The sequence below is a fragment of the Mirounga leonina genome, unplaced genomic scaffold, assembly GCF_011800145.1.
Source record: "Mirounga leonina isolate KUSES-001 unplaced genomic scaffold, KU_Mleo_1.0 Mir_154, whole genome shotgun sequence".
In the NCBI taxonomy this organism is placed as follows: domain Eukaryota; kingdom Metazoa; phylum Chordata; class Mammalia; order Carnivora; family Phocidae; genus Mirounga; species Mirounga leonina.
This window is the reverse complement of record NW_023270389.1, coordinates 55,667,547-55,739,635: the sequence shown is the minus strand read 5'-3', so window position 1 is coordinate 55,739,635 and position 72,089 is coordinate 55,667,547. Positions and strand designations below refer to the sequence as shown.

The 72,089-nt window shown below is 38.0% G+C and overlaps 1 protein-coding gene and 1 pseudogene across 1 annotated transcript; one reads left to right on the top strand and one right to left on the bottom strand.

Annotated features, from left to right (window-relative positions):
• Positions 1–192, bottom strand: part of LOC118014581 — a 1,173-nt pseudogene extending 981 nt beyond the window's left edge.
• Positions 193–37,789: 37,597 nt separating this feature from the next.
• Positions 37,790–71,473, top strand: METTL11B (methyltransferase like 11B). Its single transcript, XM_035010839.1, is given in 5 exon segments — positions 37,790–38,085; positions 56,372–56,387; positions 56,389–56,543; positions 69,394–69,640; positions 70,400–71,473. Coding segments are annotated over 5 exon segments (846 nt in total). The 5' UTR covers positions 37,790–37,931; the 3' UTR covers positions 70,674–71,473.
• Positions 71,474–72,089: the final 616 nt, after the last annotated feature.

The window sequence follows — 72,089 nt, the reverse complement described above, 5'->3', positions numbered from 1 at the left end:
ATACAACTCCCTTTTCTTTGCATCAGAGAGCACTTCATAAGCTTGAGAAATCTGTTTAAACTTCTCTCCTTCATTTCGATTCTTATCAGGGTGGTACTTCAAGGCCAGTTCCCTATAGGCCTTTTTCAATTCTTCATGAGTGGCATTAGGTTTGACCCCCAAAACATCATATTAAGTGGTTTCTTTCACCATTTTCTACAGCCAGTGAGAGGGCTGAGGCCAGTGTGGGGGAGCAGGAAGGAGCATATTGCTGGGCACACCAAGCGTTCTGGAAAGTTCCTCTGGCATCTGTTCTTATAAGGAGACCAATTTCACCAGATCAGGGCCCCACCCTATGACCTCACTTAACCTAATCAATTTCCTAGAGACCTCATCTCCAAATACAGATATTCTCTGGGGCTTCAACATATGAATTCTAAGGGGACATAAACCAAGTTACTAGAACAATTACTTTATATATGAAAAGGAGGACACCCCAAAGATACAGATTAGTGAAAAGAAGGGCCATATGCACCCCAATGTTCATAGCAGCAATGTCCACAGTAGCCAAACTGTGGAAAGAGCCGAGATGCCCTTCAACAGATGAATGGATAAAGAAGATGTGGTCCATATATACAATGGAATATTACTCAGCTATCAGAAAGGATGAATACCCAACTTTCACATCAGCATGGATGGGACTGGAGGAGATTATGCTAAGTGAAGTAAGTCAAGCAGAGAAAGTCAATTATCATATAGTTTCACTTACTTGTGGAACAAGGAATAGCATGGAGGACATTAGGAGAAGGAAGGGAAAAATGAAGGGGGGTGGGAATCAGAGGGGGAGATGAACCATGAGAGACTATGGACTCCAAGAAACAAACTGAGAGTTAAGAGGGGAGGGGGGTGGGAGGATAGGTTAGCCTGGTGATGGGTATCAAGGAGGGCATGTACTACATGGAGCACTGAGTGTTATATGCAAACAGTGAATCATGGAACACTACATCAAAAAGTAATGATGTATTGTATGGTGACTAACATAACATAATAAAAAAAAAAAGAAAAGAAAAGGAGGGTAATACTGCTCAGAATTTCTTTCTTTTTTTTTTTTAAAGATTTTGTTTAATTATTTGACAGAGAGAGAGATAGCGAGAGCAGGAACACAAGCAAGGGGATGAGAGAGGGAGAAGCAGGCTTCCCGCTGAGGAGGGAGCCCAATGTGGGCTCGATCCCGGGACCCTGGGATCATGACCTGAGCCGAAGGCAGACGCTTAACGACTGAGCCACCCAGGCGCCCTTCAGAATTTCTTTCCAAAGCCTACCAAAGGGCTGAACCATGTTAAGTGTTCAAAATTTAAATTTTAAATAAACAATTTTATTCTGTGTATTTATTAAATTGAGATAGCAAAACAAGAAGCAAATTTATATCATCTGAGATTTTGGAGTTAACTTTTCTGGTTTTTAGTGTTGGATATTGTCTACTAGAAAGACTTCACATTTTTGCAGCTGGTTCTTTCCATTGCTACTACACACCGGATGAAATAGTTTATGGTGTCAAATTCTCTTTCTCTCTAAAATGGAATTTTTAAGAATATTTCAGAGGAAATCATCTTGTTCATCATATTGTCAACCTAGCTTCACACTCTGTCATGAAAATCCCAGAATTCTAACTGTATATGGACAGGCCATTTACAATTACACATCATGATTATAGAAGCCAGTTTTGTTCCATTTGGAATTTGGGACTCTTTTTTAGTAAGTTTCACACTGTCCCTTCCAGGTCCATTAGACTTTGTGTTTTAGACTCTTTTCCCAAAGAAACACAAATTCCTTTTGGTGAGTATTAGGTAAAAAATTCAAATCAGGGTAAAATTTCCTGCTCAGGAAGTGCTCCCTAGCACTTCAAGTTAGTCATTCAGCCCACCCTGGTTCCTAAATCATGGATCCTTTGAAAAAAAATTTCCTAGGTGCTGCCACCAGTTATTACACACACTTCCTTTGATTTACCCCTAAATTTCTCTTTGTTCTCACCTTCTTTCTGCTTTATTCCTAGTTGTCATCATGCCTGAAGCAAAACATGTATTTTCTTCTTTAAGAATTCTCTCATCTGGATTACTTTTCTCAGTTAATGGAATCGATTTTGATTCCTTCTACTTTCACATCTCTCACAGGTAATTGATCACTGAATCATGATGATTCTCTCTCTTAAACTTCTGAATTCGTTCATCCATTTAACAAGCATTTATTGAGAACTTTTTATGTGCCAGGTTATAGGAATTTGATGGTGAATGAGATTGGCCCAGTCCCCACCCTCATTGGTTTTATAGTCTAGTGGGCAATGAATTTTCACTACCTGGGAAAGTGCTGGGCTGAACTCACCATAGAGGGGATATCAGGGCACAGAGAGTACGGAGGGAATAGAAAGCTCAAAGTTCTGAGGGCAAAAGAACAGTGTTTAATAGTGAAATGAAACCAACTTCAGCAAGTAGAACTGCCTTCTAAATGGTTCCCTCACCTCTAACTAATCTTCTATTTGCTAATAAGCCTTTCTTTCTAAACACAGACTTATTACATCCTCATTCACCTACAGAATAGCTAAACTCAGCATATCATATATAACCCTGGGTGAGATACCTCTAGTCATCCCACATTACTTGGGAAATGCCCAAATAAAAATGACACTTTAAACTTCCATGAATTTCCTCTTCCTCCAATATTTGTTCAACTGATGAACTCATTTTAGACTCAGTTTTAATGCCATCACTATGAAAACTTTCCTAACCTTTCAATTTCTCAAAATTAACCGATTTTTTTGTTTGATTTTGTAGCTTGTCACAAGCACCTGTGACTGCCTCTTTGGCTAGACTATATGTTTTTCTTTTTTTAAATTTTTTTTAAAGATTTTATTTATTTATTTGACACAGAGAGAGAGAGCGAGAGAGGAATCACAAGTAGGCAGAGTGGCAGGGAACGGCAGAGGGAGAAGCAGGCTCCACGCTGATCAAGGAGCCCGATGTGGGACTCGATCCCAGGACCCTGGGATCATGACCTGAGCCGAAGACAGACGCTTAACGACTGAGCCACCCAGGCGCCCCGACTATATGTTTTTCAAGCCATTGGACTATTTTATTTTTATTGTTTTTCTAGCTCTGAGAATGGTGCCTAGCATATCAGAGGTGTTCAGTAAATATATACTAAAATAAGTTATTAAAGAGTGAATTCAACTTTATTCTCCTCAATGGGTTCAATGCACTTGACCCCTTTTTGTTTGATTTTCCTCCTTCCCATTTTTAGAGATCATTTATCCATTAAATGCAAAATTTGCGTTTAACCAAGAAACCTCTTTAACAAAGGTTCGACTACTTGTGAAGTGCACTGTTCAGTTAATAGGAGAATGACCAATCTTTAATAAAGTTGGACTTACAATGACATACATTTCCCTATGCAGGTAATGACATCCTGATACTGATTCTCAAAATAAAAAATAATACTGTCATTTGACTTTTCCAGTTGCTGCTTTCTTAAAATTTGTTCCCTACTAAGTAGCTTAATACATATTTAAATAAATAAGTGTAATGTTTAGTTTGCTTCAGTAGAAGTATTGACCAACAAATTTGCAGCTCAAAATGTAAGGATCACTGTAACAAAATATTTATCATTAGCAAACAAAGAGTAATCTGAAGTTTTCCATGTTTCAGGATCTCCTGCATTCAAACTACCTATCTAGGAATTTATAATACAGGAAAAACAAAAACAAAACCCACCTTGTGTATTGTTCTCTATACGAAGGATGCTGTTTCACAGGTGTGAATTTGCTTATGTTGTTTTCTCTACTTAAAATACCCTTCCCATTCTCATTCTTTTAAAGAACCACTCTTTAAGAACCAGCTTTACTATTGCCTCCTCCATGTACAATTGCCCAAGCCTCCTGACAGGGTTAGAGTAAGTATCCACAAAACCCTGTTTTTATCTTTATCAGATCACATTCCATATTATATTGAAATTATCTTTTTACCATCTATTTTTTCCAATTGAGTGAAAACTCTTCAAAGAAAGGAGACATGCTTTGTTGATTTATTTTATTCCAGTGTTCCTGAAACACAGTAGATACTCAGTCAATGTTTATTAACTTTATTGAAATTTGATGCATAATATATTTAATATACCAAATATACTTTCAGGGCTGGCACTAGGCAGAATGTGAAGTTTGTTTGTGGCATTCTTCTGCTATAATGTCCTTTCCTAACTTTTAGTGTATATTCCCTTGTCTTCATGGTTTTCCAGCAGGCTTCTTTCATTGAGATAATTGAGAGAATATGTCTTATAGTAGTTAACACTAAGTTGTTAATAAGGAATATAACGAATGAATTTTGTAATTTTAGGAACCAAGACACCTGAATAGGGGAAATCTATCTGGTGGGCATGAGACTTTCTAGTTCTGGTTAAATGATGCTAAGTAAGCCACTACTTCTGGTTGCTTTTTGCTGCTACATTTAAGTAACTTTGGAACTTCACAAATTAATTCACTGTGAATTCTTCCCACATGATCAAAGTTTCCATATGACCAAATCCAATTTGGAGAAATTCTGGCTAAAAATAATTAAAAGTTCCTTTTAATTGAGCTAACTAAAATTTCTGTGGTGTGTCCAGCAGGAATTTGACATTTTGATTTCTTGATCTATTCAATGTTTACTCTTTAGGATATTGGTTAATTACCACAGAGATTTCTGCCCCAGCTCTGTAAACTAAACTCCCAGCATAGTAACTAGATTTGTGCACATTAGTATGCCATTTGAAGACGTTTCCAATCTGGCTTCTCATTATCTTCTCAGTCTACCCACCACATATTCTCTTTTCAAGTCACATAAGACTGTTTCTAAAGCACCAAACCACTGTGTATTTTCACAACTCTACAACTTAACTCAGTAGTTTACTTTCTCTGGACTTATCTTCTCTTGCTTATCTCTTTTCAAAATTCGGACTTATCTTTCAGTGCCACTTCTCCTGGGAAAATAGTTATTGATTCTCAAAGGAAAGTTGCCTAGTGTAGGAAAATTCTGAGTTAAGTGTACCTGATGACATTAATAAAATGAATTGCTCCTTGTCTCCCAGCACTCTTATCTAGATTATAGAATTTATTACAATGCTATAGCTTTCTGTATCCTTGTCTGTATCACCCATTGGGTATGAATTCTTTAAGATAAAGGATTGTATCTTCCACATACTTTTTTTTTTTTCTTCTTAGGCCATTTCAGTTCCTAGCAACCTATAGCAGTTTGCCTCAATGGAGGCTTGTAGTAATAAATAAAGTCAGTAAATTAATGAACCAGCATATGCTGGACACTAAAATCAGGTTATATTTAGAACAGATACTTCTTTTTGAGCTAAAGAACTGCATTAGTCTTGGTTTTTTGTTTATATTAATTGTATTAGCAAAGTGAATTGTACATATTACTATAACCATAGAATGATGCTGATCATCCAAGCCAGAGTCTCAATGGCAGTAGAGAAAATTGAGGGATTAAATGGATGGTTGATTGGTTGACCTAAGGATTCCTTAACCTCTAAAACTAAATGATACCTATGATATTCATTGCTAGCTTATGCAGAAGCTTATAGGCAAAGTAGATGCTGGCCATGGTGCTGAAGAGTTAAATTCCATGTGATGATCTCAGCCATATGGTCTAACACAACATCATAAAAATTAAATCAGTGCCAGTCTAGGCCAAGTTTAATTTATTTCATAGATAATATTTTAACATCTGCCTTTATATAACAACACTTATCATTTCTAACTAGTATTTCTCAATACTGAGAAGATTGAAGTAAATCATTCCTGAATCTTTTCATTTTTCTGTAGGGATTTAAAATGTTAGTGTAGTTATCCATCATACTCTTATCACAACTCCTTGTGGAAGTACTGTATATGACTTCATAAAATTAAGGCTTTGTCAAGCAAATCATGATACAAGCATCAATAAGCATTCATGAGAGGCAGGAACTTCATTGAAGAAAATTAGATTTACTGTGTAGATTGATATTCATCTTCAAACTTACTTATTGGACAATTTTTACTTTCAGACATAGTTTTAATACTTACAGTAAGAAGTGAGAAAAGCTGCCTAGTGTAGGAAAATTCTGGGTTAAGTGTACCTGATGACATTAATCTTGAGATCTATTTTTCTATTATGTTAGCTTTACTTGTGGATAAATACTTTTTAAAAATATTTTATTTATTTATTTGAGAGAGAGAGAGAGAAAGCACAGAGGGAGAGTGAGAAGGAGAAGCAGACTCCCAGCTGAGCAGAGAGCCTGATGTGGGACTCGATCCCAGAACCCTGAGATCATAACCTGAGCCGCAAGCAGATGCTTAACTGACTGAACCACCCAGGAGCCTCAGTGGATGAGTATTTTTATACGGGAATGTAGCTTAGGCCTAAATGGAACTGCAATGTGGAAGTAATGAAATGTCACTATATATTTCTTCCAAAGTCTGTTTATGTGAAGGTCATTGGATAACATTATCCAAATATAGAGAACAAATAAAGGGATAAATCTTTAAACATTGTTGCTAAAACATGAAAAAATATTTTTTAAAGATTTTATCTATCCATTTGAGACACACACACACACACACACAGAAAGCATTAACTGGGGAAGGGGCAGGGGGAGAGAGAGAGAAGCAGACTCTCCACTGAGCAGGGAGCCCGACATGGGGCTCAATCCCAGGACCTCAGGATCATGACCTGAACCGAAAGTAGACATTAACCAATTGAGCCAAAGACATTTTTAAAGAGACTATCTAAAGCCACATTTTAAGGGTTTTTTTTTTGTTTGTTTGTTTGTTGTTGTTTTTCTGTATTTTTGTCTTACTTATCTCACATTATTGCTGAAAGAGTGAATTGAAATAATGAATATAAACACATTTTATAAACTAAACTTCCTATGCAAATGCAAAATTTTGTTATTACTTTTTCAAGTTGGGTCTGGATTCTAAGGCTTTTCACCTTTTATCCTACTCTTCAAACTAGAATACATAAACTCTGGGTGGTATGTGAAGACCTTCTCAGGGAAAAAAAAAATCTGAAAAAAATCAAAGGAATAGATGTTCAGATCTTTGACTTTGATATATACTTGTTCTCAAAACTGATCTGCCTGACAAAGCACCTTTCCTACCTTCCTTTATGCAGTTGTCCTTTTCTCACTTTCCAATCTATATATCCTATTTAAGATAATATAATGATTCAGTTTTCTGGAGGGTAAAAAATCTCTATGGCTCTAATCCGTAGGACAATTTGAAATATTAATATGATATTGAGTAAATGGTTGCTTCTGGGTAACAGCTACATCTGCAAATAAAATTTCCACTTCTTTGCTTTCAACAAAATAGAAGGAAGATTAAAAAAATACTAGCTGATATATAATTAAAATAATTTTTGGCAATAGGTCATATAGGATTTTTGACATAAACAATAATAACTATAAATAAATATATAGATATAGTGTAATAAAACTTCCATTCCCATACCATGAGAACTATTTCTCAGTGTCTACACCTATTAAAACAAATTGTAATAGAATTTATGATCAGCCCCGTTTCATTTTAGTAGTAAATGGTTTATCTACACATACATTAAGTAATTGAAATATATATATATTCTTTATAATTATTATTTTATTTTAATTCTGGTACAGTTAACATAAAGTGTTATATTAGTTTCAGGTGTACAATATAGTGATTCAACAATTCCATACCTGAGCCACCAGTGCTCAGCATAAGTGCCTAGTTCCTGAATGCAAGAACTGAAACCATAAAAATCCTAGAAAAGAGCACAGGCAGTAATGTCTCTGACATTGATTGTAGCAACATTCTTTCCAGATATGTCTCCTGAGGCAAGGGAAATAAAAGCGAAAAGAAACTATTGGGACTATATCAAAATAAAAAGCTTCTGCACAGTGAAGGAAACAATCAACAAACTAAAAAGCAACATGCTGAATGGGAGAAGATATTTGCAAAGGACATATTTGATAAAGGGTTAGTATCCAAAATACATAAAGAACTTACACAACTGAATACCCCCTCAAATAATAATCCAATTAAAAAATGGGCAGAAGAAATGAACAGACATTCTCCAAAGGAGAATCCAGATGGCCAATATACTCATGAAAAAACACTTACATTACTCATCATCAGGGAACTGCAAATCAAAACTATAATATTACCTTACACCAGTCAGAATGGCTAAAATAAAAAACACAGGAAACAATAACTGTTGGCAAGGATGTGGAGAAAAAGGAACCCTTGCACTGTTAGTGGCAAAAAAAGTTTTAAAATTGAGTAGTATGAGTTCTCCAGTTTTTTTCTTTGTCTTAAAGATTCTTTTGACAACTCTAATGTCCTTGGATTTTCATATACATGTAATAATCAGCTTATAAATTTATATATAAAAAGTCTTCTGGGATTTTTAAATTTTATTATGTTATGTTAATAACCAAACATTACATCATTAGTTTTTGGTGTAGTGTTCCATGATTCATTGCTTGGATATAACACGCAGTGCTCCACTCAGTACGTGCCCTCTTTAATGCCCATCACCAGGCTAACCCATTCCCTCACCCCCTTCCCCTCTAGAACCCTCAGTTTGTTTCTCAGAGTCCATAGTCCCTCATGGTTTGTCTCCCCCTCCATTTCGCCCCCTTCATTTTTCCCTTCCTACTATCTTCTTTTTCTTTTTTTCTTTTTTTATCATATAATGAATTATTTGTTTCAGAGGTACAGGTCTGTGATTCAACAGTCTTACACAATTCACAGTGCTCACCATAGCAAATACCCTCCCCAATGTCTATCACCCAGCCACACCATCGCTCCCACCCCCCACCACTCCAGCAACCCTCAGTTTATTTCCTGAGATTCAGAATTCCTCTTATCAGTTAGATCATATGATACATGTCTTTCTCTGATTGACTTATTTCACCCAGCATAATACCCTCCAGTTCCATCCATGTCGTTGCAAATGGCAAGATCTCATTCCTTTTGATGGCTGCATAATATTCCATTATATATATATATATATATATATATATATATATATATATATATATATATATATATATATACCACATCTTCTTTATCCATTCATCTGTCGGTGGACATTTTGGCTCTTTCCACAGTTTGGCTATTGTGGGCATTGCTGCTATAAACATCGGGGTGCACGTACCCCCTTCAGATCCCTACATTTGTATCTTTGGGTAAATACCCACCAGTGCAATTGCTGGGTCATATGGTAGCTCTATTTTCAACTTTTGAGGAACATCCATACTCTTCTCCAGAGTGGCTGCACCAGCTTGCATTCCCACCAACAGTGTAGGAGGATTCCCCATTCTCCGCATCCCTACCAACATCTGTCATTTCCTGACTTGTTAATTTTAGCCATTCTGACTGGTGTGAGGTGATATCTCATTGAGGTTTTGATTTGGATTACCCTGATGCCGAGTGATGTTGAGCACCTTTTCATGTGTCTGTTGGCCATTTGGATGTCTTCTTTGGAAAAATGTCTGTTCATGTCTTCTGCCCAGTTCTTGATTGGATCATTTGTTCTTTGGGTGTTGAGTTTCATAAGTTCTTTATAGATTTTGGATGCTAGCCCTTTATCTGATATGTCATTTGCAAATATCTTCTCCCATTCTGTTGGTTGTCTTTTGGTTTTGTTGACTGTTTCTTTTGCTGTGCAAAAGCTTTTTATCCTGATGAAGTCCCAATAGTTCATTTTGCCCCTTGCTTCCCTTGCCTTTGGCGATGTTTCTAGGAAGAAGTTGCTGCGGCTGAGGTCGAAGAGGTTGCTGCCTGTGTTCTCCTTTAGGATTTTGATGGACTGCTGTCTCACGTTGAGGTCTTTCAACCATTTTGAGTCTATTTTTGTGTGTGGTGTAAGGAAGTGGTCCACTTTCATTCTTCTGCATGTGGCTGTCCAATTTCCCAACACCATTTGTTGAAGAGACTGTCTTTCTTCCATTGGACATTCTTTCCTGCTTTGTCAAAGATTAGTTGACCATAGAGTTGAGGGTCCACTTCTGGGCTCTCTATTCTGTTCCATTGATATGTGTGTCAGTTTTTATGCCAGGACCATACTGTCTCGACGATTACAGCTTTGTAATACAGCTTGAAGTCCAGAATTGTGATGCCACCAGCTTTGCTTTTCTTTTTCAACATTCCTCTGGCTATGCGGGGTCTTCTCTGGTTCCATACAAATTTTACGATTATTTGCTCCATTTCTTTAAAAAAAGTTGATAGTATTTTGATAGGGATTGCATTGAATGTGTAGTTGCTCTGGGTAGCATTGACATCTTCACAATATCTGTTCTTCCAATCCATGAGCATGGAACGTTTTTCCATTTCTTTGTGTCTTCCTCAATTTCTTTCATGAGTATTTTATAGTTTTCTGAGTACAGATTCTTTGCCTTTTTGGTTAGATTTATTCCTACGTATCTTATGGTTTTGGGTGCAATTGTAAATGGGATCAACTCCTTAATTTCTCTTTCTTCTATCTTGTTGTTGGTATAGGAATGCCACTGATTTCTGTACATTGATTTTCTATCCTGCCACTTCACTGAATTCCTGTATGAGTTCCAGCAGTATCGGGGTGAAGACTTTTGGGTTTTCCACATAAAGTATCATATCATCTGCAAAGAGTGAAAGTTTGGCTCCTTTGCTGATTAGGATGCCTTTTATTTCTTTTTCTTGTCTGACTGCTGTGGCTAGGACTTCTAATACTATGTTGAATAGCAGTGGTGATAGTAAACATCCCTGCCGTGGTCCTGACCTTAGGGGGAAAGCTCTCAGTTTTTCCCCATTGAGAATGATATTTGCTGTGGGTTTTTCAGAGATGGCTTTTATGATCTTGAGGTATGTACCCGCTATCCCTATACTCTGAAGAGTTTTGATCAGGAAAGGATGCTGTACTTTGTCAAATGCTTTTTCTGCATCTATTGAGAGGATCATATGGTTCTTGGTCTTTCTTTTATTAATGTATTGTATCACATTGATTGATTTGCAGATGTGGAACCAACCTTGAAGCCCAGGGATAAATCCCACTTGGTCGTGGTCAATAATCCTTTTAATGTACTGTTGGATCCTATTGGCTAGTATTTTGGTGAGAATTTTTGCATCCATGTTCATCAAGGATATTGATCTGTAATTCTCCTTTTGGATGGGGTCTTTGTCTGGTTTGGGGATCAAGGTAATGATGGCCTCATAAAACAAGTTTGAAAGTTTTCCTTCCATTTCTATTTCTTGGAACAGTTTCAGAAGAATAGGTATTAATTCTTCTTGAAATGTTTGGTAGAATTCCCCTGAGAAGCCATCTGGCCCTGGGCTCTTGTTTGTTGGGAGATTTGTGATGACTGCTTCAATTTCCTTAGTGGTTATAGGTCTGTTCAGGTTTTCTATTTCTTCCTGGTTCAGTTTAGGTAGTTGATACATCTCTAGGAAGGCATCCATTTCTTCCAGATTATCTAATTTGCTGGCATACAGTTGCACATAATATGTTCTTATAACTGTTTGTATTTCTTTGGTGTTGGTTGTGATCTGTTCTTTTTCATTCATGATTTTATTTACTTGGGTCATTTCTCTTTTCTTTTTGATAAGTCTGGCCAGGAGTTTATCAATCTTATTAATTCAAAGAACCAGCTCCTAGTTTCGTTGATCTGTTCTACTGTTCTTTTGGTTTCTATTTCATGGATTTCTGCTCCGATATTTATTATTTGTCTTCTCCTGCTGGGTTTAGGCTTTATTTGCCATTCTTCTTCAGCTCCTTTAGGTGTAGGGATACGTTGTGCATTTGAGACCTTTCTTGTTTCTTGAGAAAGGCTTGTATTGCTATATACTTTCCTCTTAGGACTACCTTTGCTGCATCCCAAAGATTTTCAACAGTTGTGTTTTCATTTTCATTGGTTTCCATGCATTTTTTTAATTCTTCTTTAATTTCCTGGTTGACCCATTCATTCTTTAGTAGGATGCTCTTTAGCCTCCACGTATTTGAGTTCTTTTCAACTTTCCTCTTGTGATTGAGTTCTAGTTTCAAAGCATTGTGGTCTGAAAATATGCAGGGACTCATCCCAATCTTTTGGTACCAGTTGAGACCTGATTTGTAACCTAGGATGTGATCTATTCTAGAGAATGTTCCATGGGCACTAGAGAAGAATGTGTATTCCATTACTTTGGGATGGAATGTTCTGAATATATCTGTGAAGTCCATTTGGTCCAGTGTGTCATTTAAAGTCTTTATTTCCTTGTTGATCTTTTGCTGAGATGATCTGTCCATTTCAGTGAGGGGGGTGTTAAGTCCCCCACTATTATTTATTGTTGTCTCTGTGTTTCTTTGCTTTTGTTATTAGTTGCCTTATATAATTGGCTGCCCCCATGTTAGGGGCAGAGAGATTTACAATTGTTAGATCTTCTTGTTGGAGAGACCCTCTAAGTATGATATAGTGTCCTTCCTCATCTCTTATTACTGTCTTTGTTTTAAAATCTAATTTGTCTGATATAAGGATTGCCACCCCAGCTTTCTTTTGGTGTCCATTAGCATGGTAAATGGTTTTCCACCCCCTCACTTTCATTCTGGAGGTGTCTTTGGGTCTAAAATGAGTCTCTTGCAGACGAATATCGATGGGTCTTTTTTTTTTTCTCCAATCTGATAGCCTGTGTCTTTTGATTGGGGCATTTAGCCCATTTACATTCAGGGTAACTACTGGAAGATATGAATTTAGTGCCATTGTATTGCCTGTCAGGTGACTGTTACTGTATATTGTCTGTGTTCCTTTCTGGTCTATGTTTCTTTTAGGCTCTCTCTTTGCTTAGAGGACCCCTTTCCATATTTCTTGTAGGGCTGGTTTCATGTTTGCAAATTCCTTTAGTGTTTGTTTGTCCTGGGAGCTTTTTATCTCTCCTATTTTCAATAACAGCCTAGCTGGATATAGTATTCTTGGCTGCATATTTTTCTCATTTAGTGCTCTGAATGTATCCTGCCAGTCCTTTCTGGCCTGCCAGGTCTCTGTGGATAGGTCTGTTGTCAATCTAATGTTTCCAGCATTGTAGGTTACAGATCTCTTGTCGCAAGCTGCTTTCAGGATTTACTCTTTGTCTCTGAGACTCATAAGTTTTACTATTAGATGTCGGGGTGTTGATCTATTTTTATTGATTTTGAGGGGGGTTCTCTGTGCCTCCTGGATTTTGATGTCTGTTTCCTTCCCCAAATTAGGGAAGTTCTCTGCCATAATTTGCTCCAATATACCTTCTGCCCCTCTCTCTCTTTCTTCTTCTTCTGGGATCCCAATTATTCTAATGTTGTTTCATCTTGTGGTATCACTTATCTCTCGAATTCTGCCCTCGTGATCCAGTAGTTGTTTATCTCTTTTTCTCAGCTTCTTTATATTCCATCATTTGGTCTTCTATATCACTAATTCTCTCCCTGCCTCATTTATCCTAGCAGTTAGAGCCTCCATTTTTGATTGCACTTCATTAATAGCCTTTTTGATTTTGACTTGGTTAGATTTTAGTTCTTTTATTTCTCCAGAAATTGTTTCTCTAATATCTTCCATGCTTTCTTCAAGTCCAGCTAGTATCTTTAAAATCATCATTCTGAACTCTAGTTCCAACATCTTACTAATGTCCGTTTGAGTAGGTCCCAGGCAGTAGGTACTGCCTCTTCTTTTTTTTTGTTTCCATCTTGTCATTTTGTCTGGATGAGAATAGATGAATGAGAGAACAAAATGCTAACAGGGTAACAATGACCCCAGAAAAATATACAGTAAACAAATCAGAAGAGATCTGAAACCAGGAGAAAAGAAAGGGAAAGAAAGAAAAAAGAAAAAGAAAAAGATAAAAAAACAAAGAAACAAATAAACAAACAAACAAAAAAAACAGAATATGATCAAATATGATCAGGCTGGTGCATAGATCAGTACCACACACTAGATTTTGAGCGTAATTGGCCTGTTAGAAGAAAGTGCCTCCCAAATTTTAAAAAAAGAAAAACATATATGTACAAAAATATGGGTACATACAATGAAGGGATGGAATATGAGTGTAAAGATGAAAATTATAAAAGATTTTATAAAAGAAATTGATATGAAAAGAAGTTGGTTGAAAAAAGAAAGAAGAGGATTAAAAAAAAAAAGTGAGAGAATGTGATCAGCCAGGAGAGTAGAACAAAACCATACACTAGAGATTTAGGGTATATTTTGGTCTGTTAGAAGAAACTGTATCCCAAAATTTTAAAGAGAGAACAACATATATATATATATATATATATATATATATATATATATATATATATACCAAAAATAAGGTTAACTACTATGAAGGGATAGAATATGACTCTAAAAATGAAAAATAAAATAGATTTTTAAAAAAGGGATTGATAAGATATTGGTTGAAAAATTCAAAAAGAAAAAAAAGAAAATTAAAAAAATTAACTTTGAAAGAATAAAGAATCAGGGGAAAAAAGCCATGAATTCTATGTGACAGAGAGAGAGAGAGAGAAAGAACAATCAGGCAGAGGGAGAGGGAGAAGCAGATTCCCTGTCAAGCAGAGAGCCAGACATGGGGCTCGATCCCAGGAGCCGCCCAACCAACTGAGCCACCCAGTTACCCCTACCCCTAACATTTTAATGTTTTTTAAGGCTATTGTAAGTGGTGTTATTTAAAATATTTTCCTAATTATTCATTGCTACCACATAGAAATGGTGTTGATTTTTGTATATTGACTTTGTATTATGCAAAATTGTTAAAATAGCTTATTAATTCTAGTAGTTTTCTAATAGATACTTTGGGAGTTTTTAATGCACATAATCCCGTCATCTGCAAATACAATTTTTCCTTTTTCCATTTTAATGATTTTTTCTTTTGTCTTATTGTACAAGCTACATCTCCAGTATAAAGTTCAATAGAAGTGATTAGAACGAACATCTTTGTTTTGTTCCCAATCTTAGGGGAAATGCATTCACTATTTCACTATTAGGTGTAATATTAACTGTGAACTTTTTGTAGATGTCTTTTATAAGGTTGCAGATGTTTTCTTCTGTTATTATGTTGGTGAAGGGTTTTTTTTAAATCATGAATGTGTGAAATGCTTTTTCCACATCTACTGAAACAATCATAATACTTTTCTTCTTTGATTTGTTGATGTGGTGAGTTATATTGAGTACTTTTCAAATGTTAAAGAAACTTTGTATTCTGGTGCTAAATCCGTTTTATCATGGTGTTTTGTCCTTTTTATCTAGTGCTGGATTTAATTTGCTAATTTTTGCTAAGGAATTTTGCATCTATGTTCATATTGGTCTGCAGTTTTTGTTTCTTTTGTCTTTGTCTTCTTTGGTTTTAGTATCAGGGTAATACTAGCCTCATAAAACCAGCTGCTAAGTGTCTCCACCTCCTCTTTTTTTAAACTTTTTGTACAATATTCATAGTATTTATTTTAATTTTTTAAAATTTAGATGGTTTTTATTTTATAGTATAATACTATCATGAGGTTTAACTTTATTATTTTTATTTTATTTAAAATCAATTAATTAACACATAGTGTATTATTAGTTTCACAGGTAGAGTTTAGTGATTCATCAGTTGCATGTAACACCCAGTGCTCATTACATCAAGTGCCCCCCTTAATGCCAGTCACCTGGTAACCCCATCCCCCCACCCACCTCCCCTCCAGCAACCTTCAGTTGTTTCCTATAGCTAAGAGTCTCTTGTTTGTCTCCCTCTCTGATTTTGTCTCATTTTATTTTTCCCTCCCTTACCCTGTTTTATCTCTTAGATTCCACATATGAGTGAAATCATATGATAATTGTCTTTCTCTGATTGACTTATTTCACTTAGCATAATGCCCTCTAGTTCTATCCATGTTGTTGTGAATGGTAAGATTTCATTTTTTGATGACTGAGTAATATTCCATTGTATGTATATATATATATATGCCACTTTTTTATCCATTCGTCTGTCGATGGATCTCTGGGCTTTTTCCATATTTGGGCTTTTGTGGACATTGCTGCTATAAACATTGGGTTGCATGTGCCCCTTGGAATCACTATGTTTGTGTCCTTTGCATAAATACCTAGTACTGCAATTTCTGGGTCATAGGGTAGCTCTATTTTTAAATTTTTGAGGAACCTCCACTATTTTCCAGAGTGGCTGTACCAGTTTGGATTCCCACTAACAGTATAAGAGGGTTCCCTTATCTCCACACCCTCACCAAAATCTGTTGTTTCCTGACTTGTCTATTTTAGCCATCCAGATGGTGTGAGGTAGAATCTCATTGCGGTTTTTATTTGTATTTCCTTGATGCCAAGTGATCTATTGAGCATTTTTTTTCATGTGTCTGTTGACCATTTGCATGCCTTTTTTTGAGAAATGTCTGTTCATGTCTTCTGCTCATTTCTTGACTGGTTTATTTGTTTTTTAGGTGTTGAGTTTGATAAGTTCTTTATAGATTTTGGATACTAGCCCTTTACCTGATGAGACATTTGCAACTATCTTCTACCATTCTGTAGGTTGTCTTTTAGTTTTGTTGACTGTTTCTTTGCTGTGCAAAAGCTTTTTATCTTGATGCAGTCCCAATAGTTCATTTTTGCTATTGTTTCCCTTGCCTTTGGAGATGTGTTTAGCAAGAAGTTGCTGAGGCCGAGGTCACAAAGGTTGCTGCCTGTGTTCTCCTTTAGGATTTTGATGGATTCCTGTCTCACATTTAGGTCTTTCAGCCATTTTCAGCCATGGTGTAAGAAAATAGTCCAGTTTCATTCTTCTGCATGTGGCTGTCCAATTTTCCCAACACCATTTGTTGAAGAGACTATCTCTTTTCCATCGGATATTCTTTCCTGCTTTGTCAAAGATTAATTGACCATAGAGTTGAGGTCTATTCTGTTCCATTGATCTATGCATCTGCTTTTGTGGCAGTACCATACAGTCTTGATTATTACAGCTTTGTAATATAGCTTGAAGTCCAAATTGTGATGCCACCAGCTTTGGTTTACTTTTTCAATGTTCCTTTGGCTATTCAGGGTCTTTTCTGGTTCCATACAAATTTTAGCATTATTTGTTCCAGCTCTGTGAAAAAAGTTGATGGTCTTTTGATACGGGTTGCTTTGAATATGTATATTCCATGAGTATGGAATGTTTTTCTATTTCCATTGTGTCTTTCTCAATTTCTTTCATAAGTGTTCTATAGTTTTTAGAGTACAGATCTTTTACCTTTTTGGTCAGGTTTATTCCTATGTATCTTATGGTTTTTGGTGCAGTTGTAAATGGGATCAGTTCCTTGATTTCTCTTTCTTCTGTCTCATTGTTAATGTATAGAAATGCAACTGACTTCTGAGCATTGATTTTATATCCTGCTACTTTACTGAATTCCTGCATTAGTTCTAGCAATTTTGGGGTGGAATCTTTTGGGTTTTCAACATAGAGTATCATGTCATCTGTGAAAGTTTTCTGAACTGTTGTGTTTTCATTTTCATTTGTTTCCATGAGTTTTTAAATTTCTTCTTTAACTTCCTGTTTGACCCATCCATTCTTTAGTAGGATGCTCTTTAACTTCCATGTATTCGTGTTTCTTCCAGAATTTCTCTTGTAATTGAGTTCAATTTCAATTGAGAAAATTTTAAAGCATTGTGGTCTGAGAATATGCATGGTATAATCTCGACCTTTTGGTACCAGTTGAGACCTGATTTGTGACCCAGTATGTGATCTATTCTGGAGAACATTCCATGTACACTTGTGAAGAATGTGCATTCTGTTCCTTTAGGATGAAATGCTTGAATATATCTGTGAAGTTCATCTGGTCCTGTGTGTCATTCAAAGCTCTGTTTCCTTGTTGGTCTTCTGCTTAGATCATCTGTCCATTGCAGTGAGTGGGGTGTTAAAGTCCCTACTATTATTGTATTATCAATGCATTTCTTTAATTTTGTTATTAATTGGTTTATATAACTGTCTGCTCCCAAGGTAGGGGCATAAATATTTATAATTGTTAGATCTTCTTGTTGGATAGACCCTTTTACTATGATATAGTGTCCTTCTTCATCTGTTATTACTGTCTTTGGTTTAAAGTCTAGTTTGTCTGATATAAGGATTGCTACCCAGCTTTCTTTTCATTTCCATTAGCATGATAAACCATTCCCCACCCCCCCACTTTCAATCTGGGGGGTGCCTTTGGGTCTAAAATGAGTCTTTTGAAGAGAGCATATTGATGGGTCTTGTTTTTTTTAATCCAATCTGATACCCTATGTCTTTTATTTATCCATTTACATTAAAGTAATTATTGAAAGATATGAATTTAGTGCCATTGTATTATCTGCAAAGTCACTGTTTCTGTAGATTGTCTCTGTTCCTTTCTGGTCTTTGTTAACTCTTGGGCTCTTTCTTCACTCAAAGGATCCCCTTTAATATTTTTTGCAGGGCTGGTTTAATGTTCATAAAATCCTTTAGTGTTTGTTTTTCCTGGAAACTCTTGATCTCTCCTTCTATTCTGAATGACAGCCTTGCTGGATAAAGTATTCTTGGCTGCATATTTTTCCCATTTAGCACATTGAATATATCATGCCAGTCCTTGCTGGCCTGCAGGGTCTCTGTGGACAGGTCTGCTGCCAGCCTTATGTTTCTACCCTTGTAGGTTAAGGACCTCTTGTCCCAAGCTGCTTTCAGGATTTTCTCTTTATCTCTGAAATTTGCAAGCTTCACTATTATATGTTGAGGTGTTGACTTATTTTTATTGATTTTGAGGGGGGGATCTCTGTGCCTTCTGTTTCCTTCCCCAGATTAGGGAAGTTCTCAGCTGTAATTTGTTCAAATAAAACCTCTGCCCCCCCTTCCTCTGGGACCCATATTATTCTAATATTATTTTGCTTTATGGTATTGCTGATTTCCTGGATCCTCCCTTCGTGATCCAGTAGTTGTTTTTCTCTCTATTTCTCAGCTTCCTTCTTCTCCATCATTTTGTATTCTATATCACTGACTCTCTCTTGTGCCTCATTTATCCCAGTAGAGCCTCCATTTTTTTTTACTGTATCTCAATAATAGCCTTCTTGATTTCGACCTGATTAGATTTTAGTTCTTTTATTTATCTAGTAAGGGATTCTCTAGTGTCTTCTATGCTTTTTGAAGCCCAGGTAGTATGTTTATAATCATTGTTTTGAATTCTAGTTCCAACACTTACTTGTATCCATATTGATTAAATCCCTGGCAGTGAGTATTGCCTCCTGTTCTTTCTTTTTGGGTGAGTTTCTCTGTCTCATCACTATGTCCAGAAAAGAATAGATGAAAGAGAGAGAAAGTACAAAAAATAGCAACAAAAAACACCATAAAAATACAAACAAAACAAATCAGAAGAAAACAGAAACCAAAGAAGAAAAAAGAAAAAATCAAACAAGAAGTAAAAATAGAACATAACAATAAACTATATCCTGGATCAATTTTGGTCTGTTTGTTAGAAGTAACTAGATCCCAAACTAGGAAGGAAAGAAAAACTTATATGTATATGTAATCAAAAATAGAATTGAATACAATGAACGGAAGCCAAAAGTGAAAACAACAACAACAACAACAACAACAACAACATAAATCTAAAAATAAAAATTAAAAAGACTTAAAAAAAGAGTTGGTAAAATAAGAAATAGCTGAAGAGAAAAAAAAAAAACCTGTAAGACTAAAGAATAATGATAATAAAAAAACATGGATAATAAAAAAACATGGATACTGTTTTCTGCTAGCGCTGGAGATTTGCAGTTCTCTATAATCCATAAACTTGGTGTTAGCTGGATGTTCCTGCTGGTCTTCTCAGGGAGGGGCCTGTTGTGCTGATTCTCAGAGGTCTTTGCCCAGGCAGAACTTCACTCCCTTGCCAGGGGGCTGGGCTCAGTGCAAGCGGCTCCAGATTGCTCTATGTGGCTGTTTTGCTCCCTGAAGTCTTTCAACACCAATGGGGGGTGGGGGGTTTGAAAATGGCGGTGCCCTGATCTCTAGCCCTGGAGCTGAAAGTTCCCACCCACCCACTCTTCAGTGAGCCCTCACAGAAAAGCAGTTAATCATTCTTGTCTCCCTGGTTTCAGTCGGGACTGTGTTCACCCACCTGTGACCGAACATTTTTATCTCAGGCATGCAACCCTGTTTCCAGTTTCCAAACTTTATAGACTCCTGTGTCACAGACCCACCATTCCTCCCTGGGGGAGAAGTGGGGGGGTGGTCTGCCTACAGTTCTCCCTCTTACTGGGCTGCTGCTCAGAGAGCGGTTGCCTGACCATGAAGCAGTTCCCTGTTTATGGCAACACTGAGCAGAAAGCCCACTCCTGGACTCTCTGCAGCTGGCTTCCCTGCTCTGATGCTTGGGAACTCTGCCACACTTAGGCACCTCTGTTCTTTTTGTGACCTTGGGGATCCTGAGACCATGCTGTCCTACCTGGGATTTTGCCCCGCTTTGCCCCCTGGGCATCTTTCAGGTAGGGAAGTCCTTCACTGGGGCAGACTTCTAAAAGTTCCAATTTTGTGCTCCACTGCTCTATCACTTTCTGGTAACTGGCTTACAGAGGCTCCCTCCCCACACTGTTTATCTTCTGATATATCACCTCAGGTTCACTTCTCCACACCTCCTACCTTGCAAAAAGTGGTTGTTTTTCTATTTGTAGAATTGCAGCAATTCTTTTCTCAGGTCTCCAGTTGATTTCATAGGTGTTCAGAATGATTTGATAACTATCTAACTGAATTTCAGGGACCAGACAAAACTAGGGTACTCTACTCCTCTGCCATCTTAACTCCTCCCTCCCATAGTATTTCTTTTTAAAATGTTTTATAGAGTTCACCAATACTTCCTTTTGGGTTTGTTCAATGATTCTTTTCTCTGCTGTTCCTAATTTGATGATAAACTTATTGAAAGTATTATCTATCCCCAGCATTCTGTTTTTTCATTTTTAGATTTTCCATTTGAGTATTTTATATAAAATAATCTCTTTGCTATAATTCCCCATTTATTCATGTAGATTGTCCATTTTTCCATTTGATTTAAAAAAACATTTTTATCATAATTATTTTAAAGTCCTTGTCTAGTAATTCCAACACCTGGGCCATCCCTGGGCTTGTTCCATTTTATCATTTCATCATGGGTCAGATTTTCTTGTTTTTTTTTTTTACTGTATCTCATTATTTTTGAATGAATGCAAGACACGGAGTAGAAATATAATATATAATGTAGTAAATAACATTTACTCTCTGAAAAGGGCATTTCTCTTCTTCTGTGAGGTCATTAATTACAGAATTCATTTAAAGTAGTCTGCAATTTGGGCACCTGGGTGACTCAGTTGGTTAAGCAGCTGCCTCAGAATTTAGCAGGCCTATGTATCTGTGTCAAAAGGTGATCTCTCAATTCTCCTTCCTCTTCTCTAGAATTGGACTGCTATTTGCCTCATCTTTGGCAGTGCCCAGAATGCAGGAGGGTTTTCTCAGTTCTGCTGCTCCTCCCTTAGATTTGGGGAGAGATGTGTTCTTGTGCTTTCAGAGTGGGGTCTCTCTCAATGCTCCTTTGCTTCCCTCAGCATCAGACTGCTCTTGCCTAGGGCTTGGTGCAAGGTTTGGAGAGTGTGTGGGGGGACTGGGGGGGATGGAGGGGGTTCCACTTGGTTTTCTATCTGCCCTTGGACTTCAGCAGCCCTTGCTTGCCAGAGCCTCAGAGGGAATCTCTTTCAAGTCTCATTTTCCTTCTCCAGTGGCAGACAGTTACTGTCTTATACTCAGTGCAGGGTCCAGAGCCCAAAGGGGCTTCACTGACTTTCCCCACTCTGTCCTCAGGCTTAGGCATGCCCTGCATACCTGTGACTTAGCAGATCACTTTCTACTCTCCTGCCCTGTTCTCAATCTTTTCATGAACTCTCAATTAAAGACAATGAAAAGAGTGGATTAATACTGAAGACTCTCCTTGTATCCAGAACTCTCAGGATTTTATAATGCTGTGTCAGCCCACATCTAGCCTCTTGACCTTTAAAATTTCAACTGTTTTCTTCTTACTCATGGCTGTGGTAACTTCCTTCCCATTCTGCTGCTCTTTTAAAGGTGAAACAGTCATGCATATTGTTTCTCCCTGGAGGAGCTTGCCACTCTTCTGGTTCTAGTTCATTAGGTTATCTTGTGACATCAGACTGAAGCCTTGACTTAGTTAAGTCATATTATCATTTACATTTAGCTTAACCTTCATTTCTTAAGTGAGAGTTTCTATGTTCTAGATCATAAAATGCCCCTGCTTTTCCCTCCCACAGGTTTTTGTTCCCCTCTCCTGTTTATAGTAGTTATCATACTTTTACAGACATTTTAAGATGTCTGTAACTTTCTTGAAGGCAGAGATTATGCCTGTATTAACTCACTGTTATATACCCTAGACTCTACTGTGGAGCCTGGTATTAGTGGGCATTCAAGAAAATATTTGTTGAATGGAATTGAAATTGTCACTTGATTTCCTGGAAGATATTTTGGGTTCTTGGCTGAATGATAAAGGAAGGGCGATCACTTCTTTTTGGATTTGAACAGTGCCACCTAAACCCTAGTTGTTTCCTTAACAGTTTGAATTATCATCTCCTTCCATTCCTAGTGTTGCTGGGAATGTCATATATCTTTGAAGTTATGATCATGGTCTGGCATTATATAGTCTGTTTTGTGTCCCATCTCCTCAACTAGTAGCTGACTGACCTTAGGCAAATTATTTAATGACTCAGAATCTCATTTTCCTTATTCGTTAAATATCTATCTCATTGAATTGGTGTAAGAATTAGCCGAATTAATGCTTACAAAGACCCAGAACCCAGTACATATTCAATAAGAGGTAGGTATTGTTTTCACTACTTTTTGATCCCTTCCTTATTGTTTTTCCAAGAAGGGAAGAGAGTTACCATCCATTAAAAGGACTTTTTAAGAAGGAAAAAGCAATTTCACGTATTTCTGTCTTCTGGACCCAGTATATTATTAAATTGCCTCTTTTCTTTATTCTTTACTTGGTTTTATCTTAACTGATTTACTCAGGAGCTGTTGACAAAACAGAACAAAAGAAAGCCAAAAAGGGTCCTGAGAGTCAGATATGGGTGTGTCAATATTAATATACTGAAATTTAATCAGGCAAGAACTATTTTACCCACTTTGAGGAGGTGCTGATAGATAAAGACTGTGAACTATCCAGATGCCTAAATATTCTTTAAGAATTCTAACATGAGGGCGCCTGGGTGGCTCAGTTGGTTAAGTGTCTGCCTTTGGCTCAGGTCATGATCTCGGGGTCTTGGGATCGAGCCCCACATCAGGCTCCCTGGTCAGTGGGGAGTCTGCTTCTCCCTCTGCCCTTCACCCACTCATGCTGTCTCTCTCTCTTTAATAAATAAAAAAAAAATATTCTAACATCCAGTTAGGTTTAGAGGCACTGTGGGAGTGCTGAAAGTTAAGCCTTCTAACACTAAAGTAAACTCAGGGAATTCCTCTGAGAGCTGAAGTTCTTGTATGTCCTTTGAGCCCTTTCTTTGGATTCTTTTCCTTCTCTGGGAAAAGGGGCTGGAGAGCAGGTCTCTCTGCATCCAAGGGTCTCCTATTGTGATTTGTTTATCCCAGGAGCACATTTTAATTTCTTCATTGACAGTATCTGATCTAACCTACTCAGTCTTCTGGTTTAACTGAATGAACATGGTTTGGCTACTATTGCTTTTAAGCAGAATCCAACCAATACTGGCACAGTAACAACCCTGCCAGGAGAAAAGGTTTGGACCATGTGGTAACATTAATCAGAAATGGTGTCATGACTACTAAACCAAATCCTCAATCAATTGGGGCAATCAAAGATCAAGATTAGGTTACCAGGTTGGCCTGAGAAACAGATTAGCATGAAGGACATAACAGATGCAGCAAACTGGAAGAAAATCAAGAATGCCGAGAATTAGATCAGATTTCTGGGCCATAGTTAGGAACATTAGTGATAATAGTCAAGTTGTTAAGGCAAAAAGAGGACCACGGAAAAATCAGAAAACAGGACAACTGAGGTGGATTGCTAAGCCCTGGTCAGGAACTCCATAGGTCAACATGAGGGAGGAAAAAAAGTCTATTGATTCGGGTTTCTCATCAAGGACTGTATAGTATCAAAGAGGTAAGTCACCAGTAAGACCAAGAATGCCTCAGCGCCGTACATACTTGTCTACACCAGGAAGTAGTGCTATCTGCCCCTTATCCTGCCTTGTTTCTAACCTGCCTTTTCTCCTGAAGCTTCATGGAGAAGGAATAGAAGTAAGGCCATCAACTACCTGCCTGTCCTACTCTGCTAATCTCCTCTCCAATCCTAGTATCTTTGTTGCTTTGGTGAACTGTAGAGCACTCCATACGGCCTTTAGATTGCTTGTACCATCTTAAACCCTGAGAGTTGATATATTCTGATGGTAGAGATAACAGTGTTCATCAGAGATCCATTGGTCCCCTGCCGAAACTCAACCACCCCTTTCTGAGTAATGCTTTCTAGAGGCAACTCCTTTAGCTGTTTCTTCCTCGTTGCCAGCTTACCTCTAAATAACATGCTTCTACCACTACTTCTCTCTATTTTTCATCTTTAGATATTACCTGTTGACATCCTTGTAGTGGAAATGACATAGCTTTAGGTTTCTCATACCACTGTCTCTTATCCCTACTTTACTCCCATTTTATTCAAGGTGCTAAATTGCAGGGTTTTTTGCTTATATTCACTATTTGTAATATTATGATTATATGAGTAACATTTGTATCTGTGCCATGTAATTATAATTATTTAGATTTTTATTCTTGTATAATTTTTAGTTTTCTCTAGAATCAATAAATACCTCCTTTTTTAAGTTCCTTAAGGGTTCTATGCACATATCACAAATTCTACTTTACATTGGTAATCTCTCACACTGTATCCAACACATCAGGTAGTTATAGTGTAATCTCTCGCACTATATCCAACACATTTGGCTCCGCCTGGAGATGTCCATCCTCTTGTTCTAAACTGGACTAGTGATTTTCTAAAACTGCTGCAAGCCTGCCATTAGGGAGGTTTCACACTAACATCTTGGGAATTTTTTTCTTCTTTTATTATAGATTCTCCATTTTGCCAGATCCTGTAAATTCAAAACGCTACATGGACTGTAGTCCCTTTTTAAATAATTACATTTTACCCTTTCATTTCATAATGTGAACTTTGACCTACAAAAATATGCTTTTTTTTTTTTTTTGTCTCAGTGCTAATAAGAATCCTTAGCTTTAAGAATTTCAGGGCTTTCAAGCAGTTGGTGTAAGAAATCTGAGAAAAATCAAAAGGAAAAAATGTTCCCTCTTTACTTTTAGTTGCATAAATTTATTTTACTTTTTTGCAGTTTTCATAATTTAATGAGAAAGTATTGATAAAAAGGTGACATTTGAAAAAAGACTGAGTTTATCTTGGAAAACTGGACTGTATAAGACAAATAGAAAAAAAATTAACCAAAAGAAGCTTAAGAGGTAATACTTCAAACAACAGCAAAATGTAGCAAAGACATTTTGGGGCAATTGAAATTTACACAACTGAAGCCTCCTTCATTTACTTAGAAAAAATCCTGTAAAAATGTTACAACTATATTTCCCTGACTGAAATATATCAGGGAAATTTATCACTCATCTTGATAAAAGGTGATTTGGAAAAGTCTATAAAGGTCTTGATTTTACATCCTGTCCAGTCTTAAGATTTGTGTAAAAATAGATTTGACTATTGTGTTAGTTGTTTAAAACTGTTTTGGGGAAATATTATTTGTACAAGGGAAACTTTTAGACACCAGACATTAGAACTTGTGGCTATGTCCTATGAAACCTATTACTTGTAAAATGTGCAAATCTGACTGGTTGTCTTATTTAATGATTTGTTGTCCTGGCAACATATCCAAATGAACATGTCTTTTTTTGATGAAGACTTCTAAATGCATCTGAGGTTTATTTTTTGAGCTAGAAAAGAATTACACATTTTTAAAAATTCATGACTCTGTCATGTTCTTTATTCAAATAAAATTATGAGGGTTTTGTCTCATTTAGAATTAACAATCCATGTCTCCTCTTGGTTTACCCTCTCATTTTGGTATAGCACATTTTTTAGTATCTTCTTGTGAAATGGTGCATGGTAATTTTTGTGCCTTCTTCCATGTCAAAAAATTCTTCCTATACTTCATAATTGATAGGCTGAGTATTACCATTTTAGTATTGAAATAATTTTTTTCTCAGAATTTTGAAAATCTTCTATTATTTCTTCTAGCTGTCACTGCTACCATTCACACAAGTCCAGTGATGACAGTCTGAACTATCGTCCTCTCTCACATGGTTTACTGTAGAAACCTCCTAACTGGTCTCCCTGCTTCCCTGTTCTCCACGTAGCAGCAGGGTGAGTCTTTTAAAAAATAAGTCAGGTCCTGGGGCGCCTGGGTAGCTTAGTCATTAAGCGTCTGCCTTCGGCTCAGGTCATGATCCCAGGGTGCTGGGATTGAGCCCCGCATCGGGCTCCCTGCTCCACGGGAAGCCTGCTTGTCCCTCTCCCACTCCCCCTACTTGTGTTCCCTCTCTCGCTGTGTCTCTCTCTGTCAAATAAATAAATAAAATCTTTAAAAAAAAAAATAAGTCAGGTCCTGAGAATTCTTTCGGTGACTGCCCACCTCACTCAAAGTAGACTGAAATCCTTCAAGGCCCTGTTCTCTGTTTTCACCTCTATGTTCCACCCCCATGTTCACTCTGCTCTGGGCACGCTGGACCCCTAGCTGTTCCACAAATATGGCAGATATGCTAATGTCTTAGAGACTTTGCACTGGCTGCCCTTGGCCAGGAAGGTTTTTTACCCAGATTCTGCAAGGTGGATGTCTTCACCTCTTTCAGTCTTTGTGTAAAACACACCTTCTCAAAGAGGACTATCCTGATTATTGTGTGTAAAACTACATGCTATTTTACTCTCTTCTCATTCTCAATTCCCCTTATCCTGCTTTATTTTTTCTTGTTCCGTGGTGCTTATTGTGTTCTCACAAGCTGTATTATTTTCTTTTATATTTTGTCTATTATATAAACTCTAGGAGGGCAGAACGCTTTGTCTACCTGCCTGGTACATAACTGGTGCACCATAAATGTCATTTGAATGAATAAATAGGGAAGTGATTATTATATCCTTCTGTGTAATATGACAGAAGCCCTTTATTTTAGTAATGTTTCTGAGGCAAAAGTTGTATACATAATCAAACTTTTTACAACTTTACCACTTTTATTTCTTTTCCATATTGTAGATTGCATAATCTTACCAAAATGTGAAACTGGTCAGCCCCATCTCTACCTTTCTGCCTCCCTGCTTAAAGTGTTCCCTAAAGCTTTCCATGCTTTTAGAATTAAGACAGAATTCTTTGACACAGTCTTTAAAGCCCTGCATAGATTGCTTCTTGTCTGAGCCAGAGGGCTTTTGCATAAGCTTTCTCTCTTGTAGGAATGCTCTTCCCTCCTTTCTTTGCTAAATTTGCCCCTGGATCAAAGCCACATTCTAACCAAGGGGGGAGAGAACCTGGAAATAGAACAAGACAAGGGGCTTGAGCCTCTTTGATTTGCTGGGGAGTGAGCATATAAAATTTTAAAGTTTCAGAAATGCAGCATGAATAAATTCTGGAGATCTAGTGTACATAGCAGAGTAACAGTAGTTAATAACACTGTATTGTATACTTGTGATTTGCTAAGGCTAGATCTTAACTAGTCTCACCAAATAAGTAAATAAATAAATAAATAAGGTAACTATTTGAGGTGATGAATGAACATTTCACAATGTATGGATACATCAAAACATCATGTTGTACACCTTATATATATATATAATTTTTTATTTGTCAATTATATCTCAGTAAGCTTGGGGACGAAAAAGAACAACCCATTCATACTGCCGCTTTTAATATCTAATCATAATCTTAACAGCTATTAAGTCAATGAGTTATGTTTAAAAAAACTAGAAACGTTGTCATTTCACTTCTTTTTTTTTAATTTTTTTTTATTTTTAAGTAATCTCTATACCCAATGTGGTTGTGACTTGACCTCACAACCTTGAGGTCAAGAGTGACTTGCTATACTGACTGAGCCAGCCAGGCACCCTTAATTTCACTGCAATGGAGGGCAGCCATCTTTCTCTTAAATTATGCATCTAGTTAAGTCCTGCTTATTCCTCAGAGCTCAGCTCAAGAGTGAATTTCCCAGGACAATGTTCCCTGACTAGAACATATCCTCCTCTGATGGGCTCTCATGGCATGCATGTCTTTTCTTCTTGGCACTCATCATAAAGACATACTTTCATGTGTCTGTGATTATCTGGCCAATTCCCATTGTCCCCCTAGGCTGTGAGCTTCATGAGAATAATGGATTGAGATTACGTTTGTCCACTACTTGATCCTTGGTGCCATGTACAGTGTCGGTATCATGGTAGGTGTTCAAAAACCTATTTTTAAATGAATACATAGGTGTAGAATAGGGTGTTTAGACACCAATTTTCATTCTATATTAGATCTTATCCAACCATCAATGTTCCACGATTCCCCCAAACTACAGGTGTTCTAAGCTTTAGGGTTTGCTCCCTCTCCCTCAGGTGATACGCAGTAAAGTCTACAGTCCTAGATGATCTGCACACCTGCTCTTCTGCTGGTTCTCCTTTTGTAAATAGCTGCTTTGTGTGCCTCTTCAAATCTGGAATTTTTATTTCAATTACTTGAATATTGACAATTGAATATTAACATTAATTAATATTAAAATTACTATCAATTTTATATTATTCTGGTCTCACATTGGTTAATGCTGATTTTAAATGTGGTTCTAGAGTTACCTGATTTTAAGAACAACCAATCCTCATGGTTTCCTAAAAATGTGTATATCTTAATTTTTTAATTATTTGGTAAAACTGCTCTGAGTATGTACAGAACTTTCACACACGTCAAAAACCTACGATGACTTTCAGGCCTCGATAAAATCTCCAGAGTCCAGATAAAAGAAGTGTAGGAGATGAGGAGAGGAACAGGGATGAGCAATGGAAAAATAGAAAAAGCAAGGAGGGGACAGCGTGGATAAGTGAATTACCGCCAGGAATTTTTTTGCCCCGGGTTTCTAATCCTTGTTCTATAGAATATGTGGAAGTCTAAAAAAATCTTCTGGCTGATGTTTGACTTATGACATTTGGTTTCAAGATTCATTTTCATTTTGAGAGGGAAGAATTCTCTGTATAATGATTATTTTACTGGCCTTGTCAATAAATCTAGGAGTTGTTTTTCTACCAGAGGTGATGGATTTGCTGTGATGTAGCCCTCATCTGTTACTCAGTCCCACCACTGGCAGGTTTTACAGATTTATAAAAGAGATGAGTCAATTAGGAATCCAGCCTGCAGTTATAAAGTGAAACAAAAGTTAGAAGGTTTAATTTGGCTTCAAATGCAAGTCTACCTAGCTTATTCTCTAGATACTGTGGATGTACGCATGTGAATGCTAATAGACACAGTATTTTAAACGACGTCCCTAAACCCTCCAACGTTCCCAACTGCACAAAATATACCTGCTGGCCAAAGCACTATTAACATCAGCCTGGAAAAATGACCCAAGGGAGTCAAGTAGTTTATGACTTTGGTTGTCACTGGTTATTTAATTCATCCAAAGTACCTTTATAACTGGAATGATAGGAGCTTTCACAGTGATCTCAGAGATCTTGATAGATACACCAGGAGCAAAGGAGGGACAGCTTTTCAGCATCACTCCATTTTTGTCTGGCTTTCATCAGACAGCCAGAGCAGTTGGAGAGTGGTCTACTGAGTCTGTGCAGAGATGGGCCAGTCAGTGAAGCTGCAGGGCTCACCCTGGCCTCACATTGGCATTTCACATTAATGTTTTTGTGTGATGCGTACAATTGAATTGCTGGTGTCACCTGTGCCCAGGATTTATACAATCATTCTTTTAGTGGAACTAAAACAAATATGTTCTATCCTTAATATCAATCAAAAGACAACTTTAGTTAAAAAAAAAAAAAGAAAAGCAAAACATACTTGGTTTAAGAAGTTACCCTGTGTGAAAAAGGAAGACTGTCCAACACATATAAATCATGGCGACTTCTCTCTGCAGTAAGCACTTTTTTCCCCTCAGAATTATCATTTTGTAATCAGAAAAGCCCTAGAGTTTAAAGTATGCCTCGTACAAATGTCACTTCCAAGCTTCAGTGCTAATCCAGAGGAAATATTATCCTAGTGGTCTCCAAGGCCCAATGTCTAGGTGTTGGATACATGATAAACTTACATGGAGCTTTCTTAGTGAGATATAGTCCTCTAGAGGATTGAATTTTTCAAGGCTTAGTACAACCCAACCCCTTAAATAAAATTTAAGCTTCCCTTGTCAGGTTCTTTTAAGAGCTTTTTAAATTTTTTTTATTTGCTGCTTTGACCAGGTTCTAATCCCTAGTCCCCAGTGACAACCTTTGGCCATCTCAACTATTTCGAGTCTGCTTTCCCAGGGCCCGGTACAGCTTGCACAACAGGAGATTTTTTTTTCCTCTCCCACAGAAGAGCCTCATTAAAATAATTTGAGATGGAAAATTATAAGAGTAAGACTGTCTCATTACTTTACTGATAATATGACAGATTTTTTTTTTTGCCATTTTCCCCCATTTTATAGACAGTTCTCTTGAATGGATTAAATCATGATAGAACACTAAGTATTGGAAATAAAGAATGGGTCTACCAGTTTGTACCTGAATCTTGGACTTCCCAGCCTCCAGAACTGCGAGAAATAAATATCTATGTTTAAGCAACCCAGTCTATGGTATTTTTTACAGCAGCCTGACAACAATTACAAATTTTAAATACTTTCTTGTGCTTAAAAATAATGGGGAAATTTCAAGGCCCCAGAAACAAGAAGGGAACTCAAAGCAAGAATGAAAAGTTGGAGCGGCTACCATTGCATCTCATGGAATTAGCTGATTAATATATATTTTCCTATATATATTACTACATTAATATACATTTTTTCCAAGGAAGGCAGCAGAGCAATGAGGGTAGGGAAGAGTTCCTCACTGTATTTGTATAACTGTCTAATTCTTAAAAAGATAAAATAATCTGAAGCTTACACGGTATACTACATTTGATAACATTAGATGGTAACATGAATGCTTGTTTTAGAAAGAGAGAATATTTTATTTTGTATTATATATTGTGGATGGGGCAACATATTCTTTTCAGTACTTAGGGCTCCTAAAACTTTTTATCTGGTCCTGACCTATGTTCAGTTTCACAATATCAGAGACTAGTTTAAACAGAATGCTTAACCCCAAACCTAGTTCGCTAAATGCACAATGGGATAAGTATGGAGGCTCATATACTTATGAAAACATTGTTGAGTAGAAAGCCAGGGGCAAATTAAATAGGAGCCAGGATATCAGGTGGAAGGGAAGTATGATGAAGGGAAGGGATGGGAGCACAGCACTGTTTTCAAAGATAAGTCTACATGGAATTCTCATATATAAAAATTAAAGTCTGCTCTTCTGGCCCATGAGAGGGTGGGGAGAGAGTCCACTTGCTTGTCCACCTCATCATGCTCAGGCCCTAATCTTTAAAGAAGACCTATTAGTACTGATAAGGCAAATTCTCTTTACATTCCAATCCACATTTCAACTTCTTCTCTCAACTTGCCTTCCTACTGAAAGGGGAAATAAGGGTTGAAAACTGAAATATGAGGATGTCAATCTGAGACTTCATCATACTTACTAACTCTAACTAAGATGAAGAAAAGAAGTATAATTTTATTTTATTATGTTAGTAATTATCTAATTTTTTTGGTTAAGGTGCAAAGATTAATTTGCCTAGATAGTGTTCTATGCACTTTTATCTATTCAAAGTCCTATTGAAATATGAAATTATGGAAATTATGTGAAATCAAGCTTCATGATATTTTAAAGGAAAGTTTGATAAGAAGTTGAATGTTCTATAATTTATATTATCTATAATACAATAATATATATAATTTTTATATAATGTTTTATAATTCTATAATTTATACTTTCTTCAACTAACATTAAGTGAGGGAAAGGAGAAAAGTACACACACATACACACACACACACCAAACAGATGCTTTAGGCAGGGACATTATTCCCTTTATTAGAAATGTGAATATATATTTTTTTAATTTAAATGTTTGGGGAATTAAACCCCCTAATGAGAACTAGGCAGCTCAGTTAAAATCTTCTCCTCCTCAGTAAGACAGGAAGGAGTCCTTCAAGGACTGCTTCCACCTTTCCATCTGTTAAATTGAATGACTTAACCTGAAAACTATGGGCTTAAATATTTCTTCAGCTGCAAAGGGTCACTTATCTCAAACCCCATTTTAATTTAATAAGGAATATGAAGTTGAAATCTGACTGCTAACCTTGAATCTAATAGGTTTATATACCCAAAAGGCAGCCTTTCTGTACTCTATGAAGCTCTATGGTGGATGAAAATAGTCATCTAAGCTGACTCTTGTACCATATAGTCCAATCACATATCAGGTAATGGGCTTTGTTAAGACTTCCAAATTATAATCAGGGGTAATCTTGATTGGGTGCCTGTTCCTTAAACAAAACAGGATAAAGAAAGAGGCAAATACTCTATATGAAGTTGGACCAGTACACGGTGGAGTGAGGCCTGGTGGTCAGTTTGAGTTGCTCCTTTTTTGAACTATTTTTCATACTGCTGTCTCATTATAGCTTAAAGTCTACTTCCATGCCCACTTTAGCAGAAAGACGCATTGAATTTATCAAGCAGAATTATTCTGTATTCTCATCATTAATTTTTACTAAAACCTGTATATGAGAATATACATTGATTATTTTATCCTAAATTCAATTTCACTGATTTTGGTTTATTATTTTAACCTTCTAAATCTACCTCCCTGGGTTGCAGTTGAGAATCCTCATTCAGGTGCTTTTATTTCAGCCTTGCTTTAGCCACCAATCTATATATATTATTCTTCATCTTTTTTTCTATAGGATTGTTTGTATTATTCTTATTCTTTTATAGGAACTATTTATTTAGTACACAAATTTTTATTGATTATTGATGCTCTAAATATTTCTTATCTTTTTGTTAGCTGACTTTTCACTTTCTTTTTGGTTTCTTTTGATGACTAGAAGTTCATTATTCAAATATTAATTTAGTCAAATATTAATCATTAATTCAAATATTAATTAATTAACTCTTTTCCTGTATTAAAAAAAATATTTTATTTATTTATTTGAGAGAGAGAGAGAGAGAGAGAGAATGAGCAGGGGAGGGGGCAGAGAGAGAAGCAGACTCACTGCCATGGGGTTTCACTCCATCCCAGGACCGCGGGATCATGACCTGAACCAAAGGCAGATGCTTAAGTGACTGAGCCACCCAGGTAACCCCTGTGGTTTTTGTTTTTTGCATCTTAAAAAAAGGTATTCTTTTTCACCCTGGTATCCTAAATATGTTTTCCTATAACTTGTTCAAAGAGTTTTAGAATTGTGCTTTCCACACTTAAGTCTTTAATCTACCTGGAGTTGGTTTGTGCAGGATATGAGGTAGGGATCCAATTTGTACCAACATCAGGACTCTTATTGAAAATATTTTTTCCCTACTGCAATACTATCTCTGTCTTATATCAACTTACTATGTATAAATAGATTTGTTTGGGAGTTCTACCTTGTTTTAGTAATCTTTTTACCTATTCTTGTACTAATAATACACTGTCTTCATTTTCTTCTCCTGAAATAGATTTTTTTTTTAGTTAATTTTTCAGTGAGTGCCTATGAATGGTAAATTCAGTCTTGGCCTGAAAATAACTTTATTTTACCCATTTTGTTGAATTTTCAGTTTCAAGTATTATGGAATTTTAATTTGATAGGTAGTTTACATTTAGTGGAATTTCCAAAATATTTAGCTTATCATACTACTGAATGAATATGTTTTCTATATATTTTTTCCTTTATCTTTTTTTACTTCTGGGGCTCTCTTCATGATCCCTTGTGAGAAGGCAAACCAATCTGAATAAATTCAGAGTTCCCACCTTCTCTTGCTACTGTCATGTTTCGTTCCTCTACATTTGTTGCTTTCCTTTCCTGCTTGGAAATTAGATGCCCTTGGTAGACTCGAGATCTAGATCTTAACCTCACTCACTCTGTGGAATATAGGTGAGTAGTGTGAGGTGGTAACAAATAGAGCATTTCAGCTGGGAAGGAAAAATTATTTGCTTAAGGAAACAAATGCAATGAGCCAGAAACTGGTGCAAGCTATACCGTATGAGAAAGAGTCACAAAATCTAACACGACTCACAGAGATAAACAAAAGCTGACAAAGGCATTTTGTATAAACCAATCAGTCTTTCATCTCCACTCAGGAATTATGGGTCTGAAATATAGAGGTCTTAGAGCATTTAATAATCCTTCTCCAAACACAAGTAATTAATGTCCATTTTATAGTGAAAGAAATTAGTTTTTTTTAAAGATTTAATTTTATTTATTTGACAGAGAGAGACACAGCGAGAGAGGGAACACAAGCAGGGGGAGTGGGAGAGGGAGAAGCAGGCTTCCCGCCGAGCAGGGAGCCTGATGCGGGGCTCGATCCCAGGACCCAGGGATCGTGACCTGAGCCGAAGGCAGACGCTTAACGACTGAGCCACCCAGGTGCCCCAAGAAATTAGTTTTTTATGTAAAAACAGAGAAACTTGCCAATATCCATTGCCAAATAAAGAATACTGGGTAACTGAGGTCAGTAACTGCCAGTCTCTTTCCTAGGACCAAATATCCCAACCTTTCCAGCATATCAAAGGTCATCAAAACATCACTGATGTTGAGGTTAAGAACCTGCCTCCTATTAGATGTATTGACAAAAGCAAGTAACAAAGGAAGATCCCTTAGTTTTCTTCTTCTGCTGCTTAGTTTTCCCTATAGCAATACAAAATTTTGAAGGATAGATGAGCTTTAATGAGCTCTAATGGCACATTTCATTTGGATTTATTTTCTTTTCAACTTTGAAATTTGAAGATCCCTTACTTTTCTTCTGCTGCTGCCTAGTTTTCCCTATAGCAATAGAAAATTCTGAAGGATAGATGAGCTCTAATGAGCTCTAATGGCACATTTCATTTGGATTTATTTTCTTTTCAACTTTGAAATGCATCCAGTACAAATAATGTCCTGGGTAGGTGGTGAAATTTCAAGGTAAGAGGCAGTGTCACATTGAAAATAACCCAAGAAGAGCCATATAAACAAAGTATTTTCAAGACCTATAACTTATCAACTTTCTTCCAAAGATCATAATGATAATACCTAGCGCTTATTGAACATATACTGTGTGCCAACCATGGTGCTTTTTTTTTTTTACATGGAGTATATTTAGTTCTCACAATGAATATATGACATATATACTATTATCATTATCCTATTACAGAAGAGGGAAGTGAGGCTCAGAGACTAAGAATTCATCAAGGTTGTTCAATATGTAAGTGGTAGAAATGAGCTTCTATCTTGGACAAGTCTGTTTCAGTTAAGAGCCTTTCTTCTTAACACCATGAAATGCTCACTTGGTTTCCCTGTTCTGTTTGGTATCATCTACTTTATCTCCATCTTCATGAGAACTGAGTACAAATGAGGCAGGATGGTATTTGTGTTAGATGAGACTCCATGTTGCCAGCAATGCCAACTGAAGCTGGCATTAACAACAATAGATTTAGATAATGTATCAGCTTCCAACTGAAAATGGGACCTGGGAGAATACTGTGTATTGATTGGCTCAGGATGGGACGTTATAACTCTCCATGAACCACACACTGCAGCAAGGGGAAAATGGATAACTCAGATTGCAATTTGGGCAAGTCCTGAAGCCAGGGATGGGGATAATTTCATCAAAATTGAACGGCGGCCCCTTGAGGTGGATTGAGGGGAAATGGGAAAATAGAAGCTTAGGAAAATAAAGGAAAATAAGTCAGAGTCAAATAAATGGAATCCTTACTTCCTTGCCCAGTAAAATTAACATGTAAATGAAACATAAAGAAAGATCATGGTTAGATTCCACATCTTAGAAAACTTCCACTGATGATGTGTGAATTAGCTATCTATTACTGTGTTGAAACAAATTATTCCAAAATTAGGTCCTTAAAAGAAGATACATTTATTTCCATAGGTCAGTAACTTGGGCATAGCTTAGCTGGCTCAGGGATTTTTACCAAGTTGGTTGGGGGAAGATCTTCTTCCAAGCTCACTCAGTATTGTTGGTAGAATCTAGTTCCTCCTGTTGCACTCCAGGCCTGCTGTACTGAGGGCCTCTCCATAGGGCAGCTCCCAACAGGCACTGGCTTCCCTCAGAGCAAGCAAGCAACAGAGCAAAAAAAAAAAAGTCCAAGATAGTCTTTTTATATCCTAATCTTGGAAGTGACATCCTGTCATGTCTGCCATATTTTATTCTTTAGAAGTGAGTCAGTAAGTCTACCCCACTTTTAAGAAAGAGGATGACGCAAATGTGTGAATATCAAGCAGGAGCAGGGGATCTTTAGGGGCCATCTTAGATGCTGCCTACCATATTGTATGCATTGGTGCATCTGTGTGTGGGTGTCTACATTTGGAGTTGGTGGGTGGTCTGGAGTCAACATGATATGGGTCCAATAGAGTATTGAGTTCTTATGGACTTTCCTATTAAGGACATTAGGGGGATAAAATGGTAGTCATGTCTCCAGTAGGAAACAGATGGCATTTGCAAGTTGAGAGTTTGAGCCAGACTATAAAGGGACTATTTACAAAGGTGTAGGTAAGTATAGCAAAACTGCAAGGAATAGTGCATTATTCCAGGGCTTGTGACAGCCTGACACATCACTACCCCAAGGGCTGAAGCAGTAAAGGAGGGAGCAGTTATCAGAAGTAGGACAAGATATCTGTATGAGAAAACACTGGACAGGACCTGTGACTTTCCACCAAAGGAAGCAGTCAGCCTACGGCATCTCCACAGGGAAAGGGCCAGGGGAATAAATATATTGGCTCACTCTCCTCCAGTCCCTTGCTGTCACTACCCATTGGCTGAACTCAACTAGAACCGACAAGGCAAGGGAGTCTGCTGGTGTTGTCAACACAGCTCAGCCTCGGGGATACACAGTATGTGGGAAGAGTGGAGAATGGACCCAGAGGGATGATCAGAAGTACAGAAACCAAGTGAGTACTTATGAGGAAAATCATCCCCATGATAGAGAGAGAAGAAGAAACAGGCTTACAGGATGAGGTGTTGTTTAGAGCAAGTTAGATGGAAGGGTTTGGTTTGCTGGCAGAGATGGGTATTTAACATCAAAACAGGCTTTCATATAGTTGTGTCTCTTGAAGAATCCTTAGAAATGGGAAACACGTATCCACCCTTATGAAATGATTTGGGCTAGATTGCACTGATGAGAGGAGCCCGGTTGGTTAGGATGACTCTGAAGGGTCCTTGTAACTTGAGGATTCTGCGTTCCAGAAGGAGTGATGGAAATCAGGAAACAGGATCTCCTGTGAAATATTCCCCATGCTTTGAAATGGAAATTAGGCTCTTCCAATTTAGGAATCAAATTAAAGCAAATAGTCAGGGTGTTCGTGGGTTGTGCTCCTCCCTGTTTGAAGTGGCATCTAAAGAAGGCACGCTGCTTTTTCCTGGATGAAGCAGGATCGCACTCAGCCTGTTTTCATCTTTACTTAGCACCTTCTGGCTTGGAGTGGTGTCGCCCAAGCAGTCAGACAGGGCATGTGCCAGGAGCTTGACCTCCCGCGCCTGCTGCCCCTCCCCCACACCCCATGACAGCCTCTCTTGATACAGATGGACAGGGGCTGGTTTAAAATGACAGTCTCAAGTTCGTGTAGGAAGAGAAGGCTAATTGAAAGAAACAGCCAGGCAAGCTTCCTTTCTCTGTAGGAATAATTATCATACCCCTTCACCATGGCCCACCTGGGAGCCCATTTTGCCTTTAGATCCCACTGGCAGAAGACCGATGCTGAACTCTGTCGACACAGCATGTCCTTTATCCTTCACAAAGCCATTCGCAGTGACTTCTTTCAGAGTTATCTCTACCTGCTGGAAAAAATTCCCCTGGGTAAGTGAGTCAGAACTACTAGATAAGGGACAAGAAAGGGGGACTGTGTGAAGTCGTGGGACCTCTGCAAGAGTCCTTGTCCTTAGAACAAGGACACTTTTCAGATAAAAAGAACCCACAACCAGTGTCAGGGGGCTTAAATATTTCAATGGCCCTCTTTCTTGCAGGGTGCAAAGATCAGGTGCTGCCTGGCAAGTCAGGCCTCTATTTTGGGATTCCCATGCACACTCAGAAACTGTGATTTGCTTCCCTAGGTGTTGGCTGGCCTGAGTACCAGGCTTACAGAAATTCATTTCCTGAGTTTTGAAGGACATTTTTAATATTTGCCAAAATTGAGAGGGGGAACAAATTAGGTAATTCAAAGATGAGAGTATTAATGTGGTAGTATGGCAACTAAGAGTTAAAAAGAAAGACTAAATGATAAGGTGTCCTTGTTCTGTGTTTGTGTGTGTGTGTGTGTGTGTGTGTACATGAGCCCACACTCCACACAATCCTTTCTGGTTTTCCTGAGTCACAGTAATAGAGAGCCAAAAAGGAGCAGATTTTAGTCTGTTCTTTGAATATTAAGAAAAAAACCTGAGGCAGTGGTCTGGCTCCCTTTTCCCTATTTCCTCTAGTTTTCAGGGAATTAGACAATAGGGCGATAAAAAGCTTATCAGGTTTGTCTACACTACTTTTCTCAGCCTCTGTGAAAGGGGTTACTTCAAGGAACTCTTAACAGCACTGAAGAGGAAATAACTTGTGATTAAAGAGTGAAGTGTCCCCCTTTGATTTATATTTTCCCCCCAAGGAAAGCAGGACCAGTATGTATCAGCCCCAGTCTGTTTTCTTAAGCCCCATTGTGCACTTGATGTGGACAGCATTTCTAGACACCGTAGGGGCTATGTAATTCTTTGTACTGTGTTCAAGAAACTAGTTGCTAGCAGCCTACCAGATTTTCTTTGTATAAACCCATTTCTGAAGGGATCTTTAAATCTATACATACAATGCTTTCATCTCATACTTATGCAATGCTTCTTTAAAAATTTCCTTATTTTTGATTTTATTTGATCCTCACAGCTACACTAGGGATGGATAGGATAAGTATCACTATTTTTCCACTCCCACCTTCGCACCCTCACCCCCCATCTTACTTTTTCAAATGGAGAAAAGAAAATTCAGAGATGATGAGATCTAATCTAGACAGATCTCATTTAGATACCAAAGCAAGAACCCAAGACAAGAGCTTTTTCCGGTAGATCACACTGCCCATAAGTAATTCTTTTAGGATGTGTTATGCGTCTCATTTGTATCCAAATGGGAAAACTAGAGCAGTCCATTTGGAAGGTGAGAATGTTCTGGTTGCTCCACACACTAGCAGAGCACTGCTTTTCTAGAGACACTCTTGAGAGTCTTGTGTGTCCCATCTCAATAACAGTAGCTTGGTGGCCTTAGCTACCGTAGACTGGAGAAAGATATCAATTACAATGACTAAGATACTCACTAAGGGGCAGATGGCTGCCAAATTTTAAAAATAACTACTAGAGAGAAAAAGGAACTCAACTCTGAAAGTAGCAGAAGATAAATTAAAAAGGAAGAATAAAAAGTATCTTCTGAAAATCAGGTGAAAATTAATTGGGGAAAAGGAGACTATAATTTATTTTTGGTCTCAATCCCTTGTTTCTGATCAGTAGAGTCTTTCTGATTATACTAATTTTTCTCCTCTGTGAATGTGCTGATGGTTTATCAATGATTTCCAATCTTTAAAAAATTATTAAAAAAACCAAAAGTTTTGACAAAGTCTTCTATGGAAGCCAGTGTAAAACAGGAAAAAGTGAAAATTTTCTGCTTAGGGTTGGGGACAGGGTGTGTTCTCTGCTCTATCCCAGCCTCACCAGTGGCTCCTGAGGCACTTCTGTAACACCCATCGGTTTCCATTAATACTGTTTGAAAACCTTTAGTCCATTTCTAAGCCAAACATGACTCCATTTTACTTAGTCGGTTTTCCATAAATAGGTACTCCTTATTTTCTCTGACTCTGATGATTCAGCCCAGGAATTGGTTTCCCCTGAGAGTAACAGAGGTAGCCCTATCCACAGTACCTCATTGATTTTAGCAATCAGGGGCTATATTACTCTGTATGGACTATGCTATCCTGCAATAACAAACTAACCCTAAAATCTCAATGGCTGAGCATATAAAAGTTTATTTTATGTTTTTGCTGTATCATTTCAACATGCATTACGGGGGAGGGTCTGTGTTCCACGTAGGCATTCAGGGATCTAGGATGATAAAGGCTCCACCCTCTGGGACACTGCTAGTCACCATGGTAAGGAAAGATAGGAGCTAAAGTTTTGCCTGCTAGTCCATAAATATTTTGTCCCAGAGGGACATACATTACAACTGTTTAGATACCATTGCCCAGAACCAGTTACATGGCCCTGTCTAACTGCAAGGATGCTGAGCAATGTAAGGGAGTATATGTATATCCAGTCACTGGCAAATGTTTCTAATGGGGGAAAAACATTGCATTTTAGAGATAGAACCACTGGACATTTCTGATCAATTCAATTTAGTGTAAGAGACATTTACGGAGCTCTGTCGTGCAAAATGCTGTTCGGTGTATTGGAGAAGATTCAAACAATAAAACACAGTCTCTGTTCTTCAGAATTTTATAAACTGGAAATGGAGGCAAATCAACAAATAACTTTTTATTAATCCTTAAAAAGTTTAAATTAAGGTTACAGGAAAGGGAGGCTGTCAACTCTGTGAATACTCAGCTTTTTTTGCAGTGTTTTCTTGTCATGGCAGAAGCTAAAGCACCTCCAGGAGACTATAAGCTACTTGCAGGTGCAGAAAGGAACCAGCACATGTGTCTCATCCACCAGTATGACTTTGATCCAATTACAAGTCTTCCCCAAACCCTTGATTATCTTGCTTAACCCTTGGGTTTTGCCCCTAGGAGATTTATAAGTTCTATTTATGGAATGCATGTACCTCTATTAGTTTCCTGATGGGAATCTAGTTCCCATGACTCATTTATCTTGTCCTCTTCTATATCTATAAATTCAGCATTTACCATGGTTCCTGGCACATAGAAAGAACTCAGTATCTGTTCACAGCAGATTAAATGCCCCCTTAGTAATAATTAATTGCAAATCACTGAAGTCTTGAGTTCAAATTCTGATACTTCTACTGATAGAGAAAGTCACCACTGCAATTACTAAAGTCTCTGAATATCATTTTCCTCAGGGCAATTGAAAGCAATTGTATATAGTAAATAGTCAATGCTCAATAAGGATTAGTTTTTTCTGTCCCTTCCTCAGAGCCAGGCCTCTTTTAATGTCACCATGTGATCTTCTCTAGAACAGGCATTACCAAAGACGATAGGCTCAGCTCACTGTATGGGACTTTTCAGGCAGCAGGGGGTAGTAAGCTTTTCAGCATAAAATGAAAATTTAGCCAATGGAGTCCTCCCCATCTCCACTCAAATGTTTTGGAATTGGCTTCCCCTCCTTTTTGATGATTTAAAAACTTCATAGAAATGAAAATAAAGCCCTACTTTTGAAAGGTTAGGGAATGGATAGTGTAGAGCCTGCACAGAGAGCTTGTTGTTTGGGAAAATTCTTTGATTCCTTCTTTCCTGCCTTCCTCCTTCCAACTGCCTGCATTAGGTAGTCAGTCCCACAAGCACACTATGCAGGGACATTCAGTCATGGGGACATTTGCTGGAATATCCATGGCTAGCTTCAGAAATTTGTGGAGAAGCAAGAGCACACATACTGCAAATCTCCAATGAAGGCTTAGCTATGCCACTGAAGACAACACCTGTTCAGGAAGAAATGGGAGCAAGCCTGCTACTGTTCTCAGTGGTTTGCACGTTACTATCTCAGGGACTCCTGACCTATTAGGTGGTACTGTTTTTTTCCCCCACCTTATATACGAGGGACTGATGTGCTCTGGAGTTAAGTAACCTAATGAAGGTCATGTGGCTGTGAGTGGGGGAGCAGGGTTAGAACCCAGGCAGACTGACTCCAGAGTCTGCCTTTTTTGAGCCTCAAAATCAGGTTGCCTCCCAGTGAAAATGGCAACTTGAGTTATGTAGGCAGCAATTTAAGTTTTACCACGTTTTTTTTGACAGGAACATAAAACCTAGTCTATGAAGAGCATTGGCTTTGTACTGAGATAATCAACAAGATAGGCAGGCCAGTGAGTAGGTTCATGTAATCTAGTTATACTAGCACAAGTGCACTTGGGGGTTTGGAGTGAATGATTTTTCCAAAGGTGGCTGTTTGTGATCAAATAGGAAATAAATAGGAAAAAATTGTATGCATCTCCAGTTTGTATACCAGTGCTCAAGAGGGCTTATCTAAGGCCCAATGGAGATGTTTCTATAAGTTAACCACTCAATAATCCTCTAGCGCTATCCACAGTGTATTTCCGAGTACATAGAAGTCAATGACTATTTGTTAATCATACACTAAGAGTCTATTACTCCTGCACATCGTTAAAGGCTTAGTCTTATTTCACGTTTAGAACAGTGGTTCCACAGAGTTTAGCAGAATAGGGATGGGGTAGGACATGGCTATGACACTTCATTTCTATGTGATATTAAGTTACTAAATCTTTCTGAGTCTCTCACCACTCAGCTGCAAAATGGTGAATATAACCCAAGTATTGTGTTATTATTGTGAGAACTGAAAGAGATAATGTGAAGAGATAATGTGAAAGTGCTTAGTATAATGCCTGGTGCCTGGGAGGTACCCACCAATTTTTAGTACACATCCTTCACTTACCTCTTTCTTTCTACTGGAATAAGTTTCTAAGGAGGAAATTGATAACAATGGTCACCTCTTTGCCATTACAATTAAAAGCCAGAGTTAATAAAAACACTTCCCGTAAGACATGTGGGACTGTCAAATAAAACTCAGCATATAACCATTGGCATTTTTCAAATTGATTTTACCCCAATGGAGACATGGCTGCACAACTCATTGAACAGTGATACATTGTTCAAACGTTTGCTGTTACTTTTTTTATTATTATGTTATGTTAATCACCATACATTACATCATTCGTTTTTGATGTAGTGTTCCATGATTCATTGTTTGCGTATAACACCCAGTGCTCCATGCAGTACGTGCCCTCTTTAATACCCATCACCAGGCTAACCCATCTGCCAACCCCTCTGGAACCCTCAGTTTGTTTCTCAGTGTCCATAGTCTCATGGTTTGTCTCCCCTCTGATTTCCCCCCCTTCATTTTTCCCTTCCTGCTATCTTCTTCTTCTTCTTTTTAAACATATAGTGTATTATTTGTTTCAGAGGTACAGGTCTGTGATTCAACAGTCTTACACAATTCACGGTGCTCACCATAGCACATACCCTCCCCAATGTCTATCACCCTCAGTTTGTTTCCTGAGATTAAGAATTCCTCATATCATTGAGGTCATATGATACATGCTTTTCTCTGATTGACTAATTTTGCTCAGCATAATACCCTCCAGTTCCATCCACGTCATTGCAAATGGCAAGATTTCATTCCTTTTGATGGCTGCATAATATTCCGTTGTATATATATATACACCACATCGTCTTTATCCATTCATTTGTCGATGGACATTTTGGCTCTTTCCATAGTTTGGCTATTGTGGACATTGCTGCTATAAACATTGGGATGCACGTACCCCTTCGGATCCCTACATTTGTATCTTTGGAGTAAATACCCAGTAGTGCAATTGCTGGATCGCATGGTAGCTCTATTTTCAACTTTTTGAGGAACCTCCATACTGTTTTCCAGAGTGGCTGCACCAGCTTGCATTCCACCAACAGTGTAGGAGGGTTCCCCTTTCTCTGCATCCCTGCCAACATCTGTCATTTCCTGACTTGTTAATTTTAGCCATTCTGACTGGAATGAGGTGATATCTCATTGAGGGTTTGATTTGGATTACCCTGATGCCGAGTGATGTTGAGCACTTTTTCATGTGTCTGTTGGCCATTTGGACGTCTTCTTTGGAAAAATGTCTGTTCATGATTTCATTTATTCTTTGGGTGTTGAGTTTCATAAGTTCTTTATAGATTTTGAATACTAGCCCTTTATCTGATATGTCATTTGCAAATATCTTCTCCCATTCTGTTGGTTGTCTTTTGGTTTTGTTGACTGTTTCTTTTGCTGTGCAAAAGCTTATCTTGATGAAGTCCCAAAAGTTCATTTTTGCCCTTGCTTTCCTTGCCTTTGGTGATGTTTCTAGGAAGAAGTTGCTGAGGCTGAGATCGAAGAGGTTGCTGCTTGTGTTCTCCTTTAGGATTTTGATGGACTCCTGTCTCACATTTAGGTCTTTCAGCCATTTTGAGTCTATTTTTGTGTGTGGTGTAAGGAAATGGTCCAGTTTCATTCTTCTGCATGTGGCTGTCCAATTTTTCCAACACCACTTGTTGAAGAGACTGTCTTTTTTCCATTGGACATTCTTTCCTGCTTTGTCGAAGATTAGCTGACCATAGAGTCGAGGGTCCATTTCTGGGCTCTCTATTCTGTTCCATTGATCTATGTGTCTGTTTTTGTGCCAGTACCATACTGTCTTGATGATGACAGCTTTGTAATAGAGCTGGAAGTCCGGAATTGTAATGCTGCCAGCTTTGCTTTCTTTTTCAACATTCCTCTGGCTATTCAGGGTCTTTTCTGGTTCCATACAAATTTTAGGATTATTTGTTCCATTTCTTTGAAAAAAGTGGATGATATTTTGATAGGGATTGCTTTGAATGTGTAGATTGCTCTAGGTAGCATTAACATCTTCACAATATTTGTTCTTCCAATCCATGAGCATGGAACGTTTTTCCATTTCTTTGTGTCTTCTTCAATTTCTTTCATGAGTTTTCTGAGTACAGATTCTTTGCCTCTTTGGTTAGATTTACTCCTATGTATCTTATGGTTTTGGGTGCAATTGTAAATGGGATCTATTCCTTAATTTCTCTTTCTTCATCTTGTTGTTGGTATAGAAATGCCACTTAATTCTGTGCATTGATTTTCTATCCTGCCACTTCACTGAATTCCTGTATGAGTTCCAGCTGTTTTGGGGTGGAGACTTTTGGTATTTTCCACATAAAGTATCATATCATCTGCAAAGAGTGAGAGTTTGACTTCTTCTTTGCTGATTCAGATGCCTTTTATTTCTTTATGTTGTCTGTTGCTGTGGCTAGGACTTCTAATACTATGTTGAATAGCAGTGGTGATAGTGGACATCCCTGCTGTGCTCCTGACCTTAGGGGGAAAGCTCTCAGTTTTTCCCCACTGAGAATGATATTCGCTGTGGGTTTTTCATAGATGGCTTTTATGATATTGAGGTATGTACCCTCTATCCCTATACTCTGAAGAGTTTTGATCAAGAAAGGATGCTGTACTTTGTCAAATGCTTTTTCTGCATCTCTAGAGAGGATCATATGGTTCTTGGTCTTTCTTTTATTAATGTATTGTATCACATTGATTGATTTGCAGATGTGGAACCAACCTTGAAGCCCAGGGATAAATCCCACTTGGTCGTGGTTAATAATCCATTTAATGTACTGTTGGATCCTGTTGGCTAGTATTTTGGTGAGAATTTTTGCATCCATGTTCATCAAGGACATTGGCCTGTAATTCTCCTTTTTGATGGGGTCTTTGTCTGGTTTGGGGATCAAGGTAATGATGGTCTCATAAAACGAGTTTGGAAGTTTTCCTTCCATTTCTATTTTTTGGAACAGCTTCAGAAGAATAGGTATTAATTCTTCTTGAAATGTTTGGTAGAATTCCCCTGAGAAGCCATCTGGCCCTGGGCTTTTGTTTGTTGGGAGATTTTTGATGACTGCTTCAATTTCCTTAGTGGTTATAGGTCTGTTCAGGTTTTTTATTTCTTCCTGGTTCAGTTTTGGTAGTTGATACATCTCTAGGAAGGCATCCATTTCTTCTAGATTATCTAATTTGCTGGCATACAGTTGCTCATAATATGTTCTTATAGTTGTTTGTATTTCTTTGGTGTTGGTTGTGATCTCTCTTCTTTCATACATGATTTTATTTATTTGGGTCATTTCTCTTTTCTTTTTGATAAGTCTGGCCAGGGGTTTATCAATCTTGTTAATTCTTTCAGAGAACCAGCTCCTAGTTTTGTTGATCTGTTCTACTGTTCTTTTGGTTTCTATTTCATGGTTTTCTGCTCTGATCTTTATTATTTCTCTTCTCCTGCTGGGTTTAGGTTTTATTTGCTGTTCTTCTCCAGCTCCTTTATGTGTAGGGTTAGGTTGTGTACTTGAGACCTTTCTTGTTTCTTGAGAAAGGCTTGTATTGCTATATACTTTCCTCTTAGGACTGCCTTTGCTGCATCCCAAAGATTTTCAACAGTTGTGTTTTCATTTGCATTGGTTTCCATGAATTTTTAAAATTCTTCTTTAAGTTCCTGGTTGACCCATTCATTCTTTAGTAGGGTGTTCTTTAGCCTCCATGTATTTGAGGTCTTTCTGACTTTCCTCTTGTGATTGAGTTCTAGTTTCAAAGCATTGGGGTCTGAAAATATGCAGGGACTCATCCCAATCTTTTGGTACCAGTTGAGACCTGATTTGAGACCTAGGATGTGATCTCTTCTGGAGAATGTTCTATGGGCACTAGAAAAGAATGTCTATTCTGTTGCTTTGGGATGGAATGTTCTGAATATATCTGTGAAGTCCATTTGGCCCTGTGTGTCATTTAAAGTCTTTATTTCCTTGTTGATCTTTGGCTTAGATGATCTGTCCATTTCAGTGAGGGGGATGTTAAAGTCCCCCACTATTATTTATTGTTGTCGAAGTGTTTCTTTGCTTTTGTTATTAATTGCCTTATATAATTGGCTGCTCCCATGTTAGGGGCATAGATATTTACAGTTGTTAGATCTTCTTGTTGGAGAGACCCTTTAAGTAGGATATAGTGTCCTTCCTTATCTCCTATTATAGTCTTTGGTTTAAAATCTAATTTGTCTGATAGAAGGATTGCCACCCCAGCTTTCTTTTGGTGTCCATTAGCATGGTAAATGGTTTTCCACCCCCTCACTTTCATTCTGGAGGTGTCTTTGGGTCTAAAATGAGTCTCTTGCAGACAGCATATTGATGGGTCTTTTTTTTTTTTTCTCCAATCTGACAGCCTGTGTCTTTTGATTGGGGCATTTAGCCCATTTACATTCAGGGTAACTATTGAAAGATACGAATTTAGTGCCATTATATTGCCTATCAGGTGACTGTTACTGTATATTGTCTGTGTTCCTTTCTGGTCTATGTTGCTTTTAGGCTCTCTCTTTGCTTAGAGGACCCCTTTCAATATTTCTTGTAGGGATGGTTTTGTGTTTGCAAATTCCTTTAGTTTTTGTTTGTCCTGGAAGCTATTTATCTCTCCTTTTATTTTCAGTGACAGCCTAGCTGGATATAGTATTCTTGGCTGCATATTTTTCTCGCTGAGTGCTTTGAATATATCATGCCAGTCCTTTCTGGCCTGCCAGGTCTCTGTGGCTAGGTCTGTTGTCAATCTAATGTTTCCAGCATTGTAGGTTATAGATCTCTTGTCCCGAGCTGCTTTCAGGATTTTCTCTTTGTCTCTGAGACTCGTAAGTTTTACTATTAGATGTCGGGGTGTTGACCTATTTTTATTGATTTTGAGGGGGGTTCTCTGTGCCCTCTGGATTTTGATAGGGAAGTTCTCTGCTATAATTTGCTCCAATATACCTTCTGCCCCTCTCTCTTCTTCTTCTGGGATCCCAAATATTCTAATATTGTTTTGTCTAATGGTAGCACTTATCTCTTGAATTCTGCCCTCGTGATCCAGTAGTTGTTTATCTCTCTTTTTCTCAGCTTCTTTATTTTCCATCATTTGGTCTTCTATATCACTGATTCTCTCTTTTGCCTCATTTATCCTAGCAGTTAGAGCCTCCCTTTTTGATTGCACCTCATTAATAGCTTTTTTGATTTCAACTTGGTTAGATTTTAGTTCTTTTATTTCTCCAGAAAGGGTTTCTCTAATATCTTCCATGCTTTCTCCAAGCCCAGCTAGTATCTTTAAAATGATCATTCTGAACTCTAGTTCTGACATCTTACTAATGTCCATATTGATTAGGTCCCTGGCAGTCAGTACTGCCTCTTGTTCTTTTTGTTGAGGTGATTTTTTTCCGTCTTGTCATTTGTCCAGAGGAGACTAGATGAATGAGAGAACAAAATGCTAACAGGGTAACAACAACCCCAGAAAAATATACACTAAACAAATCAGAAGGGACCTGAAACCAGGAGAAAAGAAAGGGAAAGAAAGAAAAAAGAAAAAGAAAAAGATAAAAACAAACAAACAAATAAACAAAAACCAGAATATGATCAAATATGATCAGGCTGTTGCATAGATTAGTGCCACACACTAGATTTTGGGCCTATTTTGGTCTCTTAGAAGAAAGTGCCTCCCAAATTTTAAAGAAAGAAAAACATATATGTTCAAAAATACGGGTAAATGCAATGAAGGGATGGAATATGACTGTAAAGATGAAAATTATAAAAGATTTTATAAAAGGAATTGATAAGTTGGTTGAAAAAAGAAAGAAGAGGAATTTAAAAAAAAAGGGAGAGAATGTGATCAGGTGGGAGACTAGAATAAAGCCATACAGTAGAGATTTAGGGTATATTTTGGTCTGTTAGAAGAAACTGTATCCCAAAATTTTAAAGAGAGAACAACTTATATATATATACCAAAAATAAGGGTAACTACTATGAAGGGATAGAATATGACTCTAAAAATGAAAAATAAAATGTTTTTTAAAAAAGGGATTGATAAGATGTTGGTTGAAAAAGGGAAAAAGAAAAATTAAAAAAAAAAAGTTAAAAAAAATTTAACTTTGAAAGACTAAAGAATCATGGGACAAAAGCAATGAATTCTATGTGCAGTATTCCCATAGCACTGGAGTTCTGCCGTACTCATTGATCAGTAAACTTGGTCTTGGCTGGCTGTTCTTGCTGATCTTCTGGGGGAGGGGCCTGTTACCATGGTTCTCAAATGTCTTTGCTGGAGACAGAATTGCCCCGCCCTGCTGGGTCTGGGCTAATTAATCTGCTCGGGTTTCCTCTTGGGATCTTTTGTTCCCTGCAAGCTTTCCTTACGTTGGAGGACGAGAGTGAAAATGGTGGCCTCCCAATCTCTGCCCTGGAGGAGCTGAGAACTCAGGGCCCCACTCCTCAGTGAGCCCCCGGAGAATAGCAGTCACTCCCATCTCCCTGGTCTCTGGCCACACTCCATGCTCATCCAGCCTGTGACCAAGCATTTCTATCTCTGGCACATGACCCTGTGTAGAGTCTCCAACCCCAGCAGATTGCTGTGGTGCACTCGTGCTGCTCCTCCCAGGGGAGGAAGGGGAGTCTCCCCAGATCTGCCGCTTGTTGGGTCCCTGCTGGAAGAGCAGTGGCCCGACTGCCATGGATCACGGTTTATGGCAAGTCCAAATTGAGAGCCCACTCCTCGGCTTCGTTTTTGCAGCTGGCTTCCCTGCTCTGATACCTGGAAGCTCTGCCACACTCAGGCACCCCCGGCCTTTCTGTGACCCCAAGGGCCCTGAGACCACATTGTCCCAGTGAGGGTTCCACCCCCTGCTTAGCCACTGGAGCAACGTCCCTCAGCAGAGCCAACTTCTAAAAGTTCCGATTTTGTGCTCTGCTGCTCTATCACTTCCTGGTAGCGGCTGATGGAGGCCCCCTCCCCCACCATCTATCTTCCCGAATATCACCTCGGATTCACTTCTCTGCATGTCCTACCTTCCAGAAAGTGGTCGCTTTTCTGTTCAGAGAGTTGCTGCTATTCTTTTCTTTGATCTCCTGTTGAGTTCATAGGTGTTCAGAATGGTTTGATTCCTATTTAGCTGAATTCCTGGGACCAGAGAAAATTTAGGTGTCCTACTCCTCCACCATCTTGCTCCTCCCCCGTTTGCTGTTACTTTTGCAATGGAGATACTGCAAGATTATTTTGCTTTAAAGAAATGGAGAACCAGATAACTTCCTTTTTTATATAGCAGGCTTTTAGATACACACATGGCATGAGAAGGATGAGATATAGGTTTTGGATTTAAATAGACCTGGGTTAAGTTCCAGTTGTGTCCTCACTAGCTACTCGATCTTAGGTAATTTAGGTAACCTCTTGTTGTCTTGTGTTCTTCCATAGATAATAACATCTATCTTACCTATTCTGTTAGATATGAACACTAAGCATAGGTAGTGCATACATCCATGTTGGATCAATGGTAGTTACTATTTTTTATTATATGGGTATGCCTAATTAGGAGAATAGATATCTTATAAACTATATGAAAAGTGTAACTTGTGTCACTTATGTCAGCTTTTCCCTCTAGCCACTCTCTACTTTGTTGAACTTGTATGCTATTAAAAGAACAAAAAGTGAGATAATATTTATTTAGTCTGTGGAAAGAGGCCTACTATGTGTTAAGCATAATGGTAAGTGTTGGGTTGCAAAGACAAGTAAGATACAGGCTTATCCTGAATAATTCAGTGTAGGAGAGAGACCCACACAGAGATTTTTTGTGGAATGTAGAAGTAGAGTGATAGAGACCCCCACAGGATGCAGCAGAGGTGCACAGGACATATGGGTGACTGCTGAATCAGTGTCTGACTCTTCCAATGCAAATCTCACCACAAGAAATCTGTCCCTACTCTCTTGGCCTGACTTCTAGACTTCTAAAATTTGATAATAGGTGAGGTAGAATGCTCAAGTAGGAATAGAGAGTTGGGAAGACGTTCAGCCAAGTCGGTAGGGAATGTGACGTGGGGTGGCAGATCCTTGCCGAAGTGAGGAAAGTGTGCTGTTCCTCCTGCCCTCCCTTTGGTCACCTCATTTGTGTTCAAACCTGGAAAGAATTAGGAACCACTGAATTAGCCCTCAGCTGAAAAAGAAGAAGCCCTCTAAAACTTTTAGGGTAGGTAGTGCATTATTTTAGAGATAAAAAACACCAGACACCTAAAGCATTCAGGGAGCAAATCAAACTTAGAGGGCCCCTCAGGGCAATTCTAAGACTTGATAATGACAAGTATTCTAGTATTCTGACACACCAGACCTTTGTATTCCACCAGAAACACTGATAAAGTCTTACTTCCCACTCTCCCCTGCTAGTGAAAAAAATAGAAATGAGTTCACTTTTTTTATGATTCCACATATAAGGTGTTTATCTTTCCCTTTCTTATATCACTTAGCATAATGCCCTCAGGGTCCATCTATGATGTCATAAATGACAGGACTTCCTTTTCTTTATGGTTGAGTAATATTCCATGGTACCTAGATACTTTCTCCCTCCCTTCCTCCCTTCTTTCCTTCCTTTCTTCCTTCCATCCTTCTTTCCATTTTTACCATTAATTCTTTAATGGCTAAATTGGGAAGTGCTCATTTGCAAATCTCTTTTATGGAAGGTCTTACCCTTCATAAAGTCATCTCCTAATTGGGCTTTATTTTTTTTTAAATAATAAATAAAAGGCTAACATGATCTAATATCCTATCTCAAATCATTTCAAACTAAATGTCTAAACTTAACCTACCTATCCTCTCAGATCAATTTCCAGTTGACAAACAGTTTTAACATCTGAAATAAAGTGTAAAGTAACCTCAACCAACCATTTAGAAATACAAAAAAGGAAACAAAAAGACAAGAAGATACTCAGCAGACATAAGTGCTTAGCTTTTTTTTTTTTTCAAGATTTTATTTATTTATTTGATACAGAGAGAATGAGAGACAGAGAGCATGAGAGGGAGGAGGGTCAGAGGGAGAAGCAGACTCCCTGCCGAGCAGGGAGCCCGATGTGGGACTCGATCCCGGGACTCCAGGATCATGACCTGAGCCAAAGGCAGTCGCTTAACCAACTGAGCCACCCAGGTGCCCCAAGTGCTTAGCTTTTAACAAAATTTTCCTTAGAGAGTTCACAAGATCCAAATTCTTCTTTAGGGCAAATCAACTTGTGTTCTACTTTCCTTTTTTGTAACAAGTAAACCATTGCAAGGGTCTTGGGAGTTCAGCCCATAATGTAGGACAAGATATAAGTACCATATTATATGAAGAACGACTAGAACTCTATCAAGAACTCTGTCTTAGACTACCCCAAATTTCACAGAGACATTGCAATCCTATAAGAATGAGCTTATGTATTTCTATAATAAAAAGGCACAGGCTGATGACTGATTACCTTATCTGAGTCAACTTGCACCACTGCGGGAGTTATCAAGAGAGGAGAACCTGGGGCTCAACATGACACCTCATATATCGTTTTAGTGAAATGCTCCTGTCAATTAGGTGAAAATGAGAACTCAAGCCCATAACCATAAAAACCTACCTATTGAGTCTGACCCCTGCTGGGCTTGGCATTCACTTGTGGTCTAAATGTTGCTGGCATAATGGACCATTCCCATTTCCAGATTAAGAGTTTTAATAGACTTCACCAACTAGTTGACTTAAGCAGGTGATGATGAGTGTGGCTGCTTTGCTGCTTTGGTTGGATCAACGAGAGTACTGGCCCGTGGCTTGCTTGTGATCCTGGGCAGCATGCAACTTGGGGAAGACTCTATGAGCTGTGATTTCCTAGCTTGGTTTTCTGAGACACATAGAAGAATTTGGAGCACTCATGTGTTATTGGGATGGCTATGCTTGATTTTTGTCATCCCTGTAGAATTTATTGAGCCACCTGCTGTTTACACAATACTTTACTAAGTGCTAGGGGAGAGAGATTGGTATAGGGTAGTGGTTCCCAATGTTTTGAACCTGAGGACTCTCCTTTTAATGTATTTTCTCAGTCAGTTGTTAATATGTGTATAAAATGGCAAAAAAAATCTATATATTTAATACTTTTAAAAGATTTGTATTAAAAAACAATCTATAACAGTTAATATATATGGAGCTATAGTATATAATATTGTTAGTCTCTAGAAAATGTACATTGGAACTGATTCTCATATCCCTTCCAGGAAACTCAGGACCATTCAAGGGTCCAAAAATTGGCTCCAATGTCTTTGAGTTGGAAAATACTGGTGTAACTCCATAGATGGAATGTATTATGATGAAACATTATAAGTGGTGTTTGCTGGATTTTCAACTTTTGAATCAAAATTTGGGACTATGTAATTGTTATTCAATCAACAGCCAAGCAGTGCAGTAGTCCAATTTCACAACTGTGGTGTTACCTGATGAAAAATGATTCTAGTTAAGGTTAAATAGATTCTCTTTTCTTATACTCTTTCTACTGAAAATTATGTCTATTTTGATTTGCTTTATATCTTGATCATAACATTTTTGTACTGTTATGTATTTTGCTTGGAGCTTTCACCTATCTTTTATTTGTGATGGTTGAGATAAAAAAATATATATCTTCTTTAGAATATCACTAATGTCTCTTTGATTCTTACTTATTTTATTGCCTAGAATCCAATTCATTCTACTTCTGGATGAACTTATGTTTCTAGAGCCTATAGTTTCTGTTGTAATAAAGACTGATTTCTTTCTAGATCTGATAAGTATCTGTCATTTTGGGATTTCTTTTCATTGGATTCCTGGGTTAATTTCATTATCTTTTGACACATATCTTCTCTTGATTTTAACCCTCATTGGTTTGGAATATAGCTTCAAGAAACTTCTGAAGAATGAATCCATGGTAGGTAAATATTCTTTCACAGTTTGACGGGGTATTAAGTTTTAGGTTCAAAATAATTTTCTCTCAGAATATTGATGGCATTGCTTCTTTGTTTTCTAGTGTTTGTTTTTTTTCTTAAAGATTTTATTTTTAAGGAACCCCTACACCCAATATGGGGCTTGAGCTCACAATCCCCAGATCAAGAGTCACATGCTACTGACTGAGCTAGTCAGGTGCCCCTGTTTTCTAGTCTTTCTTTCTTTCTTTCTTTCTTTCTTTCTTTCTTTCTTTCTTTCTCTCTTTCTTCTTTCCTTTCTTTTCTTTCTTTCTTATTATGTTCAGTTAGCCACCGTATAGTGCATCATTAGTTTTTGATGTAGTATTCAGTGATTCATTAGTTGCATATAACACCCAGTGCTCTGATGAGATCTATGTTATAAGGCTGATTCTAGTCTTTTGAATATAGTTGCCAGATAAAATATAAAACTCCAGGTAAATCTGAATTTAAGAGGATCAACAAATATTTTTTTTAAGTATGCCCTGTGCAATATACAACATTTCAAGTATACATATACTAAGAAATTTTTATTGTTTATATGAAATTCAAAACTAATTGCTTGTCTCATATTTTTATTTGCTAAATCTGACAACCCTCCTTGAGGGTCAATCACCTTTTTCCTTCTAAATAACTTTAGGATCTTCTACTTCTAGGATTCTTACTCTTTGTGTTTTGAAATTTCCTAAGGATTTGTGTAAATGTGGCTTTTACTTAATTATTATTATTATTATTATTATTTTAAATCCATGCTGCTCAGTACTTGTTGGACCCTACAATCACTTTCAGCTCTGGAGAATTTTCTTCTATTATTTCTTTAATAATTTTCTTCCTTCCATTTCTCTGTTATTGAGAATCCTAATTGGCTTGATGTTTGGACCTTCTGAATTAAGTCTTTATAACTCTAATCTATTTACCTCAGGTTTTCATATCTGTCTTTTTATTATGTGCTGACACATTTATTCAATGTTCTATTCCAAAGTTTTTGGTAATCAAAACTTTAATTTCTAAGAATTCTTTGTTATTCTTTGAATTATCACTTTCTTGGCATCTTATTTTTGATTTATGGATGCACCAGTTCTCATATCTCTCCAAGGATATATTTTTTCTGTTTAGTTTTGTTTTAAATTCTTGTCCATTTCCTGAACTATTTCTATTTCCTTTGGGGTCATTTCTAATAGTTTATCTCTATCTTTTTCTTTCAGACTGCTGTTTTACCCCCATGTGTTTGGAAATCATTTTTTATCCATAGTTAGGGATAAAGGACAGGTTCAATGATTCTAGGTAATGGGGAAGGTTTCCTCTGTTAAATATGTCTCCCCTGAATAGAAAAGATGACAAGGAGCTGTACATGTGCAGGTAGATCTTACCATAGTCTGATCTGTGTGAGCAGATGAGATGCTTGGAGTCATCTATATGGTAAAATGAGTAGTATTCTAGGATTCTAACACTAACTGCTTTAGGTCTCCTTAGGCAATTAATTAAGTTAAAAAAAATTTTTTTAGAGAAGACCCTCCCCCACCCAGGATTATAGCTGTGCTGCCTGTTGCTCTTGGGAGGGTGCATTTGTCTTCTCCCTGGTTGGCTTGTAGAGAGATTTTTTATTAACTCTTATTTCCTTTTGCATCTATCCAAGGCTGCAAAATCTTTTAGCTTTGTTCCATCTGCTCTTTGTCTTCCAGACATTTGTTGAAATCATGAATCCATCAGTGGCTCCCCTCTCATTTTCTTCACTGTTATGTGCTGAGTTTATTAAAACAATTTGGGGGGAATATGGGGAAAGAAGGAAGACAAATGCATGTACTCAGCCTACAGTCTTGAAACAGAAATTCCTTCCTTTCATCCACTCTCTATCATTTCTTCCTGAATGTCCTCTAATGAAAATATTTTATATCTGAAGAGGTGCATTTTCATCTACAAAAAACCCACATGCATCCACATTTACTCTTCAGAAATTAGAATATATATTTTTCTAAAAATAAATGTCTTAAAATAATATCTCATATGGTTTCTTAAATGATGAAGTGACATAATATATGTGAATGTGCGTAACACACTACCTGGCATAGATAGTTGTGCAATAAATCTTTTTATCTTTTTTTATTATTTTATTTTCAGAAGAAAGAGCTCAAGCACATCTTCTGTAATGTTGGTACAAAGAGATAGTTCAGTATGAGTTGCTTGAAAAATTGGTGAAAAAAAATAGCTACCCTGAATGTAACTTGTGATTAGAAGTAAGGACTAATGATTAAATTCTCATAAAACTTTGGAGCTCAAAGATAAAACTTGTGACATTCTTCATTCTAGGATAGCAAATGCTGTTAAACTTTTAAAAAATACAGTAATAAGCTAAAGTTTCATTAAACTATAGAGTTAGTAAGTCATGAAAATGCCACTATGCATGAGATACCTGAAGATCGGAGGGGTTAAGAAGTTTTCCTAAGGTTCCATAATGAGTAAGTCACTGAACCAGAACTCAAACCCAGATCTTCTGACTATGCCTTTCCTCCACAGCACAAATTCAGAGGCTTCTAAGAGGCAATTCAATATATGATAAGATTTAATTTGTTCTGTCATATTAATATTAATAAATATTAATAATATTTCATTTGCAGTGAAATTGTATGCATTAACAAGTCATCAATGGTGAGATGCAGTTTTATGCCAGAACTAAACTTTTCTACCAAGAAGTACCTGCTACAGAAGAGAGTATGATTGGAAATTTCATTGAACTGTCTAACCCAGATGTCCAGGCTTCTCAGGAATTTCTTAGGAAATTTGTTGGGGTGAGTTATCCAACTGCAGCTTGATAAGGAAGCAAAGTCATTGCAAACATTGAGCTCATATGCTTCTGTGTTGTCATTTAAGTCATATTAAAGCCATATAACTCAGCCAAGAGTTTAGCCTGAAAGCCTGTTTTAAGATGTTCAGAAAGGATGGGTCGCATCAAACCACTTGGCATTTCATCATCCTAGTTCCAACTAATCTCTCATGCGTCAGAGGAAGGTGAACTAGCAGTGCTAATATTATAATTTGGGGATTAAGAAGACATCTCTTTTTAGAGTCTCACAGATGAAACAGTTGACACCCAAATGATTGATGAGAGATCATGCTATTTGGGATCTTGGGGCGATTTATTGATTTTCTGTAATACAAATTCAATATAGTAAGGAAATGCATGCTTATGTTTGGTTTTAAAATGATAAGTACAGTAGAATCTCTTCATACTATTTAATACATAGTGCAGACTTTGCCTTGAAAGAATATGATCTCTTTGTAGCTCTGGTCTTGGGTGAAACTGTTTCCTTACTTCCCCATCGTATGGAGACAGACTGTATAGCGTAGTGGCCAAAATCTTGGGCTTCAGAGTCATTAGGTTCTTCTATTTAGTGTATAAGCAACCTTGGAATTGTTTCTTAAGTGCTCTAAGTCTCAGTTTTCTCACCTGTGACTAGGGCATAACCATAGAACCTACCTCATAGGATAATGTGAAGATCAAATTAGATAATATGTATCAAGTGCTTGTTTTGTTGTAAATACTTATCACCCAATAAATCTACTTTATTTCTACTACTAATAGTAACAGGCTTTCATAAAATGCATTCATTACAGTTTAAGGAACTTTATTTAGTTGTTAGAATAAACAATAGAGATGCTGACACAATAAAGCTGCTGTTGGTCCTACTAAAGACATAAAGTTTTAACTGGCAAACAGGTTTTATCCCAATTCATTTTGAAGTCATCTATTGGAAATTTAGAGTCTATTTTATTATGATAAAAGCACTGAGTATTATATAAGACTGATGAATCATAGGCCTGCACCTCTGAAACCAATAATACATTATATGTTAATTAATTGAATTTAAATAAAAAATGTTAAAAAAAAGAAACATTATAAATATTATAAGTATTTGGGTTAGGTTGTCAACCTCCTTAGAAGCACACTCTTAAGAATATCCCTAGTGTTGAGGTGAGGTTCACTTCACATCCAACCTCCCTGGAGCACCAAGTGAGCAGAGAGAATTGGATCAGGGTGGAGCACCCATTGGGGCCGACGTGTGTGAGCATCAGCTATAGCCACAAAGGACTGTAAGGCTGAAGATGATGGCCATGGCTGTTTATAGATCAGGGCAACCTGGAATATTTTTAATAAGTATTGCTGACTGATTTCATGGAGTGGTTTTTCTGAGATAGTCAATCTGCTAAGCACTTTAGAAGTATTGTCTTGATTATGTTTCACAAGAATTCTAGAAGGGCAGTACTATTATTATCCTTGTTTTTTTACGTTGTGGAAACTGAGGTTTGGAGATGTTAAATAAGTTGTCAAAGGTGATGCAGCTGGTAAGAGACAGAGCTGGGACTTAAGCCCAACCAGGTCTTCTGACACCAAATTCTTTACTCTTAACCAGAACATATTTTTTTCCATTTGTCTCATGAAGCAGTAAAATCCTTGCTTTGTGTGTGTGTGTGTATGTGTATGTGTGTGTGTGTGTGTACCACAGACCTCAATTCTCCTCCAGCCTGGCCGAAAATAATCCCTCCTGCTTGCCTCGTGGTGAGGCCGACTTTGATCCCAGCGCATTTCAGAAGCTTAGTTAGTAATCCAGCTGTCTCGTCACTCCATGTGGAATGCCAAGCTCACCACAGGGATGCTGGTCAGACAGAGCCCATACACACACCCATGGACCTGGGAAAGGAAACAGCCTTATGCTTGCATATTTATGTTGGAAAAGAAAAACCTGCTCTTTTCAAACAAATATAAGGAGTCCTTCTTAGTAGACAAGGCTCATTGTGAAACCATGACCTCTAACTAAGTACAAACAGTCTTTTTTAAGAAATGATATTTTGGTACTTTGACCTTAATAATCTGCTAAATTAGGAACCAGGTCAAGATACAAGGAGCTAGGGAATATGAGTATCTGACATGATTTATCCTTATGTCAACTGGGGAAAGGCAGATTGTTTAATTTAAAGTTTTGCTTTCCTTTCACCACTTAGTGACACAGGACAGTGGGAAAAGGTGTTTAAACTTGTTACAAATATGTTTACTTTAGCAAATAAACAAATGATACCAAGATAATGTCAATGGCATGGCCGATAACTTTCCTCAGTTTTAGCTTTCTAGTCGGGGAAAGCAGCAATTTATAAAAAGTGACCGGTATTTGGTGGTATTTATCTTTTGACCTCTCGCAGCTCTGGGTCTGACTTGGTCTATTTCATGGTTTTTATACAGTGACATTTAACACTTTCCTTTTAGTTTTAAACTCCACTAGATAAACTTAAAATGATCTTCTTCAAAACAAAATATATAGGCAGAATCAAAACTAAAATAAAATTTCTAAGAGAATTTTGCTATTTTATATTAATCCATACATGGGAAGACAGCATCATAAGTGTCAATGAAACTAACAAAATGGGAAAGATGGCAGAAGAGTAGGGGACCCTATTACAGCCAGTCCTGGAATTGAGCTGGATATCTACCAGACCACTCTGAACACCCACAAAATCAGCCTGAGATGTAAGAAGATATATCTGGATCTCTACAAACAGAATATTGCAGGCAGTTGGTTTCGAGGTACGAAGGGGGAGCCATGATTCCTCGGGCAGGTATCAGAGGATAAATGGCAGGGGGAGGGAGCCTGGCCATCGGAATCCTATACCATCGGTGAGCAATAGCCTCCCACGCTTGTGACAGGGCACAGACTTGCAGACTGGTAGCAGTGGGGAAAGGACTTTAGGGCAGCTCCCCAGATGGAATCCCTCAGCAGCTGGATTGCCAAGTGAACTGGGGGAGGCTGAAGGTGAGGACTGGGAGTGCTGCAGAGGGGCGCACAACCCAGGACAGCAGTTTACAGCAGCACAGACAGAAACGGAGATAGTGTGGCCTGGAGAGCTCACTGAAGAACAGACTGCAATCTCTTTGCTCTGAGGCAGAGGGTTGGAAATATTCTCTTCTGCTCTGACTCTTGGAAGAGACAGGGAAAGCTGCCAGGGAAAGCCACCAGAGAACAAAAGCCCCCCAAAACTGGTTTTCACTGAGCCCATCCCCCACCACAGGGGCAGGGCAGTTCTGTCCAAAGAGCATTGCCTGAGTAACAGTGCGGCAGGCCCCTCTCCCAGAAGACAGGCTGGGAGACAAGAGGCTAGCAACCCTAAGGTCCCAAGAAAACAGGTGCATCTTGCTTGGGTTGTGGTCAATAATTTGGATTCTATACATTCCCCTAACCACCCCTCAACAGAATGACTAGGAGGAGGAACCCCCAAAATAGGAAAGACTCAGAGATTATGACTTATGCCACTGACTTACAAATGGATTCAGATATAACCAAGATGTTGGAGAAGGAATTCAGGCTAGCAATTGTGAAGACAATAGCTAGAACGTAGAAATTGATTAATGGCAACATAGAGTCTCTAAGGGCAGAAATGAAAACTGAGTTGGCAGAACTTAAAAATGCTATCAATGAGATCCAATCTAATCTAGATAATCTAACAGCCAGGGTAAGTGAGACAGAAGAATAAATTAGTGACCTGGAAGACCATTTAATAGATAAAAAAGGAAAAGAGGAGGCCAGGGAAAAAGAGTCCATGAAAATAGAATCAGAGAAAGAAGTGACATCATGAAATGTTCCAATGTCAGAATTATTGGAATCCCTGAGGGGGTGGAGAGAGAGGACTAGAAGATATATTTGAGCAAATCGTAGCAGAGAACTTCCTTAATCTGGGGAATGAAACAAACATTCGTGTCCTAGAGGCAGAGAAGACCCCTCCCAAGATCAAGGAAAACAGGCCAACACCCCGGCATATAATAGTCAAACTCGCAAATCTTAGAACCAAGGAAACCATCTTAAGGGCAGTTAGGGGGAAGAGATTCCTTATGTATAGAGGGAGGAACATCAGAATAACGTCAGACCTATCCACAGAGACCTGGCAAGCCAGATAGGCCTGGCAAGACATATTCAGGGTACTAAACAAGAAGAACATGCAGACAAGAATACTTTATCTGGCAAAGCTGTCATTCAGAATGGATGGAGAGATGAAGAGCTTCCAAGACTGGCAGAAACTGAAAGAATATGTGACCACTAAGCCGGCCCTGCAAGAAATATTAAGGGGGGTTCTATAAAAGGAGAAAGACCCCAAGAGTGATCTACAACAGAAATTTACAGGGACAATCTATAAAAACAAGGTCTTCACAGGCAACATGATGACAATAAATTCATATCTTTCAATAATCATTCTCAACCTGAATGGCCTAAATGCTCCCATAAAACGGCACAGGGTTGCAGATTGGATAAAAAGACAGGACCCATCCATATGCTGGGTACAAGACACTCCTTTTGAACCTAAAGATACACCCAGACTGAAAGTGAAGGGATGGAGATCCATCTTCCATGCCAACAGACCTCAAAAGAAAGCTGGGGTAGCAATTCTTATATCAGACAAATTAGATTTTAAACTAAAGTCTGTAGTTAGAGACCCAGAAGGACACTATATCATTCTTAAAGGGTCTATCCAACAAGAAGATCTAACAATTGTAAATATCTATGTTCCCAACATGGGAGCAGCCATCTACATAAGCCACCTGTTAACCAAAATAAGAGTCATATTGATAACAATACGTTAATTGTAGGAGACTTCAATACTCCACTCTCAACAATAGACAGATCATCTAAGCAGAAAATCAACAAAGAAACAAGAGATTTGAATGACACACTGGACCAGATGGACCTCATAGATATATACAGAACATTTCACCCTAAAACAACAGAATACTCATTCTTCTCGAGTGCACATGGAACTTACTCCAGAATAGACCACATACTGGATTACAGATCAGGTCTCAACCAATACCAAAAGATTGAGATTACTCCCTGCATATTCTCAGACCATAATGCTTTAAAACTGGAACTCAATCACATGAAAAAATTTGGAAGAAATTCAAACACTTGGAAGCTAAAGACCATTCTGCTCAAAAATGTTTGGGTCAACCAGGAAATCAAAGAAGAACTTAAACAATTCATGGAAACCAGTCAGAACGAAAACACATCAGCCCAAAACCTATGGGATACAGCAAAGGTGGTCCTAAGGGGGAAATACATAGCCATCCAAGCCTCACTCAAAAAAATAGAAAAATCCCAAATTCACCAATTAACTATACACCTTAAAAAATGAGAGAAAAAGCAACAAACAATGCCTAAGCCATGCATTAGAAGAGAAATAAGATTAGAGCAGAGATCAATGAATTAGAAACCGGAAACACAGTAGATCAGATCAATGAAACTAGAAGCTGGTTCTTTGAAAGAATTAATAAGATAGATAAACCATTGGCCAGACTTATCTAAAAGAAAAGAGATAGGACCTAAATTAATAAAATTATGAATGAAAGGAGAGAGATTATGACTAACACCAAGGAGATAGAAACAATTATTAGAAATTATTATCAACAACTATATGCCAATAAACTGAGCAATCTAGATGAAATGAATGCCTTCCTGGAAACCTATAAACTGCTAAGACTGAAACAGGAAAAAATTGACAACTTGAATAGGACAATAACCAGTAACGAGATTGAAGCAGTGATCAAAAACCTCCCAAAAAACAGGAGTCCAGGGCCTGATAGATTCCTGGGGGAATTCTACCAAACATTCAAAGAAGATATAATACATATTCTCCTGAAGCTGTTTCAAAAAATAGAAACAGAAGGAAAGCTTCCGGACTCATTGTATGAGGCCAGCATTACCTTAATCCCCAAACCAGGCAAAGACCCCAACAAAAAGGAGAATTTCAGACCAATATCCCTGATGAATATGGATTCCAAAATCCTCAACAAAATCCTAGCTAATAGGATCCAACAATACATTAAAAGGATCATCCACCACGGGCCAAGTGGGATTTATTTCCAGCATGCAAGGGTGGCTCAACATTTGCAAATCAATCAATGTGGTAGAACACATTAATAAGAGGAGAGAGACGAACCATATGGTCCTCTCAGTTGATGCACAAAAAGCATTTGACAAAATACAACATTCCTTCCTGATTAAAACTCTTCAGAGTATAGGGATAGAGGGAACATTCTTCAAGTTCATAAAATCCATCTATGAAAAACCCACAGCAAATGTCATCCTCAATGGGGAAAAGCTGAGAGCCTTTCCCTTAAGATCAGGAACACGTCAAGGATGCCCACCCTTGCCACTATTGTTCAACATAGTACTAGAAGTCTTAGCAACAGCAATCAGACAACAAAAAGAAATAAAAGGTATTCAAATTGGCAAAGAAGAGGTCAAACTCTCTCTTTCCACAGATGACATGATACTTTACGTGGAAAACCCAAAAGACCCCACCCCCAAATTACTAGAACTCATATAGCATTTCAGTAATGTGGCAGGATACAAAATCAATGCACAGAAATCAGTTGCTTTCTTATACACTAACAACGCAACTGTAGAAAGAGAAATTAAAGAAACGATTCCATTTACAATAGCACCAAAACCCATAAGATACCTCGGAATAAACCTAACCAAAGAGGCAAAAGATCTATACTCTAGGAACTACAGAACACTCATAAAATAAATTGAAGAAGACACAAAAAGATGGAAAAACATTCCATGCTTATGGATCGGAAGAATAAACATTGTTAAAATGTCTATGCTACCCAGAGCAATCTATACCTTCAGAGCCGTCCCAATCAAAATTCCAATGACATTTTTCAAAGTGCTGGAACAAACAATCCTAAAATTTGTATGGAATCAGAAAAGGCCCCTAATCACCAAGGAAATGTTGAAAAAGAAAAACAAAGCTGGGGGCATCACGTTGCCTGATTTCAAGCTATATTACAAAGCAGTGATCACCAAGATAGCATGGTACTGGCACAAAAACAGACATATAGACCAATGGAACAGAATAAAGAGCCCCGATATGGACCCTCAACTCTATGGTCAAATAATCTTTAACAAAGCAGGAAAAAAAATGCAATGGAAAAAAGACAGTCTCTTCATTAAATCGTGCTGGGAAAATTGGACAGCTATATGCAGAAAAATGAAACTCGACCATTCTCTAATACCATTCACAAAGATAAACTCAAAATGGATGAAAGACCTCAATGTGAGACAGGAATCCATCCAAATCCTAGAGGAGAACATAGGCAGTAACCTCTTTGACATAGTCCACAGCAACTTCTTTCAAGATACATCTCCAAAAGCTAGTGAAACAAAAGCAAAAATGAACTTTTGGGACTTCATCAAGATAAAAAGCTTCTGCACAGCAAAGGAAACAGTCAACAAAACAAAGAGGCAGCCCACAGAATGAGAGAAGATATTGGCAAATGACATTGCAGACAAAGGGCTGATATCCAAGATCTATAAAGAACTTCTCAAACTCAACACCCAAAAAACAAATAATCAATTCAAAAATTGGGCAGAAGAAGGGCGCCTGGGTGACTCAGTCATTAGGCGTCTGCCTTCAGCTCAGGTCATCATCCCAGGGTCCTGGGATCGAGTCCCACATCTGGCTCCCTGCTCGGCAGGAAGTCTGCTTCTCCCTCTCCCACTCCCCCTGCTTGTGTCCTGCTCTCACTATCTCTCTCTCTGTCAAATAAATAAATAAAATCTTAAAAAAAAATTGGGCAGAAGACATGAACAGACACTTCTCAAAAGAAGACATGCAAATGGCTAACAGACACATGAAAAAATGTTCATCATCATTAGCCATCAGGGAAATCCAAATCAAAACCACATTGAGACACCACATTACACCAGTTAGAATGGCAAAAAGTGACAAGCAAGAAACTTCAAATGTTGGAGAAGTTGTGGAGAAAGGGGAACCCTCTTACACTGTTGGTGGGAATGCAAGTTGGTACAGCCACTTTGGAAAACAGTGTGGAGGTGCCTCAAAAAATTAAAAATAGAGCTACCCGATGACCCAGCAATTGCACTACTGGGTATTTACCCCAAAGACACAGATGTAGTGAAAAGGAGGGCCATATGCACCCCAATGTTCATAGCAACAATGTCCACAATAGTCAAACTGTGGAAAGAGCTGAGATGCCCTTCAACAGATGAATGGATAAAGATGTGGTCCATATATACAATGGAATATTACTCAGCCATCAGAAAGGATGAATACCCACCAATTGCATCGACATGGATGGGACTGGAGGAGATTATGCTAAGTGAAATAAGTCAAGCAGAGAAAGTCAATTATCATGTGGTTTCACTTATTTGTGGAACATAAGGAATAGCATGGAAGACATTAGGAGAAGGAAGGGAAAAATGAAGGGGGGGAAATTGGAGGGAGAGACGAACCATGAGAGACTATGGACTCTGAGAAACAATTGAGGGTTTTAGAGGGGAGGGGGTGGGAGGATGGGTTAGCCTGGTGATGGGTATAAAGGAGGGAATGTACTGCATGGAGCACTGAGTGTTATACGAAAACAATGAATCGTGGATCACTACATCAAAAATTGATGATGTATTGTATGGTGACTAACATAACATAATAAAATAAAATAAAATAAATCAAGGAATGGGAAAAAATCTTTATTATTGAAAAAAGAAAATAACAAAATGTGTTGTGATGAACACTGGGTGTTATATGCAACTAATGAATCACTGAACACTACATCAAAAACTAATGATGTACTATACAGTGGCTAACTGAACATAATAAAAAAATAAGCACAATATTCAACTGTAATATTTTTTCAAGGTCATTATATAATAAAAGTGTTTTTCAGTTAAAAAAAGAAAATAACAAAACACCTTGTTTTGAATTCATACATTGTGTGTAGGTCTAATCACATTCATGGAAAGACACCAGGTTTCAATAGGGGCAGCCAAGGTATCCAAGAGGCAGGAGATGTCCCTGACGTCCATCTTTAAATACTCCTTCCCTGAGGAACTGCGTGTGAATGAAAGAGAGAGAAATTTGGTGCCGAGATAGGGGAGGCAGTGCCAGTACATGTAGTGGAATAGAATAAAGAGAACTAAGCAACAGTGGTGAGAGGCTAGTGGAACACAGAATTAGGGTGAAAGGTACCTTAATGTATTTTTTTTATTTTTTTTAAAGATTTTATTTATTTATTTGAGAGAGAGAGAATGAGAGAGAGCACATGAGAGGGGGGAGGGTTAGAGGGAGAAGCAGACTCCCCGCCGAGCAGGGAGCCCGATGCGGGACTCGATCCCGGGACTCCAGGATCATGACCTGAGTCAAAGGCAGTCGCTTAACCAACTGAGCCACCCAGGCACCCCCTTAATGTATTTTTAAATAACCATTGTTTCAGAAGTAACTATAGTCAAATATCACACATCTAAATTGGAGACAAATACAAATCAGAGGGGAGAATTTTCAAAGGAATTCTATTTCAAACATTTCGCCTCTCTGAGCCTCAGTTCCTTTGTCTAAAAAAAGTAGGGAAATTAGACATGAGTGCTTTAAGAACACTAGGGTTTTGCTGAGATCCTTCAAGGTCTTATTGGGAGAATGATAGGGAGGCTGAGTGGGTGAAGCCCTACCTCCCATTAACCAGAGCAGCTTTGTGTTTATTTAGTTCATTGAGATAAAGGAGGTCAGTTTTTATCATCTAAACTCCTCTGACACAGTTCTCTGAGCCCTCTTTGCTTTATCTTTCTGTGGTTCTAGTTCTAAGACCACTTGCTACAATAATGTGAGCAACATGATCCATAGAGACTTTAAGGCCAAGTAATGATAAGAAAAATTTGTAGTTATAATCTCTAATTGAGCAAATAAATTTCTACTAACATCATTTTCAGTAGCCTAAATGAATTTTCCTATACTTTCCCCATCTTGTTTATGTTATGGATTTACTTAAAAGGTGTTTTCTTTATGGTGTTCTCAACATAAACCTTTAGCCTTTTTAAGTTTTCTGATTTAGTTTACATTATAATATCTGAATGAGGGAGGTGACATAGTGTAAGTAGGAATGGAAAACCCATGGTACATGTACCACCACTGCCCTTTCCCATACTCATGGCAGACATTACTAGTCAATCACAGAACTCTTTCCTTTATTGAGTCTCAGTGAAGCCTTAGAATTTTTTTCAACATAGCATTAGACAGATACTACCAAGGGAATCAGAGTTGGCACTTGAGGTGACAACGCTAAGGTAGAACTGGCTTTGGATTCACACAGTTCCCTGTTCAAGTCCTAATTCTGCCATTACCTCTGTGGCATTACAAATCTAAGTTTCCTCAGCTTCAAACTTGGGAATAATCATTATTTTATGGAATTGTTTTGATTATTATCATTATTATAGATGCAAAGAGCCTCTATGTATAAGCGCTTGATAAATCATGGATATTATGATTCCATTTGAAAAGAAGCTACAATTGCTTCAGTTTTTGTTCTTCATTGTGCTCTTACTGCTGTAAAGAAGACCTTTTGGGTGGACTAGAAAGCAGCATTTCTGTTGTTTCCTTCTGCTCAAACATCACCTCTTGGTCCTTAGCAAAATATATATTTTTTTTAAATCTTTAGTTGCTGTGAAAACAAGAGTTAGGTTTCTCAAGGTCTTGACTGGCAACATAAATATCTTATTACTATAATTTCTAGCACAAAACATATTCAGCAGTCATCCCAATTATAGCCAAGTAATCTAGACAAGATAATATTTAGAGACTGAATAATATACATCTCAAAGTTTCAGCTGCTCATATATTTATGTGTCTGTGTCTATGTACATATATGTATGTATATGTATGTGTATGTCTATGTCTATGTCTGTGTCTATGTATGTTACTTTATAGAAGCAAGTTTTTTTCTTCTTTCTTTTTCTTTTTTTAAATTTTGTTATGTTATGTTAGTCACCATACAGTACATCATTAGGTTTTGATGTAGTGTTCCATGATTCATTGTTTGTGTATAACACCCAGTGCTCCATTCAATACGTGCCTTCCTCAATACCCATCACTGGGCTAACCCGTCTCCCCACCCTCCTCTCCTCTAAAACCCTCAGTTTGTTTCTCAGAGTCCATCGTCTCTCATGGTTCATCTCTCCCTCCGATTTCCCCCCCCTTCATTTTTCCCTTCCTTCTCCTAATGTCCTCCATGCTATACCTTATGTTCCACAAATAAGTGAAACCACATGATAATTGACTTTCTCTGCTTGACGTATTTCACTTAGCATGATCTCCTCCAGTCCCATCCATGTCGATGCAAATGGTAGGTATTCATCCTTTCTGATGGCTGAGTAATATTCCATTGTATATATGGACCACATCTTCTTTATCCATTCATTTGTTGAAGGACATCTCGGCTCTTTCCACAGTTTGACTATTGTGGACATTGCTGCTATGAACATTGGGGTGCATATGGCCCTCCTTTTCACTACATCTGTGTCTTTGGGGTAAATACCCAGTAGTGCAATTGCTGGGTCATCGGGTAGCTCTATTTTTAATTTTTTGAGGCACCTCCACACTGTTTTCCAAAGTGGCTGTACCAACTTGCATTCCCACCAACAGTGTAAGAGGGTTCCCCTTTCTCCACAACTTCTCCAACATTTGAAGTTTCTTGCTTGTCACTTTTTGCCATTCTAACTGGTGTAATGTGGTGTCTCAATGTGGTTTTGATTTGGATTTCCCTGATGGCTAATGATGATGAACATTTTTTCATGTGTCTGTTAGCCATTTGCATGTCTTCTTTTGAGAAGTGTCTGTTCATGTAGAAGCAAGTTTGAGAAAGTTATCACTGGCTGATTTGCCCCTGCACCACCTATCTATCCATCCTTCACCTCCAGTTAATTTAGTGTACAGACCTACTTTATAAAAACAATTTTAAGGGAAATTTGTGCCCAGTAAATCATGTAGTTTCTCTTACAAAGGCAGAAAACAATTTCTAGCATGAAAAGAGACAAGGAGACTTTGCTGCAAACACCTTCTCTCCATGTGACTGTGCTGTGTGTCATCAGGGCTGGGTTTGAAGTAAAATTCTGGCCTGAAAGGCTCTCTCTCTGCTTTGCTTTTTTCTTTCCTTTTGTTTCCTCCCCTCTCCCCTCCCCTCCTCCCCTCCTCCCCTCCCTTCCCCTCCTCCCCTCCCCTCCTCTCTTCCTCTCCCCTCCTCCCCTCCCTTCCCCCCTCCCCTCCTCTCTTCCTCTCTCCTCCTCCCCTCCCCTCTCTTCTCTTCTCCTCTCTTCTTCTTTCTTCTCTTCTTTCCTTCCTTCCTTCCTTCCTTCCTTCCTTTTTTAAAAAATAGCAATAAGCTACCTTGCAGGTCCATTTAGCTGTGGGCTTGACCCGAATTTGCAGTTAATACAATTCTCCTTTTAAAGGGCTTTCAGTGGCCCATTTCTTTGAGAAAATTACCAAGTTTTTAGACCTAAGATATTATTTTTTAAAATCTTACTTTGAAATTCTTTTGAAGACCTTTATTTGGGTAAAATAAAGAAAGTGAAAACTAGCAAGTTTGGATATTTTTTGAAAAAGGTAACTGGATGTTCTAGAACTTGATCATGGTAGTGGGTACATGGCTGTATACTTTGTTCAAACTCATTGAATGGTACATTTAAAATAGTGCATTTTATTACATGAAACTGACCAAAATAAAGTTGGTTTAAAGAGGTTATTGGAGTATCCTAGACTCAGGGTCAATGTCTTATTTGAAGTGTTCCACAAGGTACCTTTCTTCAATGCCCTGGGAGGGCTGGGACAGACTGCGCCTTGGATTGCAGCTCTGGGATAGGAAGGGTCAGCAAGCATGTCTTGTTGCCGGTTTTCAACAGCATGGAACTGGTGGACATGATGGAGTCGTTCCTTCTTGAAGCCCAGAACTACCTGCAGGTCAATGGGGACAAGGTAGAAAGGTACCACTGCTACAGCCTGCAGGAATTTACACCTCCATTGGGCAGATATGATGTCATCTGGATTCAGTGGGTCTCTGTTCAGTCCTGCATGGCCTAACATCTGCCTTTCTCCCCTTCCCAGATAGAGAAGACAATACCTGGGGCTAATTTGAGGATTTATGGAGAGGAAGCAAAGACGTAAAAGGAGATATAGTTGTAGTTGTGCTTAGAGCAGTTAGCTAGACTTAGGAATCATAGAAACCCCCAAAGCTCTGGTACTCCCAATCTCTCCCCTAGGATCCTCTGCTACAAGCCTGAAAATTCCCATGATGGAGTACCTTTGTACCATCCTAACTCTAAGAAGAAAACCAAATACTTGAAAAACTTTAAAAAGTGGAGTCAAAAAAAGTTTATCCCCATTTATTGGCAAAACTAGACTTTCTTAGATTTAAATTCCCAGGAAATGAGGTAGCAATGAATTAGAATTTGGTCTAAGTGAGTGTGTGTGTCTAGGAGACACAGAGGAGTGATGACAAAATTAGGTTGTCTGGGGACAATGGCAGGGACTCTTGGGCTAGGCAATAGTTTATTTTGTGCCTGTGAGGTAGATAGACTAGGTAGTTGAATACTTATTTTATAGATGGGACAAGGAGCCTCCTCAGAGAGGATACCTGTCCTCTTACTTAAATTCTCAAAGTGACCTGCAACTAGACCAATTCAGGCTATTAAATAATTCACAAATGAGTGAACAAATGGTCTCTTTATTCTTAGCCTTGTGGTCTTTCCTACCTTCCTACTCTCCTCCCTCCCACCCACCATTTCATCCTGTTCCTGCATCTACTTGGCCTCATCTGTAGGATACCTGACCAATAAAGACCTTCTTGCATTTCTTTCCCGGTGCCGAGCTGGCCTGAAAGAAAATGGTGTCATCATACTGAAGGACAGCGTGGCCCGGGAGAGCTGTCTCTTCGATCTCTCTGACAGCAGTGTGACTCGGGACATGGACATCCTCCGGAGCCTCATTAGGAAGAGTGGGCTGGTGGTGCTGGGTCAGGAGAAGCAGGACAACTTTCCAGAACAGGGCATCCCGGTGTGGATGTTTGCATTGCACAGTGATGGACACTCCTGACCGGCAGTGGGAATGTAGGGCTGGACTGTACAGGGTGCTTTGGGACAGAGGTCCTCTCCTCATAATTCATGGGGTGATGGAGAGAAGAGATGCAAGGCCTGTCTGGAAATGATTGATGTAGTACGTACAAGTTTCCACTAATTTTATAAGGACATGCTCACACTCGATGGATTTTCTGGAAGATAAATAGAGTGAAACATCAGGAAAAATGTTTTAAGAACTGCTTGTATACACCCAAACTATACAAGTGTACATAAAAACAGAAAAGGGATCAATGTTCACACATTCTAAATGGCCTTGGTCCGTGAAGATTTGCATTATGGAGTATCCCAGGATGTGTGGGGTAAAGTCTAGACCCCTTTCTCTGCCCTCATGCTAGATACATTCAATTTCATTCCTTTTTGAGACTACTACTCCTTTTAGACAAAAATCTCACCCTAATTAAGAAGGCACCAGTCAAAATAATCTTATGAAAATGAATCCATTGCTTAATTTTTTCTTTAGCCTTTCTTTTCCCAGAAAAAGTATATGTGGTTTCACTTTCTATTTTGGGTCAATTTCACCACCAAATGATGTAATATGGATATAATTTGATAACAGAAGTCTACATTTCAGTGATGAGGAAGTGTCTCCTTTCAGGAGAAAATATTATATGTTGAAATTTCAGCTATGAACATGTAAGTAAATGTCCTTGATAATCTAATTTTAGCCATTGGCCTCCAACACTTCTTGCTTCATTGTAGCCACTCCTGTTTCTTTCATTGATATGAATGTACATTGGAAAGAGAAGGGAAATGATAAACCATGAGAACTAAGCTAACTGGATTAATTTAATTAAAAATAATCTAGGGACACCTGAGTGGCTCATTTGTTTAAGCATCTAACTCTTAATTTTGGCCCAGGTCATGATCTCAGGGTTGTGAGATTGTGTCCTGCATCAGGCTCCACGCTAGGCATAGGATCTTCTCTCTCCCTCTTCCTCTGCCCCTCCTCACCTCAAAAAAAAAATCTAAAATCATTTAAAAAATGTAATTTAATTATTATTAGCAGAATGTTTAAATATAACTGATTTAAGGCACTCCAATATCTTCATGTTGAAAATATACATATTTGTATATTGACATATATTTGTATCTTGATATATATTGAGCCTTGTATGAGATACAAAATATCAATTTAAGTAAAGAAGGTCTACTGCATGGATATGCTATAACCATAAAAATCATACTTGTAAGTCAGAGCTCTAACTTAGGAGGAAAACAATCATTATGAAACATTTATTACCTTGTTAGAGGATTACTGTGTTAGTTTTATTTATGTCCTGGAAAATTAAGTCACTTATTTTGCCTCTGGCACCTTCTACCTCTTGTGTTACTCACCATGCTCTAGGGTAACATAACAGAATGTGAGTTGAAA